General features: G+C 35.6%; 4 protein-coding genes across 4 annotated transcripts; all 4 read right to left on the bottom strand.

Moving 5' to 3' along the window:
• Positions 1-7,365: 7,365 nt before the first annotated feature.
• LOC123321037 lies at positions 7,366-8,274 on the bottom strand. Its single transcript, XM_044908541.1, has one exon. It carries the CDS (start codon positions 8,272-8,274, stop codon positions 7,366-7,368), a length of 909 nt encoding a protein of 302 aa, XP_044764476.1.
• Positions 8,275-14,099: 5,825 nt separating this feature from the next.
• On the bottom strand, positions 14,100-25,451 carry LOC123321039. The gene is made up of 4 exons (XM_044908542.1): positions 25,168-25,451; positions 18,597-18,758; positions 17,932-18,239; positions 14,100-14,386 (listed from the first exon to the last, which is right to left on the bottom strand). Exons 1-4 carry the CDS (start codon positions 25,449-25,451, stop codon positions 14,100-14,102), a joined length of 1,041 nt encoding a protein of 346 aa, XP_044764477.1.
• A 1,830-nt stretch (positions 25,452-27,281) lies between these two features.
• LOC123321040 lies at positions 27,282-27,839 on the bottom strand. Its single transcript, XM_044908543.1, has one exon. The coding sequence runs from the start codon at positions 27,837-27,839 to the stop codon at positions 27,282-27,284; it is 558 nt and encodes a 185-aa protein (XP_044764478.1).
• A 7,870-nt stretch (positions 27,840-35,709) lies between these two features.
• On the bottom strand, positions 35,710-58,129 carry LOC123321041 (ankyrin-1-like). The gene is made up of 6 exons (XM_044908544.1): positions 57,898-58,129; positions 52,194-53,365; positions 39,710-39,944; positions 39,364-39,630; positions 39,024-39,260; positions 35,710-36,023 (listed from the first exon to the last, which is right to left on the bottom strand). Exons 1-6 carry the CDS (start codon positions 58,127-58,129, stop codon positions 35,710-35,712), a joined length of 2,457 nt encoding a protein of 818 aa, XP_044764479.1.
• Positions 58,130-72,089: the final 13,960 nt, after the last annotated feature.

Below are 72,089 nucleotides of genomic sequence, written 5' to 3' on the forward strand. Positions count from 1 at the left end.
TTATTATCCAATAGATTTCTTACATTTTCATCAACATTATTATAAATTACTCTTTGACCAATTTTTTCCGAAATGTTCCTATAAATTACAAGTTCGTTATTGTTGAAACCTTGCATTTGTAATTGATAGTCATACTGCAATTTCGTCTGTTTGATTCTTTCTAAGAAATTTAGAAGAGGTTCTTTGGAAGCTCTACGCATATTTTGGTACTCATCCTGTAATACGTCGAAATTAATTCTGAATCCAAATTTATCGATTAAAATTTGCTTCAGTTCGACCCAATTATTTGGAATTGGTCCTGAATTTATAATTATTCTTGCTTCGTCGATTATTCGTGATTTTATCATGGCGAAACAATAATGATTAATTCGGGCATTATCTGTTAATCCGAATTTTGCGATGTAATTTTCTATTTCTACTATAAATGATTGGAGTTCATGTGAATTACCACTGAATTTTGGTAATAAATCTCCAAATAATTTTAAATCATTGATATCCATCGTATTAACTTGACTCGCTGAAGGTTGCGTCATTGTTGTTTTAAGATTTTTGAATTTTTCAATTAAATCGTCTATCTTGAATGAAATTAGTCAGTTTGTTTCTTACAATATTTATGAAAAAGAAAAAAAATCAAGTATTCCTTTGGTCTAGGGAATAGAAAAACTAGGAGGTTAATAGATCAACTCACTTTCGTTGCTTCCGGTCCTGGTTTGAAGGGCGCTACTCGATCAATCCACAGGTGTGTTGCTCGATGTTGATAAGCTCACAAGCAGGCCTGAGAGGGTTCACCTTGTACTTCTTTTCAGGGATTCAGCCTTTCGTCTTGGACTCTTGCTCGCTCTTTGGTTTGCTGCTACTTTTGATCGGTTTCACTGGTTAGGATTGACGTCACAAATTTTCACAACTTTTTGTTTCGAATGTTGCTCAAAGAAATAACTTTCACGTTTTCTATTTTTCTCTAGAATACTAGCAACATCCCATCCTCGTCGCCAGATATATTTTCTCAACTCGTCAACACTTTTTTAAAAAAAATCAGGAAGAACTTTTACAAGCGGTTTATTCAAAGTCTTTACAATGAATCTTATCTACTAACTCTGTCTTATTCTAACACCTTACATCCTTAAATAGATTAATTATGCCTGATCAGCAGTTGGCGGTCAGTGCTTCTTCATTTACGGGATGTGCCGGATCGGCTTACATATCAATATTCATCTCGGCTTACACCAACATTCCACAGAAAGTGTTCATGGAGATGGTCCAGTTTTGCCTCGAGCTCAGCTATTTCCAATACAAAGGTGTAGTGTATTTGCAGCTTGAAGGTAGTGCCATGGGAAACCCAATGAGTCGGGTAAGGCTGACATTGTTATAGATTTATTACAGCGATACCTGATGGATCCTATGACACCGTTCTCGACTGTTTCAACCAGTCCCATCCCAATATACAATTTACCCTGGAGAGAGAAGTCGATAATAAAATAACATTTTTGGACGTCGAAGTTTACAGGACTGAGAGTGGCCAATTGATGACTAACTGGTATACCAAAACAGCGTACTCAGGTAGAATATTGAATTACTATTCAAACAATCCGATTAGCCATAAAGTTACTGTGTAAAGGACTGCTGCACAGAATGGTAAATTTAAGTCACTACTCCTATCACGACTTTAACTTACTTTCAAATCAAGGCCATCCTCAGAAAGAACAACTACCCTAGAAATTTCACGAACCAGTGTATATCTTCTTTTTTCACAAAACATAAACGCATAAACCTTTCGAAAACATCTTCGGAGATTAGGTATTTCAGATTTCCTTTCATCAGGGTCTCTCACAAAAAATTAACGGAGTGTTCAATGATGCAGTCAAGCTGGCATACTAGAACGTAAAATCTATTAACTTTCTAACAAAATTAAAAGATCTAATACCATCCAGTGATCAATCAAATGTGATACCGTGTTCTTGCGAAAAATCGTACGTGGGACAGACTAAACAGTACCTGAGATTGAGAATAGCACAGCACAAGACTGATTGCAAAAGTCAAAATTATAATGAGTTGAATTAAACAGCTTTGGTATCACATCATTTCGAAATCGGACATAATTTCAAATTTGAGGAAACATCAATTTTAGATAAGGAAGCTAATTGGTTCAAGCGAAATGTGGGCGAGATGATACAGATTCATTTAACGGATAACATAAATTTGAGAACCGATTGTTTGGGCTTAATAAGCAGCATCTACAATAACATTTTAGACTTATATTCCAGAAATAAGAACCTGAATAGGAGAATATGAGATTTGTATTTGTTTGTTGGTTCTTTGAATGTGTTCAAGGATGAGTACTCTGTTTCACGCTGTTTGTATTTTATTTTTCATTTTGTTTGTTATTTTACTACTCAAATTTATATGTGGTGTGTAATTTAACCACGCAGTACACGGAGGTAGGGATGTCCGGTTTCTGTGTTATTGATTATCTGTGGATTGGATGCCAGGTTACATTAGCACCGATTTGTTTTTTTACATCAGTATTCGCCAGATGACACTCAAAACTTTTCACAAACCTTCGAAACGTTATTTTATCGGGTCCCTTTTTGAAAAAATCAAGTTTTTTATTGATGCAAAGCAGCTAAGAGAGAGTTCAGTACCTAGATGGGCGACTGCTCTGATTATAAATTCTGAAAAGCATACACTGGTTTACGCCTATGCCTTCTTATTAAGAATATTTTCGAAATCTTATAATGTGAATGGTTAAATTTTCATGTACCTAGGAGCTAGCTACTTGAAGATTTCTCTTCGAAATAATAGATGATTTAAAACTAATTTGTATTGCTCTTGAAAATACTGATAACGATTACGATATCGACCTGGGCAGAATCATTTCATTTTGAGTTGATTACTTCAATATTTCAAAAGGTTCAAAATGGGAAATAATCATATCAATCCAATCAGTGTATATTGAGGTACCTAGATAAATTGGGTAGATAAAATTTAATGTGGGTTGGTCACGAATGACACGATATTTAGTCGAATTCGATAATAAAAAAATTAAAAAGTAAATTTGAGCGCCAGAGACAGTAGGCGACAACAACTTAGGCAATAAAAAATTATTAATTACCTCAGTATTCCTTAATAGAAAACATATATTCAGGGTGATTCATTGGGAAATGCACATACTGTAAGGGTACGTCCAGGGGGTCGGCAAATCCAGTGAAATTGAAATTTTTTTTGGAGGGGACAAACAACGTGGTAAGCGGGAGGGGGGGGGCGGTTGTCCAACTCCAACTGCTTTGAAATTTTGCCAACTGTCATAGAAACATAGAAATTTTGCCATATGCGATCGAAACTTTGCCAACTGCTTTGAAATTTCTCCAACTCCGTTCAACATTGGGGGCTGCAAGGTCTCCCCATCCCACTTAGAGAGACTTTTTCTCTGAAGGATCGGGAGAACAGGCGGCAAACATCGATAATTTCCGTATATCCATGGAATTCAGTGAATTCACTGCAGTGTTTCTTTCAGGTATATTTCCGGGAGGGGCACTGCCGCCCCCCAAAGTTCCGCAGGTGCCCCCCCCCCGGCGAAATACTGAGAGCGCCTAGATCCAGTTATGGCGTGAAACTTCAATATATATAACAATAATTCAATAGGTTTTTTATTTTTTTCCCACCATAATGAGGGAACCCTTTCTAGAGAAGACTCAGCATATTTAGAGCAGGGGAGTATTTATTAACCCCCCCCCCAGGAAAGGTTTTTCACACAAAATCTTCGAATGGAAATGATCTACCCGCTTTTCACTCAAGATCAGTTCCGGTCCCTCGCTAGAACTTGCCACTACCCCCCCTGAATTGCTCTCGGGATACGCCCCTGATATAGCGCCCTATTGGGGGCGGCATAACAGTATTTGCACGCGGGCGCTCAGACAGCTAGCGGCGGGTCTGAATACAACAGTGCAGTTTGTACGTACTGATTAATAATAATAATAATAATAATAATATTTATTCCAAAAATCTTGCTACAAAAATAACACTACAAATATGTTTGAATACTGGAACAAACAAAATACCACAGAAGCTTTAGCTAAGCTATTGCTTGTACGTGGTGTGAATGTTCAATTCTCGAGAATTAAAGCATACTGCAGCATACAGAAAAAAAATTTAACATCCTTCACCGCTCCCTTTTTTTTTTTCAATAGTAATAGTAGGTATAATTATCTACACTACACCCAATCTCTCCTATGTCTTCTTCACTCCGCTCCAACAACATTAGATATGACTCTGATTCACTAGGTTATGAAAAATTTCTCTTCCTGAACTTGAGATCCAACACTTGATCTTTTTCTTAAACAATTTGATATCATTCAGTTTTCTCATTTCAAAAGGTAACAAACCAAACAATCTCGGCGACAGATAATCACATTGGCGCTGGCCTACGGTCTTATTACAGCGGGGTACACTCAATAACTTTTCCTTGTTTCGAGTACTGTAACAATGTGCAATCAGTGAAGAGGTGACTTTGCCCGTTTTTATTCTTATGAGCATGGACAAACAAAAAAGTTGCCTCACATCAAGAAAACCAGACTCCTCATACAGCTTATCATTTGGGTATCTTAAAGGTTTCCGAAATATTATTCTCAGTAACCACCTGTGGATAATATTAAGATTTTCCAGATGGGTGTCACAAATACCACCCCAGCCAACTATCCCATACGACAACTGCGATTGAATGAGTGCATAATATAGTATCTTCAGATGTTTAATATCAAGATAGTCTCTGAGGCGTTTGAATCTGAATAGCATACTTCTCAACTTCTTCACAATGTTCTTCACTTGTAGGTCCCACTTCATATGTCGATCAATCACGATCCCAAGATATCTCACAGACTCCGCCTCGAAAATACATGAACTTCCGTCCAAAGTAAGCGGTCCCATATCTGGTAGTCCACTCGAATAAGATGAAAATGGCAGGTATTTTGTCTTCTCAAAATTCATTGTTAGTTTGTTGTATCTGAGCCATTCTCCTATACTTTTGAGATCTTTTTCCGCTTTGTACTTCAACTGTTGCCATGTATCTCCTTCATAAAATATTGCCATGTCATCTGCAAAACTGATAATTTTGCCTTTAGTTGTTGAAGTCAACAAGCTATTTATGTATAGGATGAACAGAACTGGGCCTAACACTGTTCCCTGTGGTACTCCGTAAGTGACATGCATGGGATCGCTTAGTTCTTCACCAACACACACTCTTTGCTCTCTATCTGACAAATAACTCTCTAGAAGTTTATAAATATTTCCTCTCATCCCGAAGCTATAGAGTTTTTCCAACAATTTCTTGTGGCACACCGTATCGAAGGCTTTTGAGAGGTCAACAAACACACAAAGAGATGGTCTACTTTTATCTAAGGTCTCATAAATATGCCTTGTCAAACAATGAATCGCATCATCTGTAGATTTTCCCTCCTGAAACCCATACTGACGCTCCGATAGTATGCTGTGTTTCCTGCAGAAACTCACTATTCTCTGCTTAATAATCTTCTCCACAATTTTCGAAATATTGGAGACCAGTGAAATCGGTCTATAGTTGACCATCTCCAACCTATCTCCCGATTTGAACAGAGGCTTGATGACTCCAACCTTCAGACACCTGGGAAAGTAACCTCTATCAATGCATTTATTAATTAAATGAGTAAGAGGAGCTTTGATTTCATTGCAGATGTTCTTCAGAGTTTCTGCACGTATATCATCATACCCAGGGGATTTATTCGATTTCAGTTCATTTATTACCTGTTCAACCTCTCCAGTGCTTGTTGGATAAAGATACATTGACTTATCCACAGTGTTTGTCTTCTCTATGTAGTCATTGGGTTCGAGTATCTTCGCCGCATATTTTTCTCCCAATTCAGAATAATATTGGTTGAAAATGTTTGCAATATCTCTCTCAGCTTCAACGAGATCACCAGTGTCAGAATTAATTTTTTCTATCTTTATTTCCGCTTTGGAACGGTTACATATTTCATCTACGCATTTCCATAAGGCCTTAGACTGATTTACATTGTCTGCTATCTGCTTCCGTGCAAACATTCGTTTGGAGAGTTTTATCAGTTTATTCAACTTATTCTTATAATAAATATACTGCCTTTTGAGATTCAAATCATTTGGTGCTTCCATCATATGCTTGTACATGAGTTCCTTTTTGTTAACTGACACTAAGAGTGCAGGTGTCATCCACCTTTTTCGCGGTCTTTTCTTTTTTTTCACCCTTATTACTGTTGTATTTCTCTCAACATACGCTTTGATCTTCTCAATTAAATACTCGGTCATTTCATCTATATCATCCAAAGTGTATAAACCACTCCAATTCTCATTATTCAGGTCTTCTCTAAGTGCAGCATAGTCAACAAATTTCTTGATCCCACTCTCATTCATCTTTGGTTTCTCACAAGTATCCCGGTCCAAGCCAACTGTGATCGCTGTGGGGTAATGATCTGTAATATCAGTTTTGAATATGAAAGATGAGACATTCACAGTTGGGGATGCTTTAACCAGAAAATGGTCGAGGCATGTCTTACTTTCTGGTCGAGTATATTTGTTAATGTATGATTCAAATCCGCAACTATTAAAGATGTTCTTATATTCCTCGGAAAAATCTGAATCAGACAGTAGATCTATATTAATATCCCCAGTGATTATCTGGATGTCACCTCCTGAGAGTTTCCGAAGATAATCATTAAAATCAACATTGAACTGTTTCGGACAGGAGTTGGGCGATCTATAAATAGCGGACAGTTTAACATTACTATTTCCCACTGCGGCGCTAACTTCAAGTATCTTCATAATTCCAACATTCCTTGTCTCATATGAGCAACTGACACCTTCCTTAATGTACACCATCACACCATCGTTTCTGTTTAGTTCCCCCCCATTGTACAAGGTTCGATAACCATCAATCCTCAAACATTCCAAATCATGCACTATAAAAGTTTCAGTAAGAACTATCATCTCAAACTCAACCGAAAATCCACTGAGAAACAAAATTAGTTTGTCGAAATTTTTCATAATGCTCCGTATATTAAGGTGCAAAATTTTCAATGGTGTCTGAACGGACGTGACAAAATCTTCCAACTTAGAGATAACTTGTGTATCCTTTGTTTCACCTTCATACTCTCGAATGAACGGATCCATGTTGCTGTCTTAAACAATGTGAGTACAACTTAAACAGGAACAAATAACAAAAAACTAGTACCATCAATACACGGGAAAACAAACTGAAATAAGCAAGAAAAAAAATGAACACCCAATAGAAAGGAATACGGGCAAAAATAAACAGAATATCCAAATAAAACCAAAAAAAACAAAACTATGGATCCAAGCAACAGATCAGGGTTCCCGATTTGAGTTTAAGCGTGTCTTGATGTGTCTAACTGGCTTCTGGGCTTTCTTCACTGCCCCCTCCCCTGCCCCTCCTGGGGGTGGAAATTCCCGATTTGGAATGTAGTTGATATCCGGAACAGAGGGGATTGCTTCAGAGGGTGAAGACGCCACAGGTGCAATTGGCTTTCGGGTTCTTTTCACATCAGCCAAAAAAGTCTCTGATTCACCCGGTGTTCTCTCTGCAAGTTCAGCCTTCCGCTCCGGGCTAAAGTTCTGCACTCGAATAGGGGTGGATGGTGCGCTATTCGACTTTCTACACGTTTGACCTTTCTCCAACTGTAACAACTGCGTCACAGAAAAATAAGTGCCATCGACAACAAGCCTATTTCCCCTGATAAAACAACCTTTTCCCTCTCCCCTCCAAAGACGTAGATATCTCCTCAATATTTTCTGCTCCTCACGCTGGGCCTCAGTAAGATCATTCTCGATATATATGCCAGTTCCCCTCAGATTCTTCACGTTACGGAATATTTCCCTCTTCTTGAGATAAGACACAAATTCAACTTTCACTGGACAATTTTTTGATCTTCCCAGACATAGGATGTTATTCAGGTGGGATTTCCTAATATTTGTGTCTAACAATCCGTTAAGTCTCTCAATAACGAATTCACTAGTGATATCCTTAGGTTCCTTGTCTAATCCAAACAATACTATGTTAGCCTCTCTAGAATTTCTCTCTAATAATTCGACCCTATTTTTAAGATGTTCGTTTTCCAACTCAACAGCAGTTATTTTGCTCTTCAAGTTCTCAATTTCCACCAATAATCTCGTTTCACTAGCGAGTATTGTGTTCTTCAGTTCGTCTTTATTCTTTTGCATTTGTGTGAGAATTTTTTCAACTGTTGCGTCATTCATAGTCAGTGTGAGAAGAAAAACAGTTCCTCTACGATACCAGATTATCGACTAACAGGCCTGAGTGAAAACTTTTTTAGAAAAAAAATTTTCAGGAAATCATACAATATACAATATTTATTCCAACCGGGAAAAGGAACGACTGTCACACGATTGTGGGAACAATAGGACAAGGTATTACACACTTCACTCTTACGGGCCCATGTAAGAGACTATTATTAGTTTAGTAAATAATTAACTCTAGGTTTATAATTGAGAAATTGAATTTTGCGATGTCAAATCTAAAGTGAAAATATTATTTAAAACATTAAACAATACGTATACACTGCTTTTTTTCAGTTGACAGATTATCATACCCTTGTTCTAGTTAAAACAAAATTGGGATGTTTAACCCTAGAAATGTAAAATTGCTCCAACATTGCTTTTGCAATAAAGCTTTGTTTACTCCAAAATGAGCAACTTTCCTCCTTTTTAATTTTTTTTTTTTTGATTAGAGTCAATGCCATGAGCAATTTACGCATACAAGGCGTTTGAAAGTTTTGTACTCTTTGATTATAAAATTTGTCCAAAATACGGTCATATATGCCCTCTCGTTTTTCAATAAGGTTGGGATCTAGAAATAAGAAGAATGAAAAATATAGTGGATTTAAGCTGGAAAAGTACCATTTGGAGGAAAAAGTGTTTCTTTTGATTTCAATAATCTTCTGTGAAAATATTTTTACGAGACAAACACTCATCCTCTGTATATATAAAATCTTTGACTATTAACCCCCAATACTCAAACGTAAAATGAAAGGTATAAATGTATCATAACAAAATATATATTATATTAGAGAATAAATAAGTTAACAAATGAAATAAAAAGTTAACCTCTCTAGTACTTAACATAAATATGTATTAAATATTGAATTAATAGTAATATATAAATTAATTAATTTATATCAATTATGAGCTGTCAGATTTGGAACAAATAGATATGATATGAATGATAATGTACAAATGAATACTATAATAAATATTGAGCACGAAATTTCTTTCAATCGCTCATTTTTTGTGATCAAACTCATTGTTGGAGCAGACCGTTGAAAAGGAATCGGTTTTAGTTTGACCATTTCCTCCTTTTTCGAGGGAAAAGGCTAAGATTACCTATGAATGATTTTATATTCTACTCCAAGAGCTGTATTTTTTCAGATCAGGATAAGTAAAAATTAAATTTTTAGTCATATATGGGGTTTATTTAGAGCAGAGAGTCAGGAATGCCATCAGAGACATTTTACAATATTAGAAACTAGAACTTAATTTTTATGTGTAACAAGACAAAAAGAAAACAAAAAACAAAAACAAAAACAAAAATGTTCAGACAAACATGAATCGTCCAAGAAAATTCCCCTTCAGAATACGTTTTGCGGCTGTAGATTTTATTACAAAATATCAAAAATCAAAATTGATTATAGAAATTCTGCTCGATATTTATTCAAATTGAGTGTAACGTGTATCACATGATTTTATTGAAGTTATAGATGTTTTAGCTAACAAATTTGAACGAAAAGTTTCAATTCGTATCAGAGTGATGGAGATTCACTGGGAGTAGACATTTCTGTGGTCAATAGTTTTATAGCGCTTATTGGAATTTCCAAATCGCCTGTAGAAAATTTGTATAGTTTTCAGATATTTTCATGAATAAGTAGAAGAATAGGAAGCTATGGCACATTTTCGAAATCGACAAAATAACCAAATTTGATTATACAGGTTGGGCTTTTTAAAACGAAACAGACGAGATAACGGGTGGAATAAATTTATTTCGAAAAAATGCTTGGACACGTCGATTTTTGTTTCGAGGGGGACCACTTTTAAGGTCAAATTCACAACTATATCGCTTCAACCCTTAGTGTTAGAACACCAACCCCTAAATTTTGAATAGGAAAGATAGGGTGAGTGATACCTCATTTGAAAGGCCTTTTTATGCTGCCCATTCAAGAATAATTGACATCTCGGGTGGCCATGGAAAATCGAATTTAGGTTGATAATAGCCCATAAGTTAAGATTTCGTGTTGCGAAATTCAAGGATGGTAATATGAATCTATACACTGACAGCAGATTATTTGAATTTTTACTGCTGTAAAAAAATTATAAGTCTAAAGTCTCACATTGGTCTGAGAATAACGTTATTCAGACGTCTTTGTGACAAAATCAACGTCAGCAACAAGATGTCTATCCATTACTGACACACAAAATAAGGGTTGATATTCCATCCATTCGAGAATGATTGACATCCTAGTAGGTCTTGAAAGTCCAGGTGCAGCTTAATATCTGGTCACAAAAGATCTTAAAAAATTTCTTTACTTCCAATCACAGAACTGGAATATATAAATATAACCTAGAAAAGTATATGAAAATAAGAAATATTCAGATTTGCAGCATATTAATTGGCATTCAAAATTGACACAATTGTGTTTTCAATTTATACGATTAAATTAAGAGCATAAACAGCTGTACAAAATTCCTTAAGTCTTCAAAGTTGATACAGAAGAACAGAATGTGTTCAACCGTTTCATCCGTGCTCCTGCACGAGCGGCACAGGAAACAGCTAGATAGTCAGTCCCATTCTATTTATAAGAAGTTGTGACCTTAGAATAATAAACCCATTCCAAATGGTAGTACCCTACCGTAGTACCGTATTTCAGGTGTCAGGTACTTGTGAAAGCATGTATCCTTGTCCATTTGTATTTCTTTTCAGAATATTTCAAAAGAATCTATTATGAGAATTCTCAGGCATCACTGAACTGCAAACTTTCGGATGTAAGCTACGTCGATCGACCTTTTGCTTTCAGATGTTTCGGCTTTCTTTCTACCTGTGCAATCTGTGGTAGAACCAAAGTACAAGTAAAATACAGCTTCTATTATGGCATGACTGCATAAATATTTTAGTCATACCATTGAGTATTAGACCCAGTGGGGTTAATACTCAATTGGTCATATACGCTGTTTCCAGCGTCTGCATTGTGTGAGTTAGTCACAGATAATAAAGTTTTATGTCACAGTTAGAGCTGGACAAAAGGCAAAATGGATAGTTCCCGTCAATTAGAACACAAAATATTTTTGAGTCGTGTATCAGAATCAGATTCATAAAAAATAAAAGAGTATTTCAACCGTTTTCATTACAAATAAAAATTACGAAATTCGTTTAGGTGTTGTAAAGAGGAAAAAAGTAATCCAGCCCATAATATTAATCGGCAAAAAATCTCCTTTGGAGGATACTGGATTTTTAAATGTACTCAATCCACCATCGTTCCAGATCTTTTCATGCAGCCATTTTCGTTGTTATCATATAGAAAAAAAATCATCTTAACCAATTAACCATAATATATTTTGTGAATTATTGTATCAGTTGTCTTCATTTTGTTGATGTGGTCCATAAAAAATTCCCAATCACTAGGGAAGAATTCGAATTCCAAGCCAAAGAATGGTTTTCAGGCATAGTATAGGCAGAGGAGAGAAAGGGACGAACAAAGGAAGTAAAAATAAACACTTCAAATATATGTACAGATACATTTTAATTTTTGAACATCAAATATTACTCGAAAATGACGCATTATACGAGAAAATATGAAGAACACTTTTATTTTACATTCAAATGTTCATTGGATAGCGTCTAACTTAGTTTTAAGAGTTTGGTTATTTAAATTTTTGGTATTTTTATGATACGCGTAATGGTTATAATGAGAAAATTGGAAGACGTGTGTTATATCTTGTGTTCGAAAAAGACTCATCACATAAATGAAAAACTATATGCCGAAATTCATTTCATTCGATAAAACTATTTGTGCGATAGAACTATAAATAACATTTTTTAATTTTTAACATTTTTTTTCAACAGGTATCTTTCGAACCTAGCCGATTCGGAAAAAATGGCGACGGAAAAAAGTGTTTCTTTTGACCTCAAGAATCTAGTGTTAAAATATTTGTACGAGTCAAAGACTCACCCTGTATACATATTTATTTTTTCATTTTCCCTTTCTGTAGATATGTAATAATTAGAATCGGTTTGTTTTCTACTATATTTCTGTTTTTTTATGTTGAATGTAATATGTCTTTTTTTGTATTTTTTATTTTTCCTTCCCCAGTTTTTGTTTTTTGATATTTATGTTTTTTATTTTAAATGTGATTTTTTTTGTAGCCGTTTGCGCGTATCATTAGAATATTTTAATGCTTATATAGTATTTTATATTTCATTTACTTAGTAGTTCATTTGAAATAGAATGTGGCATCTTCAAACATTCAAATGAATTAAAGAAGGCCTCACAAAACAAGTTCATAAAATGTCTTAAAAACGGCGATTTAGTGTGCGCAAAATGCTTTGGAAATTTTCTATTGTGTACATAAAAAGGCTATCAAAAATACTTCAGAGAAGTTCCTTTTGTGACATCCCAGGAACATCCTCATACATTGGCTGTTGTATAAAAGTTCTATTCATGTAAAAACAGAACATCGCACTGGATATGTTCAATATATCGAAACTTCTTACTTTTAACATCTCTGAGAAGTTTTTGTGCTCGATGGAATAAAACAATAAATGGTCTTGAGAATTATTTATATTATTTAATATATATATATATATATATATATATATATACAAAAATAATGATAATAGTTGAATGAATGCTATATTATACAAATTACATAATACAAAAATAAATATTAAATACTATTCTACTTCCTGTGGTTTCATATATCGTATCATGAGATACCGATATGAGATAAAAAATGAAATTATTTATATTACTTATATACAAAAATAATAAAATATATACGTCTTTCATACTACAAAAATAAATATTGTAGTACAACCTTGTATAATCTGTGGTAGCTCAGATCGAAAGAAGGTGCTCATTTCTTTCAATAAATAGAACTATGCCAGAGTATGACTAAATTAATTTTAGTGGTACCTTGACTATGTCCCGAGTGGATATGAATTTCACGATCTCATAAATTGAATATTGATCTAAAACATTGTCACTTGTTACAGTCAAGAAATCGCATATTAAAATTTCTGCGTTAAGTATCGCTACAGCATTTTTATGTTTTCTTTCCAAATCATTCCCATAAATTGGAAACCTTTCCGTTTCAAAATCAGTGATTCCAGTCCTTATTGAAGGATCATAACGATAAATTGTCGCTAATGCCCTTTCATGTGTTGTCGACATCGTGAAAAATGAAAAAGGGTCGTTATCTCTCAATTTTTGATCCTTAAGAATGCGTAACTCGTTTTTACATGAGATCTGGAATTCAATGAATTCTTCTTCCGACTCAATGAACCTCAACAGATTTTCATTGAATTGAAATTTGGCCTCACATTCCCTAACAAACAAAAACTTCAGGACTTATTCAACTTTATCTTTACTGCTCCTCCAGTGTATACAATCCATAAATGTTACTGTTCCTATATCCACAATGTTTATATATGCCATTTTGTCTATAAGGAATGTTAAAAAAGGTACTGAGTGGTTAAAAAAGGCCGCAGCATGTAATACTGTACCTAAGAAGTCGAATGATGCTTGTAAATCCCCGCCATATTGTAAAAATAAATTTATCAATTTTTTTTTCTCTGTTGATGATTGAAATAGTAAGTATCTCATCAAATAATGCAACGGTATAGCTCCTTCGACGTCTTTTGCATTAACGTCGCACTTCTCTAGCAGTAGCTCATACATTTCAAAATTAAGTGATTTTTTAAAGCACAGAGTATGTAGAGGAGTTCTTTCATCAGCATCTCTTGAATTCACGTCTGCACCGTTTATTATCAACGTCCTGACTCGATAAAGATTATTTTACTCAACAGCCAAATGAAGTGGTATTTGTACTATTTTGTTTTTGATCTCCATGTCAGCTCCGCTTTCTAGGATTTTCATCATTTCAACACTTTTGCTTCTTACTGACTCATGCAGAGGTGTACACCCGGTCCAAGCTCTTTTATTCACATCTGCATTTCGATCAACAATATATTCTACCACATCCTTTAATTTTCTTCTAGTAGCTATATGCAACGCAGTTTTTTTATCAAGAATCATGTTGATGTTCTCCACATATTTCAGAAATTCGATGATCAAGGCAGAATCTGAAATGAAACAATAAAGAAATTTCAGGTGATATCAATTTATTTAACAAATTTTTATCATATTTTCCGGATAAAAAAAATTGGAATTGAAGTTGAGAGCCTAATAGAGATTTTTTTATTGCGTGATTTTACTACGCAGGATCAGTATTATAAATGTTATAGATAAATTGCTGTTATATACTAAATTCACTTTTATTTCAGCATTGGGTTGTCTATGAAATTATTTTCTCAAGTTTTTGTAACTAGAACGGAGTAGTAAGGTTGCCACTCATGAAATGTCGTTAATTTCGTAACGCCGTTGCCACAACTAATATCAATTAATATTACAAAAAAATGTCGACAGTGATTGAAATGATGAAATGCATCTGAGGCTCAGATGCATTTCATCTTCGGGTTGAAATCTACGACTAGTACGACTGATGTAACGTCTTCAACCTTTAGCCATAAAAGATAACATCAGCTCTCCTCAAGCTACTGCATAATATGTGTCAATAATTCAAAAGCAAAGATAAATATATTCAGAAACAGATCTCTTTTATTTTTCATACAAATAACTAGATTAGGTATGCCTTCAATCAGTTTGTATAGACGTCAATTATGTTCGTCGCGTTTTCGACTTCATATTTTACGAAGTGATTCGACATTGTCATAAAATTACTGAGAATCTCAAGTAGAACGGATAAAGCTACAATCACAATCAATTCACGGGCCGAAGTGCACTTCGGCACGGAAGCTTAGCAGATGGCGTTCTCCGTTACCATTCACAATGAAATTCAATACAAAATTTCTTGCAAGTTGCAAACTATCACTTTAGCAAGGAATTTCGTGCCGGCTATAGATGATGCTGATGCTTATGTTTTGATCAATTACATTTTTTATTCATTTGAGTATTTGATTCCAAGATTATTGCGAATGGTAAATTTCGTGCCGAAGTGCACTTCGGCCCGCGAATTGATTGTGAATGCAGCTTAACAAAGCGCTGATTTAAAACCTAAAAATGTTTCGAGAAGCGTCATAACCCCACATTTTCGTACTATACACAGTGGAATGTGTCAAATTTCCATGGCCGACCGAGTGCTAAAACAAAAGTGAATGGTGTATATAGGTACATAATATTTCTTTGAATCACTTTGCGCGAATTTGAACAATAATTTCAACGAATATGTTGAATTCTTTTTTTTTTCGTTTTTCAAGGTTAGGTAGAGGGCAGAAGATTCGATCAAAAAGCAGTTATAATAACTTTTGATCAATATTACAAAAGGTAACTTTGGGCAGGTATCCCAAATGGATTTCTCAAAATTTTTAAAATTTCGCCATTATCGCTCCACCCTGACTTCTTAAAATGTATAGAGGGTGTTTTCTAATTGAAGGTCAATATTTATGAAGGTGATTTTTGGGCACATTTTAAGAAAAGAACTTCATATGAACATATGTCCTAAACGTATTATCTTTTGGGATACAGGGTGGTAAGGTTTTCAAAAATGAATCATTTATTATCAATGTCTACAATACCGCTTCAAATATTTAAATGAAATTTGTCATACATGTACACTATGAATCAAGGGGCTTTTTTTAATGTATCACTTTTTTCTTAATTTCCACCAGTGGCGTTCGTACGTAATTCGAGCTATCTATTTTGACAGACATTGATGGTATGCCACAGCTTTTTAATGAAATAAAAATTATTTTCGAAATTCCCAATCATTCATTACCAAAATTGATCACTTGACTTTTTTCAATCCGATTCACAGTTTCCGCTTAAAAAAATAAAAATCGTTTCTCTGCATTATCATAACAATATCCTTAATAAATAGGTACATATGACAATATCATCATGCAGAGACATACGTAAATTTTATTTTTTAGGTGAAACCCGTGAGTCGGACTAAAACATTTCAAGAGATCAAATTTGCTGATAGTTGAATACAGTCAGTAGCGTGCCACTGAATGTCTAAATAATACCACCCTGTATCTCAAAAGGTAAGACGTTTAGGACATATGTTCATATAAAGTTTTCTTCTTAAAATGGGCCCAAAAATCACCTCCATAAATATTGACATTCAATTAAGAAACATCCTGTATATCCAATATACATACTCTTTTATACGAGCCCCTGCTAAATATACAGACCTGCTAAGAAACCAGAAAACTGAGAAATAAAATTGAGAAGAAATTCTACTATGGGAAATCATTAGAAAAAATTTGTTGTGTGTGTACCCCTATAATTTCAGCATGATATCAGCCTACTATGTAAATTTATGTTCGAAGATAATGGAACAGTTCAGAAACGTTTGCCAACCTTGTGAATATTCGACAAAATACAATGAAAACGCATTTCTCTTAAATTATACAGGGTGACTCTTTGACTCATACAAATATTTTAACAGCAAATTCTCGAGGTCAAAAGAAACACCTTTTTCCTTTACCATTTTCCGAATCGGCTCGATTTGAAATATACAGGCTGTTGAAAAACCATAAAAAAATTATTTTTAGTTATTTCTCACGAACGGTTTTATCGAATGAAATGAATTTCGGAATATAGTTTATCATCTATTCGATTAATCTTTTCGAACACAACATATCACCCACGTCTTCCAGTTTTCTCATTATGAACATTATGTACCATGAAAATACCAAAAATTCAAAGAAACCAACCCTTGAAACTAAGGTGGACGCCATATATAATGAATACGAGAATATTTTCTCTCACTTTTTGGAATGCCGTCGGCTTTCAAAACCAAGTGATATGCAAGAAAATTCATATTGTGTTTTCAAGGTAAGTTTTCACATTATTCAGGGGTTTTTCTCGTGTTTCGTGCATTAATTTATCATCGTATTCCATTATCAAGACTAGGCCTTTGGAAAACTTCTAATGATTTTTTTCGACAAATGTTCTACGAAGCTACAGCCTTTCAACGATAAGAATTCAGTTTTTTTTTCACTACCGCATCAAAAATCATAATATTTTATACGAATTGTAGGAGGATTATTAGCTCAAACAACTACTGGGAAGATTTCAAGCAGTGGATCTGAATAACAGTTTATACTATACACAGCGCGCTCAAATTCAGTCAGTAATATCCTACAATTAATTTTCAGATTAGAGTTTCAGATAAGAAGTGTTTGAATACATTTTTCGCCAGAATAATGTTCCCGATTGAAATAAAAAGTAGTTCTTCAGGTAAATAAATATTGGGTTTTCGAATGTTTCCTAGAAATAGGAATATATTGAGGTAAGCAAAGGTAGCAGAGAATTAAGCTTTGAAGCAACCTAACTAATTTTATGATTTAAGCTGCAGTAGTTCCGGAGATAATTAATAAAAACCATCTTAAATATTATACCTTAGAAGTGCTGTTGGATTTCCTGTTTAGGGCGAAAGTGGTGGAGAACATTTTATTCTACGAATTTATATTGATGAACTCGAGTACATTAGATGAATAGGCAGAGAGATATTTGAAAAACATATATAATATAAATGGGTTAAATTTCTTTACGTAGCAATGCAAAAAAGTGTATCTTAATTAGAAAATTTCAACTAACTCACCCTCGTTCTGTAAAATACTCTCAATAATGGTTCCACCGTATCTAGGTTTCTTCAATGGACTGGCACCATGTTTTAAAAGAAGGCACATCATTGATTTCTCCCTGGAGTTGTGTCGTGTCTCACAACCCACCAACAATTGCAGAACAGTTTTTCCTTCATAATCCAATGTGTCAACATGAAAATCCAAGTGCGGCAACTTATTCTCCAGAAAATCGGCCATAGTTTCAACGGACCAATAATATCTCACATTTCTGACGAATTCAATAGGTGAAACATTTGTACTGTCGTTCTCCATGACTTCTGGTTTCCTTTAGAAATAGTATTGAAGTAAATTTTTAAAGAATTTATCACTGAAGAACAGACTTGAGCGAATGTGCACCACTGAAACATACAGAATGAACTGGCAGAACTTGCAGACTGGTTGCAATTTAGCAATGGTTGCAAATATGCAAATTGACTCGGTTTAAACTCTCTAGCATTTAGATCTGCGTCCGCGCAAAGAAGATTAAGGTTAGGTTAAGGAGGGTAGAGGAAGACTCCATACCTCCGTAAATTAGGTTTCAGGTACTCTAACAATGGAATCTCTAGGTATCTGTCAGTAAGAGACGGCTGTTCTTGGAGTATACTGTGTTATCTGTAGTGAATTAGCGAACAAGAGTCTTCACCTGATGTACCCTCCGACCACAACGTCGTTAAATTCAAAATATTCGTCAATTTCGAACATAAGACTTCCAAGAAGATCTTCGACTATACAATCGCTAACTGGAAATAATTTCGAAGAATCATCAAGGAAGAAATAGTTATCAATGTATACTTCCTGCTGAAATCTTGGAACAAAAGAATTATTAAAATTCTCGTGAGTCTATCACCTACGAATTAACGAAACCACCAAAATAAGAACAATTCACCGTTATAAAGAAACACAACCCTCAGATATTCTTGATTCAATAAAACTCCTAAAAAAATGGACACGGTCATAATAAAACAAGTAGTTGAAATTTTCGAAAATCGAGAATGCGTAGATAAACCGAAAGAGTGACCCCATCAGATGGTTACAAAAACTTTGAAGAAAAACCTATACTGCATTCACATTTATTTTAGCAGTCGGTTGGCCATGAAATAATTTTCTCAAGTTTTTGTAACTAGAACGGAGTAAGGTTGGCACTCATGACATATCGTTAATGTCATAATGCCGTTGCCACAACTAATATCAATTAATATTACGAAAATGCCGAAATTGATTGAAAAAAGAGACAGAGTTTCAGAAAGTGCTATTTAGAATTCAGGTACGCTCATTCAAATAGTTATACCCTGATATTCTAAAATCCACAATACGTCAGGCGGTACTGAACATATTCAATGTAAGAGAATTTATATAATGTTTCATCTGAATCTAAACGACTTAAATTTCAGCTGAATATTTCCACAATCAGAAAGATTTTGAATGAAGAGGAGGACAAAGAATTTACTTCTATTGGGAGACCCAAAAAAGTGGTGGCATTTGAGAATTTTATGTTTGAGTGAATCAATGCGAAAAGTTTACTACAGGATTTTCGATGAATGTCATCGTAGAATAAGTTCTCGAAAATTGATTTTTCTATTTTTCATTTGACTTGTCCTATACATTGTAAATGTCTTAAGGTACCAATAAATACCTAATTATTATTATTATCTCAATGCATTAAGATGAACAGCCACAAATACGCGTCAGTTGTCCTGCTAATTATTTATTCATGTGAAATTTTTGTTCAAAGGTGAAGTTCAACTTCCTTTAATTCCTTTTACTCATATTGATGAGATTTTTGTTGAAGAATTTAACATTCTTGTAATTATCTGTTAATTTCTTCGGGGGATACCCATTCCCAACCACTGCAAATATGCATTTTATCTTCGGGTTAATATTTCTGAAATCTACAACTGATGTAACGTATTCAAACTTTAGCCAAAAAAGATAACAAACATTAACTCTCCTCAACCTAGTGCGTATTATGATATTATAGTTATACTTTTGTATTTAACATGCAAATAACTGGATTTGGTATGCCTTCAATCAGTTTGTATAAACTTCAATTATGTTCGTCACATATGTTCCGAAGAGATTCGACATTGTGATAAAATACGTAATAACAGAAACTTTTACGTAGAACGGGCAACATAGCGTTGATTTAAAACCCAAAAATGTTTTGACGAGCGTCATAACCCCACATTTTCGTACTATACAGAGTGAAATGTGTTAAATTTCCATGGCCAAACGAGTGCTAAAATAAAAGTGAATGGAGTATAAATTGTTTCATTTTCTCGTTTACATACATGGAGTTAAGTGTTTTTGAAATTAGAGCTCATAAATTCAATGGATTTCCTTCTGAATTACAATTGATATGTCAATTTCAATTTATTCATCATAAAAACAATTACATTCAAAAAGAGGATTACAATGAAAAAAAGCAGAAAACTACAGTCTGAGCATGCTTGTATACTGGCATATCTTGCACTATAATTAGATGAATCTTCCCAATAAATTCAAAGAGATTCTTCGCGAGAATGAAGGAATGCCGGTTTCTGAAATGAAAATGTGACTAAACTGAATTTCAAATGACCATTTCTGAAACTGAATTGACTAATCTAAATTACATTTTATGTTTTCAGAAATAAACTCGACTAGGTAATCAACCGATTGATAAAATAAAAGCGAATGAAGTATAGTAGCGTCCCAAGCCTAAGACACGATTCAATCAATTATACCGTGTGGCCCACCCTAGACGCGGCACTCATTTTGAGAAAGTATTTATTTCATTTATTTATTTATTTATTTATTTTCTTTGGGATACAAACGGGAAAAACCCAAAAAAGTATCCACACATTTAACATTACAATAGACAACAATTTTTCATCGAGCAAAAATAACAATAATTACCTAGAATAATAACAAGTGTAATATCAAAAACAATGAGTGAAAACGATTAAATGTTCAATATTGCAGTCTACCGGGCCCAAGAAAACTCAACCAGCCAGCATTATCACAGAAAAATGCGGATCGGAAAAACCGAAACAAAATGATTCGGAACTTGTATAATGTATCGGCAAAAATGTCCAAACCTGTCGACCGAGACAAGTAGTTATATGACCTCATTATTCTATGCAGCGGTGAATACAGGAAATAGTTGGTACTGGCCTGCTCCAGAAAGAAAGTGTTCCCGTGTCGTGTGTTATAGGGTGCGACAACCAACCGAACCTGAGAGACGATGTCAACACTATCCAGTCTACTATTAACCAGCTTGTGGGCAAACAATACATCAGCCATTCTTCTGCGATTTTCAAGTGGTATCAAATTCATCCGGCGGTACATCTCCATTGTATCCAACACCGATGGGAAAAAACGAGTACGACAGCACCTGAGAAATCGTTTCTGAACACTCTCTAATTTATCAATATATATTCCGTACCGTGGATTCCAGATAACTGAACCGAAACTCAGGACGTTATTGACATAAGATAAATAAAGTGTACGCAATACCATGGGACTCCTAAACTCATATGAGGTTCTAAATATGAAGCCAAGCATGCTACTTGCTTTTTTGGTAATGTTGTATATGTGTTGATCAAAAAGCAGCTTAGAGTCCAGAGTAATCCCAAGATCACGCACGGAGTCGACATTTGAAATTATATGGGTGGAAATAGTATAGGAGGGTAAGATTACATCAGACTTTCTAGTGAATGTGATGGAGCAACATTTGGAGAGGTTGAGGAATAATTGATTTCTCTCGCAATATAAGGCAAACCTTTTCAAGTCCTCTTGCATATTTAATCTATCCGCAGAATTGCGAATACAGAGGAATATTTTTAGGTCATCAGCGTACATGAGAAATTTACAAAATTGAAAGCAGTTTGCGATATTATTAACGTAGAGTATGAACAACAGTGGACCAAGATGTGAGCCCTGGGGCACACCCGATGTTATGGGAATATACTCGGAACAGTATTGGCCCAACACTACTCTCTGAGACCTATTCCTGAGGTAAGAGTCCAACCATCTTAGAAGGCTTCCATGCACACCCACATCAGCAAGCTTGGAAATAATTATTGAATGATCAATTTTATCAAAAGCCTTACTGAAGTCTGTATAATAATATAATAATAATAATAATAATAAGTACTTTATTTCCTACAGGTTAAAACCCCCAATTACAGGAAATCACAATGAGAAAAAAAACTTTGATACAATTATGATACACTGGTATGGTGTACAATGTTTAGACATGAAAAGTAAAACAAAAATAAAATATCCAAAACAAATCCCTACAAAGAAAGCAAACAGCGGTGCGAATTATAGGCCCTCACTATGGACCGAGGAGAATCGTGGAAAATGTCAAGTACACTGGCGAACAAATTGACAAGTCCACATGCATATTTAATAGGTGATCTCAAGCTCGCATTTGTTCTCCCCGCTTCACAGTAAAAAACCATTTCATTCCTAGAACCCAAACGGGGAACCAGAAACGGCAAACAAGACAATAGCCCGGAACAATCGATCTTATGATTGACAATTTTGTAAATGAACAATAATGCACATATGTTCACCCTATCCACAGTAGAATCAGCACAGTATTTTGAAAGTAAAACACCATGATCAAAACCTATGGGAGGATACACACCTTCCTGCCTCCACATCAGAAACTTATAGAACCTTCTCTGCACCGACTCAACGCTCTTCCTATGACAGTCATATATAGGTCTCCAAACTATGTTACAGTATTCCAATCTACTACGTATTAAACTATTGAAAAGGGCTATCAATGTGCTCGAATTGTGAAAGCATTTAGTATTCCGAACTATGAATCCATAAGTTCTATTGGAGGCAAGTAACAATTGATTAATATGCGGTACAAAAGAGCAACCACTATCACACAAAATTCCCAGATCCCTTATTTCAGTCACCCGAGACAGTATTGTGCCACGGATATTATAATTGAAATTTACAACTTTATTCTTCCTGGTGTATGTCATAACATTACATTTAGATATATTAAGGTTCAATCTATTACCTTTGCACCATGTCGAGAGGCTGTCAAGTGCCGCCTGCAGCCTGAGACAATCAAGGGTATTGTGTATTCTAAGAAAAATCTTCAAATCATCCGCGAACAATAATACTGCCACATCAATAAAGTCCACTACATCATTTATAAATAGAAGAAACAGTAAAGGCCCAAGGTTTGAGCCCTGAGGGATTCCCGACGTCGCAAAGAATCCGACAGAACAGTGATCTTCAACGCTAACAATACAAACTCTGTCAGCTAGATATGACTTCATTAAATCGATCAGTTTTGGGCCGAAACCAAATTTATTTTTCAATTTATTGACTAAAATTTTATGATCAATCTTATCGAAGGCTTTTTGAAAGTCGGTATATATAACATCTACCTGACCGGATTCATCTAATGATTTCAGCACTTCTTCGAAAAAAGATACAAGATTGGTTGTAGTGGACCTTTTTGGCATGAAACCGTGTTGGTTAACTGCGATTTTATTACGGACCGAGGAAAAAATACACTTGTGGAGGATGATCTCATAAATCTTCGAGAAATTTGACAATATGGAAATTGGACGATAATTTAAAACATTCGATTTATCACCTTTTTTAAAAACTGGTATAATTTTCGACCGTTTCCAAACTGACGGATATACTCCCATGGACGCAGAAAGATTAAAAATATGCGCCAGAGGGGCAGACAGCACCCCTATGCAATCCTTCACCACAAAACTAGGAACCCCATCAAGCCCAGCAGTTCGTTTATTTGACAATTTTTTTGATGCTTGAATTATATCGTCTTCTGAGATCTTAGCAATACTGATTGGTAGACCAGCATCATCCTCAAAATTTTCCAGCTGATATGTGTCATAAGGCGTATCATAAACACTACTGAAGTGCTGAGCAAACGAGTCCACAATGTCCTGCGGCTTATTTAATATTCTATTATTATCGCTTACTACACCGGGTATTCGGGAATGACCCTTGCTTTCCTGCACAAATGACCAAAAATCTGAAGGATCTGTTAATAACTTTTGCTCGGAAGTTCTAACATAACTGTCATAAGCAATTTTAATTTTCGATTTAAGCAAACTTCTCAGTTTGATATACTGTTGGCGATTGAAGTTATTATTGAACTTTCTATAATTTCTTAGAGCAGCTTCTTTTAGATAAATAGTATTGATAACTTCGGATGTGTACCATGAGGGAAAATGCCTTTTTCTACCGACTTTGACTGAAACCGTGAGCTCGAATATTCTATTTAAAATTGAATAAAACTGGTCGCATGCCAAGTCTGGATCGCTTTCATTTGTAACAGATGACCAATCAGTTTCCCACATATATCGATACATATCCACATAATTTGCCCTAGAGAAATTATATTTACGAGGTGCATAGTAGGGGGTCGAGTTTGAGAATTTAAAATTTCTTTCACTTCGATCAGAAAGATATGATATCTCTATTGGCGGATGATACAAATCCACCGCAACAAGCGAGCACACCGAGCCTGTAACAACACACTCAACATTCGAAAATACCAAGTCTAATGATATATTCTTATGATTTCGTACTTCATTGAACTGTTTCAATTCCAGCGCTTCAGAAAACATATTTAGTGTCAGTGTACGACTATCGAATAAAGATCTTACACTATACCTGGCACAATTAAAGTCTCCTATCACAATTAACTTATTATTTAGTAATGGACCGAATGATGCCAGTGAGTCGAAAAATTGTTCATAACTTGCAATATCAATCCATGGTGGAATATATAATAGCAATATAATAATGGAATGAGTTTTATACATTATCTTACAGGCTAAAGCATCGATGGACGGAACAAGGGTAGTGAGTTCTGATATGTTAACTTCCACGGCACATAACTCACTATGAACGGCCACAAGTACACCACCACCCGATGCCATACCTGTGGCAACCAGATTCCTATCACGTCGAAAAACATTATAGTTGTATGGAAACAATTCAGCATCGTACACGCCATCCTGCAACCAAGTTTCTGTCAAACACACTATATCGAAATCTTCAGATTGTACTGAGGCCCTTAGTTCAAGAGTTTTTGAATTGAGGCCACGCACGTTCTGGTAAAATATTCTGCTTCTACTCAATTCGCAATTGGGGGAATCGAGTTTAAATGTTTTATCACGGGAACACCCTTTATGTATTTCAACTCCACGCACTCTCCAGCTGACCTTCGCTGCTCCAATTCACCTTTGATTTTGTTGAAATAGTCTCTCTGTCTTGGGGTTCTGTCAGATGAAATGAAAACATCGAAACTCTCCTTGAAGACCCTCGATTTTCCCAACACCTTATACACAAGTTGACTGCTACTCATGATAAACTTAATAGGTCTTGGCTTAACATTACCACCCGATCGCCGTCCCAAACGTTTTATTACTGATGGATCAAGAGTGGGAAAACTCGATAGTACAGACCCCAGTATCTCATTGACCCTTTTACAGTCGTTAGTAGTCATCTCTTCATTTGATCCACTCGTTTGTTCTGGCAAAGACAGTATAGACAGAGTCAACAGCATATCCAGAGTCCATACAACCCAGCACATATTCCACAAAAGTGAACAGATTAGTATCAACGGAGCGTTTCTTCACAAATCCATGCTGTTCAGTGTTCAATATGTTCTTAACATCGCAAAATAAGAAGTCTGTCACGATTCCCTCGAAGAGCTTCCCAATCACACAAAGCTTAGAGATGGGTCTATAATTTTCCAGGAGATTTTTGTCGCCAGACTTGAAAACGGGTACCACTTTGGAGAACTTCCATCTTTGAGGAAAGCAGCCCTCCATCAAAGATCTGTTGAAGAGGATAAATAAAGGCTCCACCAAGCGTTCCAGGCAGCTCTTCAAAAATGAAGGGGGAATCCCATCAGGACCGGGACCCACATTCTTCATCTCCATGATCTTCTCTCTTATCTTGTCACGGCTTATGGTGTAGCTTCCCACATGTAAAGGTGCCTCAGGATACTCAGCCAAGTTTCCAACACTGGAAGGCAAGAATACAGATCCAAAGTACTCGGAAAAAAGATCACAAATCTTCTGACGATCAGCCACAATACCACCCGGAGTCCTTATACAGTCGGGCACACAAGGAGAGTTCCTCTTGGCTCTCACGTAACGCCAAAAAGACTTTGGGTTAAGCTTCAAGTTAATTTCCATACTCTCAATGAACTTTCTGTAATCTTGTTCTATAAGAAATTTAGTCCGCCCTCTGAGAAGTCTGTAGGTTGAATAATCTATATCATTACCATATTTTTTCCAACGCTTATGGAACTTAGCCTTTTCTCTGACGGCCTTCACAGAAGAGAGTGAAAACCAAGATGAATATTTTCTGCAGTATCTGGGCTATAGTGGAACGAAACTATCCAGAAGACCGTCGATAATCTGATAAAATCTGTCTACAGATTGTTCAACACTCAAAAAGGAAAGTTCGGCACCCCAATCGACAGAACCCAATGCTTCATTAAGTGCATCGTAGTTGGCCATATTGAAATTACGTCCTCTAGAATTTTCCATATTCTTCCTGGAACATATCGGGGCTCTAATTAAAAACTCAAGAGTATTGTGACAAGGGTCCTCTGGCACCAGGGGGTGATCAGAAACTTTCAAGCCTTCTATCAAGTAATTATTACTGAAAACCAGATCGAGAACATTGCCCGAGATACCGGCGAAGCCATTGAACTGAGTCAATCCTGACAAGGACATCGAATCGACAAACAAGCTCGCACTGGGATCCCTAAAATTTTTTGGTTCGTAACACGAATTCAGCTCATCAACATCCCACTTGATGCCTGGAAGGTTGAAATCACCGCACACCACAAACATCTCATCTCGATTACCATCAACAATCTCAACCAATCTCTCAGAGAAGACCGACAAAGCCAACCTATCCCTAGGCGGAATGTAAACGCATCCCAGATGAATCTTGCTTCCGTCCCCCAGAACAACTGTCACCCAAACGTCCTCGGACTCAGAGGACCATGAGCTCTCAGGGTAGCTTTTGAGGTCACCAGAAACTGCTATCAAGACACCACCACCCCTACTCTGTACACATGAAGTTTGTTCCCTGTCGCGGCGATAGACCTTATAATGTGAATCAAATATTTCAGAGTCTAAGACCGAACAATCCAACCATGTCTCTGTTAAAAATATAATGTCATGCCTACCGGTGCTTGAGCTCACGTTCACCAATGATAACTTAGATTTAATACCACCCACATTCTGATAAAAAGCTGACAATCCCATAATACGATACAACAAAAATATATACTATATACTGAAACAATAAGAATCTAAACAATTTTAGCCAATTCATCCTCGTCGGAAATCCTCATAATTTTTGATAGCTCGTCCTTCCTGACCAGGATGGCGCCATCGCGAATCCATACAAATTTGTAGTTCTTTGATCGGGCAGCATCCTTGGTCTTCATCAATAGCTTCTTGTTCCTGGTCGTCAAATGTTCATTTATGTATAATTCGTGGGAAATATTTTCGATGTTGAATCCCCTAGATGTACCCAATTGACGGCGCTTCGCTTTAGACGCTCCCAAAAAACTGTCTCTTTTGTGCTTAGAGAGAAACTTAACCACGATAGTTTTGGGTTTCTTAGGGTCGAAGGTGGGGACTCTATAGAAGCTATCCACCTCAGAGGGCTCGATTGGGCATCCAATATTCTCAGCGATTCTTGTAACAATACTCAGAACATTTTCACTCTCCTTCTCAGGTACTCCACAAATCTCGACATTATTGGCTCTGCCTTGCTGTTCAAGCGAATCGACCCGATCCTGCAAATTCTTCACAGAGGTCCTAAGCATCATATTTTCCCTAGTTATCCTCTCCATCTCATTCATCTTCTTACTGAGATTTGAAATAGTTTTTTCAAGAGATGTGACTGAGTCACTACAAAAGGAAAGAGACCCAAGAAGGCCTTCATATTTTTCTACTAGGGATTTAATGTCTCCCTGTATCTCTTGAAGTACACTGAATGACCTAGATGTCTCCTCAACTTCATTGACAGTTGCAATAACTGATCGACGCCTCGGCACCTCGGCTAGACATCGACAGGCAGTACAGGTCCAAGAGACACCAGGCATCTGAAACCGGTCAACATCCGACTTGCTCAGATTTACGCATTTAGCATGGAAATATTCACCGCAAGAACCAGAACATTTTAGGCCTGGCATCCTCGCGGAAAGACCGTTTGTGCAAATATTACATACAGGCATATTGGGGAACGTTAAAAATTCAGAGAAGGATAAAAAACAGGGATACACGCTTCACTCCTCTGTGGCCCGTCAGGGAGACTCAAAGTTAAAACACAGTAAATAAAGAAATTTTGAAATCACAATTTAAAATTATTGTCATAAATACAGGATGTTCGAAAACAAAGATATAGACCAAAGTTACACATTTTTAAATGTAACCCTCTATATTTGACCTCAAAAATGGAATGGCATGCTCAAATTATGATGAGTTTCTTCAGATCACTTTATACCTTAGAAGCACCCTTTTCGAGATAATGGCGAAAAATCGAAAATATGGAGTTTTTTTAAATAGCAATTAATGAAGAAACTAGTTACGCCAGCAGTATTTTTTCTAGTTGGCTACTCCCGCCACATATAAAAGAAATTTCAACACTTGAATATGCAGACTGATTATAATTAATTCTCAAATATCAACCACAGCTAATCGTCAAAAACTTCCTTTTTTCTAATGGGACACCCGGTACTTCTATATCTCGTTGAACGTAAAAATTAATTTCGAAACTATCTTCATGAAGTTTTCCTACACCTAAACCTGATAGTTTCTGAGCAAGTTTTTGACGATTATTTGTATTTGATGTTCGAGAATTATTAATGATCACTGTATATTCCAGAGTTGAAATTTTTTTATGCGTAGGAGTAGCCAACTTGTCTACTCGAAAAAATACTGTCTATTGCTATTTAAACTATTATAACTTTGGTCTATAACTTTGTGTTGGAACACCCCTTATATATGACAATAATTTTAAATTGTGCTTTTGAACACCCTACACACACTACCAGAAAAGATTTTCAAAATATCCCTATTTAGTCCCTCAAAATGAGCGCCGCGTCTGGGGTGGGCCACCCGGTATATACAGTCCCTGGCCATATTATTAGACGCATTGATTCGATGCAAAATCTCAATTAAACAATGAATATTGAATTATTAAATTGAACATATATGTTACTGTAAATATATAATATATCATATTCAATAAAAAATATTGATTTATTCATAATTAAACATGAAATTCTAACATTTTGAGAGCCACCCTGTGTAGCTATGAGAGCTTCATACTATCAATGCAGAATTGTTCGGTTTGCTGCATTCGAGGATGATCATTTTATATGTGGATTATCGAAATAAGGTCCGAACCTGCAGAATGCAAGACGTCCACTGGAAGACATAGTACTGATTCATACTTTAGTACTAATACTACAACATCAAGAATAAATGCCAAATAGAACAATTTAATGAGAGTCGTAGATAAAACTGACATTCTGTGGAAATGAAATTCAAATATTCTGCTTTTTCCTCGGGCAATACCAGTAAATATTAAAAAAATCCTGAGTGCGTCTAATAAACTGGCTAGGGACTGTATATTTATCCAGTTTATGGTGAAACACCCTGTATAACTTTCTTGATTGTTGTGAATGAACGGAGGGCTATCGAAATCACAATATATTTGTAGAATGACACTGATATCGGAAATAAATCACTGTTACCAATAATTTGCGAAAATAAAAGGATGAGACTAACACTCCTAGAAGCACTTGAAATCAATAGGTTCAATTCTAGGAAAATCCTTTTGAATGAACAAACCGACATAGATAGGTCTCCTATCTTGAATATCTTCATGTAATTTTGGAATTTTCAGCGTCCTACCCCAATTCTTTCACCTACTTTGTACCGTCCTCTCTGTCTATATACAGGGTGTTTCATGAGTCGTTGGCCATAGCGCAATGGTGAATGCAGGTCATCCAGGCCTTTCAGAAAACTTGCTTGTTTTGTATCCTAAGGCTATTAGTTTCGGAGATACGGGGTGATTCATGAATATTGGCCAAAATTTGCGATAGCCATAACTCTGGACTGCAAGGTCCGATTTCGATCAAATTTTATTGGTTTGTTCACTTCATAAAGCTCTTCCAAACGGATCATGAAATATCAATATTTTCAGAGCAGTACTCAGAGTATCATGATTTTTCATTCAAGCCCCAATATCTACATTTTTTACATCCCTTACAGAAATTTCGTTATTGCCATAAAAAACTAGAAAATTTATTCTAAGAAATTCAATTTTCACTTTGCATGGCACACTTGTCACAAGGGAATAGAAACCGGACAAATTCATATTTTATGTCATGTTTTTCGAAATGCGGTCCTGTTTTTATTCCTTTGGTGATAATATTTATTGTCCTTTGCCGCGATTCTGAATTATTTGAAATTCTGTTCAACTCTTCTTCATTTTAAACCCTCAGCTCATACTGAGCGTTCGAAAAAAAGTGTTGAAAGTATGCAAAGTCGAGCTGTGATTTCTTTTGGAATTACATATTGAATTTAGATACAAATGCATCTTGCGAAATATAATCCGTAAGTGTATTTGCTTAATAGCACCCATAAGTATTGAAATTTATTCTTCAACAATGAAATTGTACAATCATAAGAGATGTTCGAAATGGTGTTCTTCTATCTCGACACATTTCCTAGCGCTTAAAATCAGATTATTTATTGGCCTTCTCATCATATCGGGATTTTGTTTGACTTCTGCACAGGCTTCTTCTATCCACTGCCGCAAATGCTCCCGTGAAGTCAGAATTGTGTGTCATTTTTTCACGCACACTCATAGGAAACTGAGGGTTTGAAATGAAAAAGAGAATTTAAAAAAATTCAAATTCTCGACCGAAGACAAAGAATAATATCACCAATGGAATAAAAACGAGACTGCATTTCGAATAAATTACATAAAACATGAATTCGTTCGGTTCCTTCATTGTTGTTTTATGAAAGAAAATAAAAAGTTTGAGTATTAATAGTTACGTGTGTTATGAAGCAAATACTCTTACGGATTACATTCTTCAAGGGGGTTTTACATAATTTATATCTGAATTCAATGTGTAATTTCAGAAGAATTCACAGCTCGACTTTGCATACTTTAAACACTTTTTTACGAACACTCAGTATGTGCTGAGGATTTAAAACGAAGAAGAATGGAACATAATTCAAAATAATTCAGAATCTCTCCAATCTCGGCAAAGGACAATAAATATTATCACCGAGGGAATAAAAACAAGACCGCATTTCGAAAAAATGACATAAAATATGAATTCGTCCGGTTCCTATTCCCCTGTGGCAAGTGTGCCATGCAAAGTGAAAACTGAATTCGTTAGAATGGTTTATGTAGTTTTTCATGGCAATAACGAAATTTCTGTAAGGTTTGTGAAAAATATAGATTTTGGGGCTTGAATGAAAAATCATGATATTCTGAGTACTGCCCTGAAAACATTGGTATTTCATGAACCGTTTGGAAGAGCTTTCTGAAGTGAACAAACTCACATAATTTGATCGAAATCGGACCTTACATTCCAAAGTTATGGCTATCGCAAATTTAGGTCAATATTGATGGATCACCCCGTATCTCCGAAACTAATAGCCTTAGGATACAAAACAAGCAAATTTTCTGAAAGGCCTGGATGACCTGCATTTACCATTGGGCTATGGCCAACGACTCATGAAACACCCTGTATATTCGGAAGTTGATGTATAAGTAAACCTATGAAGAAGCAGTTAAGGGGTTTTTGGTGGGTCTCCCCACACTTGTTCCCCCTCAGGAGAGGGTGTGTTCGTCTGTCTCGCAGATTTTCCCCCTGCTACACCTAAAAAAATAAGGAATATTATTTTTGTGATAACCTGATGTAGCTATAGTGTTAGCAAAACAATTGTTGTGAAATTATTAAAATATTTTGTGGAAGTTGTCTTTTGATTCTATCTAATTCAAAATTAACTTCCATCAAGTAAAGAACGAATCAATCAAATACCTATGTTATACAATTATATTTTTTGTGGGAATTTCGAAACCACCTTAATAACACATTGTATAAGCACGTTTGTGAGGGAATTTTGAAATCAAAAGGGTTCTGCATTGTTATTGTACACACAATTTTTTTTTCGCGAATTCATAAGAAAAATTCTCAAAGCACAATAACGTTGTGGAATCACAAAATCACAAAATGAAGAGGTTGACAAAGAATTTTCTTCTATTGGGAAACCCAAAAAAGTGACCCGTTTGGGAATTTTATTTTAGGGTGAACGAATGCGAAAAGTTACTACAGGATTTTTGATGAATGTCATCGTAGAACAAGTTCCAGAAAATTAATTTTCTATTTTTCATTTGTGCCCTATACATTGTTGTAAGTGTCTTAAGGAATCAATAAATATATAATATAATATTATTATTATATGACAGTCTTAAAAATAAACAGCCATAAATACGAGCCAGTTGTCGTCTTAATTGTTAATTCATGTGAAATTTTTGTTTAAAGGTTCCTCTCGACTTGAAATTTCATAGAAAGAAACGGAAGCTTTACCGTTTTCGTAAAAATATAAAATGAGCAGTTCGACTAATGCTAGTGAAAATGATAAAACTGAATCTAGAACCGCGAAAGCGGCAGTAGAAGAAAAAAGCAGAATACACCAATGCAGGATAGTGGTAGCACAACCGTCTCTAGGGACTTTAGAGGGCTGTGGTGGTAGGTTAGGTACTAGTGGCTTTGACAGAAATAAATTCTGTGATGCTTTTGAAATTGAGGTGGACACAAGTACCAACGGCAAAAATAATAAATAATAAAAAATTTATACCATGTTTTCGTAAATATAAAAACGTATATACCTATCTGAAAATGAAAAATTGCAGCTCTTTTGAGATCATTAATTTATCATCAATATTTTTTGTGAAACTAAATTTAACCGAAAACTCGAATTAATATTGAACAAATGTTCAATTGAATAATTGGACTACTGTAAAATAAAAATGTGAAATGTATCTAATGAACATGTGTTGAACTAAAAAACATTACAATAAATTTAAAAAAATTATAACTTGTTTTCGACAATAGCCTCTCTTTTTTCTAAATATTTTCTAGCTGTTCTAGATCATAAAATATTGATGCGAAGTGTGCCATTATTTCAAGTGAGCTTTTTTGAAAAAATATTCATTGTAGATTCCAAGGAAAATTTCACTTTGCGAAAATTTTATATTCAAGGTGCCGATTGAAAGTTTTTGACAAAATGCATAAAAATATAGTTAGGACATTTTCGAACAGTGATTCAGATTTACCAAAATGTCCTGCATCTGTCCTAAAAGCCTGTACAACGAATGTATCGATAGGACGAACAATTATTGATAAAAATTCAATCATTTAGAGAATTCATCAATAATATGAATTGTCAGAATTATCTTTTCAAACAGGTGAGTATGAAGACAGAAAGGCTGGTAGGTAATATGAGGTCCGTGTCTCCAGCCCCCCAAATGTGAATGTTTCAGTTTTTTTGACGCCAAAGTTTTGTACGAAATGAACCGTTGAAAAAAATTTTGTAATAAATTAATAAATGATGAAAATACGGTTTCCAGTTTGGGGGGGTCGTAGACATGGTCACGCCCCAATTTTGAAATTGCAATTTTTTTTATATTTTTTGTTCTAGTCTTGTACCAAAATGTACGGTCAAGAAAAAGTTTTGTACCCTAAGATTAAATTAAAGGACTGTAGAAATGTTTTCGAAATAATGAGATTTTGGTTCCCGAAACAAGCTAAATCATGTGTACTGAGATGTATGGTTGAAAATGTTTTGTACCTCAATTAGAATGAAGGGAATAGGATTTCAATTTAGGGGAACTGTAGACTTTCTTACTCCCCAATTTTGATATTGCAATTTTTCTTCAAAATGGGCATAACAATCTTCTGGTTTGAACATTCCAACAATCGTCGTAAAAATGAGATGAAATGGGGAAACATCATAGCACTTTTTCATCATCACTAACATAAGCACTTTCAAGAAACTCTTCGATTTTCTACATTTTTTTTCACTCTAAATCGCATGATACAAAAATTATCATTCTCTCAAAAGAGACCTGATGCATCTAATCCGATGAACTCAGTACTGAACCATGCATTGTCCAGCCATATGCTTAGGTTTTGTTTCGTTTTTCCGAAGCCGGAGTCACCTTTCACAGATCTGTACTTGAAATTCAATGAAATTTTGTCGAACTTCTAGGGAATGTATCTCAGCCATCTTGGATATTTTATATAGACAATTTTTGGTTAAACTACCTTCTGTCGAAAAAAAAAGCCTCACTTCTCAAAACACCCTGTATACCAAGGACGAAAAACTGTCTATTATGGTCGAGCCTGCAAACTGAAGATAGTTCCCCCTGCTCTGGAGGAGAGTGTTATGTTACTGATATCCAAATCGCTATCACTATGCATTCTGGATTATTATGAACACGAATAGTCAACACATTCTTGATTCACTCTTAAAATCTACAAGATTTCGTGAAGAATAATTCGAAAAAGACGTATAACAGTTATCATCATCGATTTGAAGAGATACTGATATAAAATAAAACAACACAATGCTTTTGAGAAGTATTTATATTATTAATATGTATATATACAAAAATAATGATAATATTGGAATGAATGCTATGTATAACTTTCATGATACAAAAATAAATACTGTACAACACTGTGGTCGAATCAAGATGTTCATTTCTTTCAATAATAACTCCATAAATAGAACTATGACTGAGTATATTCAAATTAATTTCGGAGGTAATTTAACTAAATCCTGAGTAGGTATGAAGTTTACGATCTCATGAATTGAATTTTGATCCAAAACATTGTTACTAATTTTAGTCAGGAATTTGCATATTAAAATTTCTACATCCAGTATCGCTACAGCCTTTTTATGATTTCTTGCCAAATCTTTCCCATAAATTGGAAACCTTTCCAATTCAGAATCAGTGATTTCAATGGTTCTTGAAGTATCGTGACGATAAAAATTCGCTAAATCCTTCTCATTAGTTGTCAACGCCGTGAACAATGAAATAGAATCGTTTTCTGTCAATTTTTGATCCTTGAGAATGCGTAGCTCGTTTTTACATGACTTCTGCAATTCAATGAATCTTTGGTCTAACTCAATGAAATCCAAAAGATTATCGGTGAATTGAAATTTGCTTGCACATTCTCGAACAAACAAAAACTTCAGTACTTTTGCAACTTGCTCTACGCTATTTCTCGCTTGAAAACAATGCATGAATGTTACATCTCCTATATCCGCAAAGGTTCTGTCTGCACCTTTTTCTATTAAGAAGGTCAAAAACGGAACAGTATGAAAAATGGCTGCAACATGTACTACTGTACCTAAGCCGTGGCATGGTTCGTGTAAATTCCCGCCATATTTCAAAAATAAATTCATCAATTTTTTTTTCTTTGATATTGATGAGTCTTGAGGTAAGGATCTCATCAAATGATGCAACGGTGTAGCTCCATCGACGTCTTTTGCATTAACGTCACACTTCTTTTGCAGTAGCTCATACATTTCAAAATTAAATGATTTTTTAAAGCACTGAGTATGTAGAGGAGTTCTTCCCTCAGCATCTCTTGAATTCACGTCTGCACCGTTTATTATCAAAGTCCTGACTTAATCAAGATTATTGTATTGAACAGCCAAATGTAATGGTGTTTGGCCTGCTTCATTTTTTACTTCGATGTCCGCCCCATTTTGTAGAAGGATTTTTGTTATATCAACACTTTTAGTTTTGACCGATTCATGCAAAGGTGTACTTCCGTTATAAGACTTTTTATTCATATCTGCATTTCTCCCAACAATGTACTGCACTACGTCTTTCAATTTTCTTTTAACAGCTATATACAACGCAGTAGAATTGCCATGAATCCTGTTGATGTCCTCATTGTCCTTTACATGTTTTAGAAACTCGATGATCAATGCAGAATCTGAAATAAACCAATATGAAAGTTTTATTTCAATAATATTTAAAGTAACGCAAAAAATTGTCTTTTCGTTATTCACTATTATGTAAAAAACAGGTCAATTTACATTTTTAATTACGTAACTTTTCATGGTAAGATGAGAATTTTGTCATGCCCCTCTACCCTGGGATGCAGGACAGTTGAGTTTTTGAATGACAAACCTAAGATTTCATAACAAAAATTGATAGACTTTCTGTTCCTGAAGATGATTTGATGGTCATTGGTAGGATTTTTTAATCATTCTTTGTTGTTCTCGAATTTTTATAACATACACTTTATAACTGTGACTTTTTTCCATATCATTCATCAATTACTACTCTACGAAAAAAGTTTTTAATAGAGAATGGTTTGACAAAAACCTGTTCATTGACCGAGTCATCATTTTTATAGCAGCCCCTTCTTAGATATATCCCCCTGAAGATGGCACCTGAAAATAATTTTTTTTTCTTAGAAACCAGAAAACTGACAGAAAGGCCCTATGGATGTCGGAATGGTGAACTAGCCCTTGAAGGATATTGATAGGATTTGTAGGTACCAATGACGTTATGAAATCCTGAAAGTTTCAGATCCTAACTCACTTGTTTTTTTGTTTTCTTGTATTTTAACCCATGGATACTGTTGCCTTTGTAACAATACTCTTGATTTGGAAAGAGTTTCGCAAATTGCTTGAATGCAATCTTTTATAAAACGGCGAGTATATATGCCAAATGGAAACCGATGCTACCGGAAACATTTAATAAATCCAGGTTTTTATGGCGAAAGTCTAGAACTTATAAAAATTAACTCGAACTGTACCAATAAAACTAATCAATATGATGAAAAACTTTTCGTTGAATGTGATTCTACATTATTGGATGAAATAAAATGGATAATTATCGTGTGTCAGAGGAAAAACTTCATGTCTTAACTGTTAGTCCAAGATCCCAGAGCGACCAGACATAACTTATTTTCACGCAGATAAAACCTTAGGATCTCAATAGAGTCTCATGTGCTTTGAATACCTGCGAACTTGTGGAGCTTGCATAGTTACACCTGGGCAGATACCAGGTGGCAAAGGTGACTAGAAATAAGTGTTACTTAACTTATTATCACATGGCTGATTTTTATATATGTTTTAAAGAATATTATTCTGAAGTTATATTAAAAGTGCCAGACACTTCCCATGGGCCAAAACTCTTGCCAGACGCTTTGAAGATGCACAACATACACATATTTGTAATATAGGCGCTCAAGCAAATTTTGTTATAGGATGTTCTGATAAATTTAACAAAGGTTTATGAACACTTGGGTTCATCTTTGTGTAGAAGTTTGCCAGGATTCCATGCATTCACTGGATGCGACTTTAATCCCGCATTTTTTTAAAAAGGTAAACAAAGGCCATTTATTATATTGATGAAAAAATTCGAGTATCAGCAAGCTTTTATGCAGTTTGGAGATCCAGAGTTGTTTACCAATAGAAAAATACAAATAGATATTTTCAACAATATACAAATATTAATCTGCGAAATTTATAGTGTTTCTGCTATACTTGATGTTAATGCTGCCCGGCTCCAGTTATTTTTAAATAATTAATTACAGCGTATCTTATATTAACGAATAATGCAATCCGAAAAATTCAAAAATTTTGATGCTAGCGTTTTACCACCATGCGAAATTGAGTTATTTCAAAAATTTCCTAGAACCATTTACATCGCTAGCATATGGAATAGTGCAAATGAGAAATAACCATCAATTCTTACTCCTGAAAACAATGGATAGACGTTTGAAGAAAACCAGTACCACTTTCATTGGTTTGATGGTGGTCAGTGAATCTCTCCAAAAATCAGTTATTGTACTCTGACTTCTACTTCAAATGTTATTATATTCGTAATTTTATGTTATTGAATTATTTGATCTGTTTTTCGCAGAAGAAGATGCTAGCAACGACAACATAATTGATGATGTTGAGGACGATGACTCGAATGCCCAATATCATGACTGGATTGATGATGAAAATTGCAATAATTGTGTCGATGATAACGACGATTAAACAATGAATAAATACTTCCTTCCATTAAGCATAGTTGATAACTTAAATGATTTTTGTTAAAATTGTTTCCAGTGGTACTTTATTTATAATAAAATCGAAATAATTGTTAGTAGATAGGCAACACCAGTTCGAGCACAAAAAGTGTAGTTTTTACATGTAAATTCCCATAAGGAAGTCTAAGGTCGATTTTGCAGAAATCGGTCAATTTTGAAAATTGAAGTCCCGTTCAAGGTCATCCAGTAGGCGGGTCTGAGAGGGTGAGAGGGGAGTGGGGGAGAGGGTGATGAGTTTGACGATGAGGGGTGTGAGGTTGAGCGGGTTCGAGTTCGAGATTTTGTTTCGTACTTTTCTAACGTCGGGATTCGAACTCGGGACTTTTGCGTTACAAGATAGATAGATAGGTAGGTACCTTAGCGTTGGTATTAGAGATACGTCATGCTTTTTAGGCTGGTAATGAGGAGATATGTCGCTAGTCAAATAATGTAGAACAGCTGAATGCTTTCATTTTTATTTTTCAAATCATGAGTGAAAGGGTAATGGTGAGTCATTAATTGAAACCTTGTGAAAGAAAAATCATTTATTTTATTCACAGTAACATTGATATTTGTTTGATTAAAACAGAGTGATCACTGAAAAAAAAATTTAAATCATATAGTCAACAATTTTTCCAACATTGAAATCTTCTTCCTAGGTTCATCATATTCTTCAATCTTGCGTTTATTGAGTGAATAATGACCCCACGGTAGAGTGTTGAATGTTCCGGTCACCAAACATCGTTTATCGTCCTCAGGACTTAAAGCTATTTTTTCCTGTGTCAGTGAATACACCCGATGTTCCTTCACCTGAATTAAATTTTGGGAAATAATTTTATGTTTCTAAAAATTCAATGTAATCATCAAAACATATTCTGTTCTTAACGATTGATTTTTTAATACCCTTAGTTTTCTTAGTGGTACCATAATTTCGACACATGGATTCAATTTCATCCGCTTCATACTCTTCTTCCACCCATTGTTGTCTTTTCATATTGAGATCATCAGTTTTCGCTGCATATAGTTTAGACCTGAGACCAACATAATCGGTCATAGGTATTGCATTGTTTTCATCCTTCATCATTCCTAATACCTTTTTATTAACTTGAGGAATACCGTAAGTATTATTCTTGGGATAATCTGAGGTATCAAATCTTTCATAACAGTCAAGTTTCATTCTTTCATAAGGATCTTCAGAAGACCTCATTAATAAGAGATTCGGTATCAGTATATAAGATGGTACAGCCAGCACTGAAAGCTTCATTCATGTAGTGGTAATGGAAGTCATAAATAGTAGTTTTAGCCAAATCCAAGATACTCATTCCCACATAAATTGGCTTGTTTAAATAGATCTGCAGCTTTTGCATTTCAACAGCTACCAAGTTCTCATTGAAAATAACACAGTTCTTGAATTCAGGTTTGGAGATATAAGTTTCCATCCCATATCTTCCTTTCCATTTTGTCAGAAGGTGGACATTAACCCTTTTCCGAACATTCTCCATCGTTTTTCCTGTAACAAAAGTAAATAATATGTAGATATCTGTACAGGAAATCATATGAATGTAATTTGAATGGATATAACAACTTACCAAAAACAGCGTTGTTCATCAGTTTAAAGATATTCTTCTCGAACTCATTTTTGGCATTCTTTCTCAGATCCGTATTGAGGTCGATGTAAGACTTGAGCCATGTAGATTGCTTGAACTTGAGCACTCGATGTATTTTTGTTATAATCAATCCATTCTTCAATGCTTGCTTCAGATTTCTGTAGTGGATGACATATTTCTTCTTTTGATGTAATGTGGCCATAAGTTTAGCGTTTTGCTGAGATGCATAACAAGGTGTTTGAGTTTTAGAGTTGTAATGTTCTGGACAGAATGGAAGATCTTTGTGCACATCATGCAATTCTCTAGGATAGTCGAGATCGACTTCTAAAATATAACCCTCCGAAGCATCATCAGGAATTTGCAAGACATTTATATTTGTATCGGTCCACGTAAAACCGCCGTATGGTAGACATTGTGACATTGCTCATCCATATTGATTGTTAACATCAAAGTACATGAGGTAATTTTCTGGTTTAGTTGAATCATAGTTTGGTATATACTTGTTGTTCGCATGTGCTCGTCGTTTACCACATACTTGACTAAGGCCGCCCCGAATTCCTCTTTCAACAAACAAAAACATATCAACATCTGTGAGAAGTTCTAATTCCTGTTTTGTATGTTTCAACATAGCATCCCACGTATATCCTGGTAAAGTAAAATAATGCGCAGGATCTAATCCATAAGTCTTATGGCAGCTCGATCGAAATTGTTCAAATACGTCAGCCAGCAATAGAATGTCAGTTTTCATGTAGAGATCGCTGTATTCACCCAAATTCTGACATTTGAATTTATTCCACACAAGTTGTGCTCTCTCATATCTTCTTCGTAGACATTGCCTACCATCCAATCTGTTATAGAATGCTTCAATAGGTGGAAGAGAAGTTTCATCGAATCGGTCATGGGAATCGATATAATCATATGGCATTACCCCTTTGTTCGTAAGAAGACTGATATGTTCTTCAGATTCCTCAGAAATTGTGTTTTCAAGTTCGGAAACTCTTCTAAATAGGACGCCAGTTGGTCTAAAGAAGAAGCCATGAATCGGAAACTATCAATGAATCGGAAATTAATGCGATAATCATCATAGTGTTTGGTGAAACTGATATATTTCTCCTTGGTTATCGGTAACAATTCGATTTTCCCTTCCATTCTTGTGACAATATCTTGTATCAGAAAATATGCGTCATATCCACTTAGGTTGTGAAATACTACAGAAATCATGTGACTATCCTTATAATTTATATAACATCCCTCATGTGCTGCTCCACGGTAATTCTTTTCGGGGATGAGATGATTATGATCTCTTACTTTTTTATCTTCAGGTTTGAACATTTCTTCACAAATATGACGGTGAGTTGCCTTCCGAAATTCGACTTCCTGTTTTGGCGTCATATCGATATCGTAGGGACATAGGAAAACTGAGTCAACGTCTCCAGCAAATTTATTCATCTCATCTGCAAACCATTTCATGCAATTGGGACCGCGATAAGAACGGTAAAAACTCAGAGAATCATCATATGAACACTTTACATAGTATCCTACAGCTGCAGCTTTATGTTCTCGATAGTTGTTTTTAGTGTTAGTAGGTTTTAGTATGCTCTCCAGATCTGCATAAATAATAAAAGGTACCTTCTCCTTGTTTTTATGATTTTTGAACTTGAGTGTATTGTTTCCTATCTCAGGCATCTTTATAGCCGTTTCATTCATGTTTCCACAATCCTCTGAATGACTTTTCAGTTTTTCTTCTGATCGGAAATATCGTAGACATCTATCACATAAGAATTTCTTATGCTCTTCCTTGCTCAATTGACTGGATACCAGACGAGAGAGATTTTTGATCAATAAATAATGGTATCGCACTGGAGTATCATCGTTTGAATAATGATCTTGTATAAGGAGCAAGTTGATATGTCTATTCATTTTATTTTTGTGTTAGGTATGTTGGCAATGTAGTGAAGTTCTTTTTTTCCTTCTTCAGAATATAAACATTAATGGATATCTGGTTTTGTTTTTCAAAGTTGGGTATCTGTTTCATTGTCATCGGAAATTGAATACCTTTCAACTTCAAAATTTTGGAATAATGAGGATATTTTGATAATCGTTGTGGATTTTTCTCAACAGGGTGTAATGCAGCAGTCACAGCCCACGCAAAACATGCATCATCGTCGTTTTTCACATTGATACAGGCCTCTTTCCGTTTTATTTGAGGAGGAAGTTCTATGTATGAGCTTCCAAGTTAGGGTGTGAACTTGTTTATATTCACCCCTAGGTTAACAACACTAACCAGAGCCCATCCGCTATCACGTTCTTGGAATTCCTCAAGATCTTTGAGAATTGATACCAAGACATTTCTATTGAACCATTCAGTAATATTCGCGTCTCGGTAAATAGGTGAATTGGATGTTGTGAAGTATTTATATTCCTTTTGAATTTTATTGGCTGTTATAATCACCATATTGACCTTAACAGCTTCATCCTTCTTCAATGCATTCAGAATTCTTCGACGAAATATAGCTTCACAGTCCATCAAAAAAGCCTTAGGCTCCTTATGTTTCAGGTTACTAATCACACCAGTTTTTATTCTCGAGTCGAATGCTGATAATGAATCATTCCAATGGACTCTGTTCCAAGCAGTTTCCTTTCGTCTACTCAGACCTGCACCAATTCGTTGTTGTTGTTTGAATTGCTGTTTCAATGATTTTATGGAACGGATCTGAGCTTCGAGTTGCTGTTTTCCTCCAATAGAAGTACAACCTCGCAATTCCCGATACAGTTTTCTTATGGCTCTCGTACATTCCTTCATACCTTTTATTGCATGCTCATTATCAGAAGTAATAATGAATAAAGCCACTAGCGACTTTATTAGTCGAAGACAATTCTCTATGTTGAACATTTTCGATACAACTGAAACAAAATCTCCATGTCAACATTTTAAATATTCTCAAAATCGGATACAGTACACGAAAATAGCCGAAGATTTCCGAAGATAGCCGCTGATTTCCGAAAATAGCCGAAGATTACCGAAGATACAAAACGTACACAAGAACGGATATTAAGCGGATGCGAAGTGAATATAAAGCGAGTACACAACACAGTTAAGCTGAGCAATACAGTTTCAGGCAGCTGAGTAAGCAGCTTTAAAACAGCTTCAGACAGACAGCTTTAGCACAGATCCAGACAGCTTCAACACAGCTCCAGACAGCTAAGCTGACAGCTTCAGCACAGCTCCAGACAGCTTCAGCAGAGTTCCAGACAGCTAAGCTGACAGCTGTTATAAAGGGTATAAGCGGATACAAAGTGGATACTTGTGGAATAAGTAGGAAAGAATTCAGTCTACCAAATAACTTGAGCTGGCATCTGAATGTATATAAGAAATTGACCTCTCTTGTCTAGTATGCAGGAAAAAAATCACTAGGAACAATACTTTGAAAAAACACCTGATCAAGAAACATGACGCAATTCATGATACTCTGAGAGAAAACTAGGAAAAGATCTATTAGAAATATAAGTGTGGTAGACCTCAGGATGTAGAAGGTAGTTATCCAACATCGAATACTAGATGTTCTCATGAAGTTAGTAGTGGTGAATATTTTACCGAAATAAATTATATAGTCGAGCTGCGTACACTGCATAGAAAAAAAAATATTCTCGTCTGAAAAAGTACAATTTTCGTTGGAAGAACTATGAGAGGTTGATGTCATTTATTAAAATGATAGCAGCAGACTGATAATATGACGTATGAATCATACTTTTCTGATAAATATTGAAACTAATAATTTTATATTTTAATTAATAACATATATCCTAAGCATTCACATGCAATAATTCATATCAGTCTTCAAGTCTTCAATTTAATTTGCTTGCAACAATTTTGTGATTAAAACACAGAGATACGAAGATTGGTCTCAGAGAAGTCCTTGGACTCAGTAAATATCCATATAAACTGTCATCTATAATGAATATTTATATAAATAAATAATGAGAGATTCAACGGCTTCTCCTGATTCTTGGATTCACGTAAATCTATGAGATGATACAATTTTATCTAAAGATTTTTTCTGTATGACAGATATTTTTTATCAATAAATCTATCGAGGTCAACCAGGCGGTTCTTTAATAGCCATCGCATGCAACAATTTTCCTACTTACACATATATACCTAGTATATAGCAGATGACAGCCCACTTTTCAGATGGGTCTTACAGACATCTCAATACTGATACTTGACCCTCGTAAGAGTTCTCTAGTGTGCTTTCGTTAATCGTCGTCCACCCTTTTATACCGCTTAAGCGGAACCTCTATCGAAATCTATATGAACATAATCTGAATGTTTCATAGCCATGAGGCCCCTCAGGATTCTAAGACACTACACAGAGGTCTGAGGTTTAGATTATTATCATATAGAAAGATTGATTTTAATTGATAATATGGTGAGATATATTAGAATATGTACATATAAACATGAAATACATAAGTACTTACGTGGTGTGATAGGTTGATGAGTTGAGATTGAAAGTTATGGATTTTTTCAATAGGAGTAACTGTCCCTACGATCAGATAGGAGAACTGGAAAAAAACCATTTATTTAGCCTTTATGAATTCAAGAAGATGTGCTAAGCAATAATGAAAATACCGCATAATTTGATCGGATGAAGGTATCATATCTATGTAGAATGAAGTATTTCTTAGTCCAGATTTTCTCTTAATCCTGTGATATCTCCGAAATCATGCATTTTAGAGAAAAACTAAATCAAAAATCACCCCCTTCACCCCTTGTCGATTTACCACCTAATGAATAAGATGACAAAGTTTCAAAATCATATCTAATCATTTTATCACTTCCCCACTATTCAAATTCGACTATAATATTCATATCATACGATACCCAGAAAGGAATAGAATTCATCTAAGTCCTGATTTGGTTGGTAGGCGTGGATAACCTAAAAATGTAAGAACAGGATGAAGATAAGAAAGTAGATAAGAACACAGGGCGTAAACAGGAAATGATGTAACCATAGAAATATAGATAAGAACTCATAAACAGGAATGAACAAGAAATATCAGGATATGAATACAGGAAATGAAACCACAGCAAGATGATGAAACAGGAAATGATGTAACCATAGAATATAGATAAGAGTTGATAAACAGAAAATAAGAACAGAATGTTGATAAGAAAGTAGATAAGAACATAGTCCGTAAACAGGAAATGTAACCTCAAAATATAGATAAGAACTCATAAAAAGGAAATAAGAACAGGATTTTGATAAAAAAGTAGATAAGAATACAGGACGTAAACCGGAAATGTAACCACAAAATTTGATAAAAACTCTTAAACAGGAGTGAACAAGAAATAACCGGATGTATATAAGAACTTTCTGAATACAGGAAATGAAATCACAGCAGGATGATATGGTTGCATATATAAATCGAAGTAATGTTTGGTTTGATCAAGTAAGACAGATCAATCATCGAGTTCACATTGATTGCTCGTTAACTTCAGATTTGTGATAAGTTTTTAATCGTTGTTTATACAGGTATGTTTGAATATATTGATTAATAATCATTAGTTTGATTAATCATTGTTTAGATACTAACCATGGACTTTCTAAAAATAAATCAGCTCATCGAGATCAAAAACAAACCATTGAAGAGGTTGGGCGAACTTGAATTGGGAACTGAGTATCCAATCCAATCGACGAAAGTAATTAATGGAAGATTTAAGGACAGGTGCATACTTATCGAGTCGGATGAATTCAAAGTATTCTTACCAGGACGAATGACACAACACCTGGAGGGGCATCTGGAAGATCTAAAGAACCACAGTGATGGAACGAACCACGGTCATCGAGTAAAAATTCAGTCATTTATTTGATGAATCTTTTTCGAACACAAGAAATCACCCACGTCTTCCAGTTTTCTCATTATGACCATTAAGTACCATAAAAATACCAAAAATTCAAAGAACCCTACTCTTGAAACTAACGTAGCAAAAAAGTCAGACTAGTGTCAATATCAAAATCCAGCTGCGGCAACTTATTCTCCAGAAAATCGGCCACAGTATCAACGGACCAATGAAATTTCACATTTATGATAAATTGCTTTGATGTAACAGTTGTGTTGTCGTTCTCCATGACTCCTGGTGTTCTTTAAAAATAATAAGGAAGTGGATAGTTGAAGAATTATTCACTGAACAAGAAACTCGAGCGGGAGCGAATAAGCACAAGAACAACTGAAACATGCAGTACGAACTGGCACAAAACTTGCTGCAGACTGGTGGTGCTGTTCAGTTTTCTTTCACGAGTTGGAAGTTGCAATTATTTTATCTATGGTTGCAAATATCCTAATTGAATTTGTCTCTCGAGTATTCCGACCTTTCTTTATTCAATAATTAAGACCTGCGGCCGAGCAGTGTAATTTGAATTTAAGGAGGGTAGGTATTATTGTTTTGTGGGGTGACTGTACCCTGTACCCTTTGTATTTCAGGTTTCAGGTAGTACTCTAACGAATTGTCAAAATATATAGTTTTTGTTGCTAGCAAAGCGTTTCTCAGAATAGGTAAGTTATGTATAATAAAAGCCAATTGTGACCAACGAAATAGTTATTTTCCTATCAAGTGCGGAAAGTGATACTTGCCCGCACGAAACTGCCGTTGCCCGAACGATGCGAAGCAGAGTTCGGGTAAGCAGTTGAGTGCGGGCAAGACACTTTACGCAAGAGTTAGGAACAATATTTTTTCTACAAGCGCTTGAAATATATAAATGTATCCATTTCACGAAACAGATCATATCTCATTTGATTAATTCATATATAATGACAGACGTAATTCTGCATGTCATTACTATGGGTTTCTCATCGCTGACGTTCTATGCATAGAAACATGATAGAATTAATTTACTCTATAATATTTGCGTGCGGGAAAAACCCCTGCTAATCCATTCCCGCACGCATTTGCGTGCGGGAAAGAAATAGCAGGCATTTTCCCGCACCTTTTGGGAAAGTGACTCTTTGCAACTTGGAATGCGTGCGGGAAAAAGGTTGAACGCGCACGCTTGTAGAAAAACAAACTATTTTCACATTCGTTCATTTCTATTTCATAGAATATTCGAAACGAATATAAACTAAGCAGCAAATTAAGTGGGACCGCTGACATATTACTTAAGTTTGACTACACCATTTCCAGTTGTTATTTAGAAATGATCAATTGAAGTTCAGATAAGTCACATTTATTTCAGAAAACATAATATGTAATGCAGATGAGTCAATTCAACATCAAAACAGAAACCATCAATTGTAAATCAAATTCATTCCTGTACAACAGGCACATTCGATTTCATTCCATTTACAACAGGTAGATAAGACAGTGGATAGAAAGACAACACTGGAACTTTTGTATTGCCTTCTGAAATAATAGTTATTTTCCTATCAAGTGCGGAAAGTGATACTTGCCCGCACGAAACTGCCGTTGCCCGAACGATGCGAAGCAGAGTTCGGGTAAGCAGTTGAGTGCGGGCAAGACACTTTACGTAAGAGTTAGGAATAATATTTTTTCTACAAGCGCTTGAAATATATAAATATATCCATTTCACGAAACAGATCATATCTCATTTGATTAATTCATATATAATGACAGACGTAATTCTGCATGTCATTACTATGGGTTTCTCATCGTTGACGTTCTATGCATAGAAACATGATAGAATTTAATTTACTCTATAATATTTGCGTGCGGGAAAAACCCCTGCTAATCCATTCACGCACGCATTTGCGTGCGGGAAAGAAATAGCAGGCGTTTTTCCCGCACGTTTTGGGAAAGTGACTCCTTGCAACTTGGAATGCGTGCGGGAAAAAGTTTGAACGCGCACGCTTGTAGAAAAAAATAATTTTTCCGCCGACCTCTTAACGTATACGAAATTAGCTATTAATGAACCCTTTTATTGGTTAATTTCCTATTAATGCATTATTGCCATGGGCAATCAAACATAGAAGTATTCAGCAGCTTCCCAAATAATTATTTTATTTTTATGTCGCATTGATTTTCGTAGTATCCAGCGGGTGAATTGCGAAGAGATGAATTGTGGAGGTTGCAAAAAAATTATGATGGTTAGAGAGTAATCAATGTATCTATGTTCTACAACTCCAGCTTCCACCAGCTCCACATATTCTTTAACAGATATTATAGAGAACGATATCAATGTGCGATTCACTCAAAATTTCACAACTCGAATATGCCCTCTATGGCCGCATAAATATCAACATTCCGATATGAACATAGAAAATTTATGAGGTGTCAAAATTGACTAGGTATCGATAGAAAATTTTCGCAATCAAGAATTCACCATAGACTTATAATAACATGGACTCCGCCCGTGAGAGAGGTCGGTAGGTTGAATAAGATGGAGAGTTTGTGGGCAAGCTGTCAAAAGGTTATAGAACACAAGCATATGCGAAAATTTTCTTTAATAAATTTTCAACAAGCTTCCGAGAAGACACACAGGAATTCCAAACCATTCCTTCGAAATTAATTCTTTAAAAAATATCTGAGTTTTATTCAAGAATAGATGTAATGAGATTAATAATCAACGTATCAACACCTTGTGGGCAATGTCTGGGAAAATTGTAAAAATTTTCCATAATAAATGTTCAACAAGCTTCCGAGAGGGCAAACAGGAATTCCTCAACATTCCTTCGAAATGGAAAATATAAAAATTATGTGAGTTTCATTCAAGAATAGATATAATATGAATAATAATCAACGTATGAACACCTTGTGGGCAACGTCTGCGTCACATATTTGTTTATATCCATCATATGATTTTGACATTGCCCACACGGAATCAGTTCATCTTTTCTTATTCGATTAGAACGCATAAGCTCTTCTCTCTTTAATGCACCCAACCTCTCGATCTACTGAAAAGTCACGTGACAGTGAGTCCATGTATTATAAGTCTATAGAATTCACATTCAATGGACGAGTTCAGAAACGTTTGCCAACCTTATAAATAATAGAAAAAACTCTTTCAATGGAAACGTATTCTTTTAAAATTATATTTGTGCCTTTCGGTTGCTTTCATCATTTTACAATCCTTGGAATGTCCCCCGGCTCTCAAATCCAAGTGATATAAAAGAAAATTTATATTGAATTTTCAAGGTGAGTTTTGACATTATTCAGGCGTTTTTTTTTTTTCGAGTTCCGTGATTATATTTATGGTTTTATCCATAGAATAATTTATTTATTATTCATAGACATAGAGACATGGACTGAGCAATGTGAAATTGGCTTTTTTTATAGAAAGAGAGAGACAGAATGATGGTCGGGCATTTACCTTCTCTTTTTTGTTCACATAGAGGTGAGTGTGGACCAATCAATATTCTAGAAAGAGACAACTGCATTCCCGACGGGCGTTTCTCTCTGTCACTTTTTTTTGACCGTATTTCATGCATAGATAGAAAGGGAAGGCACAGTCCATGTCTATAAGTCTATGTTATTATTGGACTATGGTTTCATCACAGAGCCTCAACTACTAAATGTTCTGTGACGAAACCATAGTCTGAGCCATATTTTGGCGATCAAGCGTCTTAATCGATGTCTCAAAGCGTCTTTAAGCGTGACGTCATTAATTTTTTTTGTCGCAAAAATAGAATGTCGCTGATGGTTGAGGTCAAAAGAAACACTTTTTTCCTATACCATTTTCTCCATTTTCTCCGATTCAGCCCTGATAAAAAGATATAGCCATTTTAAAATTTTATAATGAGCTAAGACACTCTTGTAAAACATAAATAAAACAATAAAAAACACTAGACTATACGTTTCACAATTTATTAAAATTATTTTCGTTGACATGCATGTTTCGGGTTTCATCCCATTCTCAAAACTGAACATGAAATACATAGGAACACGAAATACACTTTATTCACATTATTACTATCAGATAACAGATGTTAAAACCGGAGACAGGCGAAAATCAAGTTGGTCATTCACGATTGGGAGGTTTTGTTTTAGGGCTGAAGATATTTCTAAACATTCCAAAAGGTCCATACGTTTACCTTTAGTGCCCTTGTGTAAAATTTTTGTCAATATAATAACGTTGATAAAAATGATCACTGAATCGTTTTATTGAAGTCTATAAAGTGGTTGGAAGTAATACAATGGTTGGAGAAGCCAGTCGTTGATTTATTTTGGAGAATTGATCTCTTGTGTTCATCAATTCTAATTCTCTTGTAAAAACAAAATTACCTTCAGAATAACTATACTCCATTCACTTTTATTCTAGCAGTCGGTTGGCCATGGAAATTTGACATATTTCACTCTGTATAGTACGAAAATTTGGGATCATGAAGCTTGTCAAAACATTTTTGGGTTTTAAATCAACGCTATGTTGCCGGTTCTACGTAAAAGTTTCTGTTATTACGTATTTTATCACAATGTCGAATCTATTCGGAAAATATGTGACGAACATAATTGAGGTGTATACAAACTGCTTGAAGGCATACCAAATCTAGATATTTGCATGGAAAATACAATAAATCAGTGTTATATCATAATATGCACAAGCTTGAGGAGAGTGTATGTTCGTTTCCTTCTTTGGCTCAAGTTTTATTACGTTACATCAGTTGTAGATTTCAAAAATAATAACCCGGAGATGAAATGCATATGATGCAGTGGTTGGGAATGGGTATCTCCCGAAGGAATTAATAGATAATTACAAGAATGTTAAATTCTTCAAAAAAATCATCAATATAAGTAAAAGGAATTAAAGCCAGTTTCAATCAAGATGAACTTCACCTTTGAACAGAAATTTCACATGAATAAAGAATTAGCAGGACAACTGTTCGCTACCGTCTGACGTATTGTGGATTTTAGAATATCAGAGTTACCTATTATTTGAATGAGCGGACCTGAATTCTAAATAACACTTCCTGTGACCCTGTCTCTTTTTTCAATCACTTTCGGCATTTTCGTAATAAAAATTCATATTAGTTCTGGCAACGGCGTTATGACATCAACGACATTTCATGAACAATCAACCTTACTCCGTTACAAAAACTTGAGAAAATTATTTCATGGCCAACCGACTGCTAAAATAAATGTGAATGAAGTATAGTTACGATAAACAATATCATATTTATGTTGTATCATTCTATGGCATAAATACTGTTTTGTTTGTCCAATATAACACTTGTTACAATTAGCACAGGGTATCTTGTATATCACTCCCGATTCTAAATTAAAAGATCTTTTAAAATTTGAATTTGTGCAAAATCTCTTTGTGGTGAATGAATTGTAAAAACCACACTTGACATTCAACTCCTACTCTGTAAGAAAGACCAGGTAAGTATGGAAACTTAAAGCACGAAGAAGGTCGTGCTAGAAGGAACATTAACTATACGACTTTCGGTGGATGTGTGTTTATTTATTATTGTTTTAATTGAGTATATGGGATAGTTACTCGGCTTCGAAATGTTTTCAACTTTATCTAAGTTCTTCCTATGAAACTTTTTGTTGCTTAGTTTTAAAGCTCTTTATTGAATTCTCCATTATATTAGTTTTTTGTTGCATGCTATGATTGCTGTAAAAACTTAGGAATCTGTTTATAATTATTGGTTTAGTGTACCACTCAGTAATGATAGTAGAATTTTCTCTAACTATCAATAAATCTAATTTATTGTCATTCGCTACTTCAATCGTGAACTGTATCTTATGATGGTAAGGGTTGAAAACATCTAAAATGTATTGTATTTTGTCACATGGTACCAACAACAATGTATCATCCACAAAGAACTTAATGGACGGGATATGAAGTTTAAGTTATTTCACAACATAATAAAAGATCTCATTCATAATTTAGTTAGCAAATGATGGACTTGTCGGTGCACCCATAGCAGTGTCATCTAATTGTCTATAAAATTTTCCCTCATAGTTCTGAATTTTTCTCACTTAAATTGGGGTTTCAATGACTCAAAATGTTTACAAATGGTTACACATCCACAGGGCTAAGTGAATTTGGTTTCGTTATTATCACTTATAAATCGATTTCAAGCGAATTACTAACAATAACCAACTGCATTCAAGCGCTTTTGGTCATTATTGGTTATAATATCGTGACGTCATGAACTAACTGGGTTAAACTTCTGCTTATTGAAGTGAGGATAGAAGTTATGAAGGGACATAACCAAGGGCAAAACCAGTAAAAACCGCGGTTATTACGGGTTATTCGCTTGAAATCGATTATAGTTTCTGATTCGGACATCACCTACGTTCAGCCATGCATTTAAAGAGATGCCAATAAACCGATATGAAATAAAACAATGAAATGCTCTTGAGAATTATTTATAATACTTATATATACAAAAATAAGGATAATATTAGAGTGAACGTTATATAATACAAAAATAAATAATAAAATATTGTTCTTCTTTATGTATACATCGCATAATAGTATAACTAAATTAATTTTAATGGTACTTTGACTATGTCCCTGGTTGATATGAGTTTTATGATTTCATAAATTGAATATCGATCCAAAACATTATCACTAGTTTTAGTAAGGAAATCACATATTGAAGTTTCTGCTTCAAGTATCGCTATAGCATTTTGATGATTTGTAACCAAATCATTCCCATAAATTGGAAACTTTTTCGTTTCAAAATCAGTGATTCCAGTGGTTATTGAAGGTTCATAACGATAAATTTTCGCTAAATCCCTCTCATTTGTTGTCAACACTGTGAACAAGGAAAAAGGATCGTTATCTCTCAATTTTTGTTCCTTGAGAATGCGTAACTCGGTTTTACATATCTTCTGGAATTCGATGAATTGTTCGTATGACTCAATGAAGCTCAATAGATTATCGGTAAATTGAAATTTGCCCTCACATTCCCGAACAGACAAAAACTTCAGGAGTTCTTCAACTTTAGGTTCGCCGCTCCTCCAGTATATGCAATGCATGAATGTTACGGTTCCTATATCCACAATGTTCCTATCTGCCATTTTGTCTATCAAGAACGTTAAAAAAGGAACAGAATGGTTAAAAGAGGCTGCAGCATGTAATACTGTACCGAACAAGTTGTATGATTCCAGTAAATCCCCGCCATATTTTAGAAATAAATTTATCAATTTTCTTTTCTCTGATGATGAATCTACTGGTAAAAATCTCATCAAATAATGCAACGGTGTGGCTCCCCACGGGTCTTTCACATTAACGTTACAATTCTGTAGGAGAAGCTCATATAATTCGAAATCGAATGAGCCTCTAGAGCAGAGAGCGTGTAAAGGAGTTCCTCCCAAATTATCTGTCGAATTTACGTTGGCACCGTTCATGATCAATGTCCTGATTTGATCAATATTTTTGTATTCTAGAGCAAAATGAAGTGGTGTTTGTCCTGCTTCACTTTTGATCTCCATATCTGCTCCGCTCTCTAGAAGTATTTTCATCATATCCACACTTTTACTGCTTATCGACTCATGTAAAGGTGTCAACCCGCTACGAGATTTTTTATTCACATCTGCATTTCGCCCAACTATATATTCTACCACATCTTTTAACTGTCTTTTAACAGCTATATGCAACGCAGTTCTTTTGCCATGGATCATGTTGATGTCCTCCACATATTTCAAAAACTCGATGATTAAGGAAGAATCTGAAATGAAACAATATAAAAATTTTAGATGACATGAATTTATTTCACTAATTTTCCTACCAACATACAGAGTGAGTAACAAGTAACGCACAAAATTAGTTTCTTCATTATTTGGGTACTATTTCATAAAAAAAGTCTCGAACAGGTCGATTTTCAGTTTTAATTACGAAACTTCAATGTAGGTATAATGAAGAATTTTTTATGTACCCTCTAAGGGAGATGAAGGATAGTAGGCAGTTTTTTTTTAAATGGCAAAAAACATCTTGTTACAGAAATGGACCTCTGTTCCTCAGTATGATTTTGTCATTGGTGTTTATTTTAACTCTTTCTTTTGTTGTTCTCAAATATCGAATTTTTTATGACATATACCTTTAGGGGGTGATTGATACCAATGACCTACAAAAAAAGCCTGTTCTGGATAACACTTGGGAAACATATATGTTTCCATTTCCAAAGGGTTATTCAGAACAGGCACATTTCGTAAGCTTCTGGTATTCTAGGTCTTTCATATAAAACTTTTTTCGACGAGCCCTTGCTAAGATACAGCCTCCTAAAGATGCCCACTGAAAAGCAAATTTCTTCTTATGAACCAGAAAAATTTTTGTTGGTGTACCCCTATTTACTAGGTAAATTTAAGTTCGAAGATAATTTCAGCCTTAACGACTCACATTACGTATTTTTGAATTAATGTTTTCTCGAAAACTTTTAGAAATAAATTACAGGTAACCTTATTTTTTCAGAAAATGAATTGAGTTATTAAGAATTAGCAGCTCGAAAAAAATTATATTGAAGACAATATTCTTTGAGAATGAATCACCCTCAGATTGAACAATTCATTTAAACGCTATCCACACAGGGTGTACCAGAATAAGAGGTCAACAGTACATCACCGTATTCTACTATCAAGAAAGGGAAATGGGAATGCTTCTGATGTTTTTTTTTGACACGTGTTCTTCGGAGTTGCAGCCTTTAAACGATGCGAAATGCATCATTTCTATTCAGTACCGTATCGAAAATTATGTTGTACGAGTAGAAGCTGAAACTTTAATTGGGAAGATACAATGAAAATTTCAGTTGCTTTCTGAAACTGTTATACACAGCTCGCTCGAATTCAGTCAGTAATATTCTAGAATTAATTTTGATACGTAGATTCGGGTGACTTGGGACGATTTTGAAATTCAACTTGTCTTATTTCAAAAACGGTGACCTATTTTCATGTGGGAAAGATGTTCAAATATGCTAAATGACTCAGACTATTGATAAGGATATATACCATGCTTCAGAATTCGCATATAAATTAAAAGAATAAAATTAAATATACTTGTCCCAAGTCACCCACCGAGTTGGGAGGCTTGGGACACAAGTTGAAATCCATTGATTTCTTAACTCTCAAAGGAAATAGGTGACTTGCGACGGTGTATAGTTTCGAAAAATTAGAATTTGTCATTATATAGTTGAAATTCGAAAAGGAAATTAAATGGTAAACCCCTATTACAGTATATATATTACAACTCAAATGTAAAAAAACTAAACAAAACTTTGATTCATTTCATTCTTTGGTGATTTCTTTGTGGAACTAACGTGAATAATAATATCCTGCGAAAAATCGGCATATTTCCTGCTATGCTTCATATCTATTCGGCATTATCCCAAGTCACCCAATGAAACAACAAAATAAATGAATGAGATCCGCGTTGCCGTTTAATTTGTGAACAAGCTTGTTTCATGACATATCTAATATCCCACGTATCCAGAAAAAAAATTACACATGTACAGGACATTTAGAAAAAACGCTTTTACTCTCCTGAATTCGTTAATTTTTCCTGTCAAATACTATCGAGTGACAACAACATTAGTTCAGCGAAAATGCACCGTTTCCAAAATAATTAAAATTTTATGTACCTAAGTACCTGAAATTGCCGATATTTGATCTAGTTTTTTCAATCACAGGGTCAGTTTGTGATTGAGGATAGCGATTTAAGTTCATATTAATCCTGAATTATTGTATTATCAAAAGTAATCTAATTGGTTAATCGAAAACCTCAGTATATATGTAAATAACAAAAAAAAAATTATACATAATTTTTATTACTCAGAATAAACCAACTCTTGTTTAGAAAAATCAGAAATTATTTTTTATTTAGAGTAATGAAAATTATGTAAGAAAGAAAGTGTTTCAATTTACATTTACTGAGGTTTTCGATTAATTATTTTAACTAGGAGTGATAATACAATAATCTAGGATTAATACAGAGTGTTTCATTGGGAAACGGAAATACTTAACAGGCGGATACAAGGCTATATCAGACGAACCACCTGATATATTTTCTTCATATTTGGCAAACGTGTTTCCTATTCGAAGCTCAAATGTATCATGCAATAACTGCAAGGAAAATCCAGGTCCGGGTTAACAAAAAATAATGAATCGTTTGAATCCTCGAAACAACACCCTGTAAATCGAAATTTTGAAAATCTGTTTCAATATTTGAAAAGGCCATAAAAAACTGAACTGAGGTGTGTGCTTAAAATGTTCGCGCAGACAGTATAACTTCACAAATTTTTAACGTGAAAATGAAGTTTTTTAGAACTTGAGATTCCTGAGTATTTTCGAAGTGACTTTTAATGAAAAATTATCAAAACTATTGAATCCATAATTACTTTAATATTACCTACTTACTACTTATTTATTACTTTGGTTTCAATTTTTCTAGCAGCAGATCATTTCAGTTTTTATTTTTAAGTTACCCTCTCGTCATTTCCAGAAAAAATTAAGGCCCTGTATGTACATATAACTTATTATCGAAATTGATATTGCTTGGATATTGTTATTGAATGTTTCACTGAAAGAATTGAGATGAATTAGGCCGATTTCATTTTTGTTAAACCAATTATATATGTACATGTTTTCAGAATAAATAAATGAACAAAACAAACATGAATCAAAGTACCCTGATTTCAATCCTGTCCTAGACAATTATGTCTAGGGTTACATGAAACCACCAGTTTATTCCCCTGAGATCAATACTCTGGCTCAGCTTATTATAAAAATAGACGAAGCTAGCCAGAAAATGAAGAACATTGATCTAAATATTTAGATCAAAAGGAGGACATTTAGAGCAGTTAATGTGGTTTTCTCTTTTAATTTTGTATTTATGTTTGTTTTGTTAATTTTTGTTTATCTGAAAACATACATAATTAAAATAGAACTAATTCATCTCAATTCTTCCAGTGAAACATTCAATAACAATGTCTAAGCAATATTAATTTCGATAAGCAGTTATATACAGGGCATTAATTTCTTTTGGAAATGACAAGGCAGTAATTCAAAAATACAAACTGAAATGTAATTTATATATACAAACCAATGTAATAAGTAATCACTAAGTAAGGTTTAAATAATCATCAATAGTTTTGATAATTCATCATTAGAAGTCACTTCAAATCACTTTCAGCAATCCAAGTTATAAAAAAACATCAATTTTACGTTGAAAATTTGTGCAGTAAAACTGCCTGCACGAAAATTTGAAGCACACGCATCAGTTTAGTTTTTTGTGGTCTTTTCAACTATTGAAATAGGTTTTCAAAATTTCGATATTCAGGGTGTTGTTTCGAGGATTCATAATTTTTGTTAACCCGGACCTGGATTTGTCTTGCGGTTATTGCATGATACACCTGATCTTTGAATAAGAAACACGTTTGACAAATATGAAGAGAATATGGTGGTTCTTCTGATGTGGCCTCAAGAAGAAACGAGCAAAATTCATTGAACATCCTGTATCTCGGATAATAAATGTGTTATCTCCAGAACCACCTCGTATCCGCCTGTTAAGTATTTCTGTTTCCCAATGAAACACCCTGTATGAACTAAAAGCGCTATACTTAGTGGTATACAATAGTGGCCCTGTGATCGAAAAAAAAAAAGTGAATGATAGGAATTTTCATCCATTTTAGAAACGGTACCTACATTTTCGCTGAACTAATGTTGGTGTCATTCGATAGTATTTAAGTATTTGGTCTCCTATCGTGGTGTGACGTTTGATCCACTAGTTTTGGGACACCCTGTATATTAATTGTAAAATGTTGATTGATAAACAATTCAAATTGTTCATAATTAAACGCCCTCTAACACAAACACACTTGAGTAGGTAAAAAAAAAATTTCGCACGAAAGTTGGGAAGAATATTATATTCTACGAATTTATAGCGATGAACGCGAGTACATTAGACGGATAGGCAGCGGGATATTTGAAAAAATAAAAGCAGACGAGAGATTTCATGAAACATTCTAGGCAAATTTCAGTATGCCTAAATAAGGGTTTCTACACAGCTTATTTTTTGCCATTCCAATCTCTTACCTCTAATATGAGTGGGATAAGATTTCTTACGTAGGAATGCAAGAATTTCAGAGAGCCTAATTTTCGACTAGTTTACAGCTTCTTTTCTTCCACCCCTCTTATATGAATGAATGATTAAGATTCTTTGCGTAGCAATGCAAAAATATGTACGTAGAGCAGAATACTACAAATAACTCACCCTCGTTCCGTAAAATCCTGTGAATAATGGTTTTGTTGGTTTTACCGTATCTTTGTCTCTTCAAAGGGCTAGCACCATGTTTTAGGAGAAGGCACATCATAGATTTTTCCCTGGAGTTGTGTCGTGTCTTATCGCCTACCAAACATTCCAGAGCAGTTCTTCTCTTGTAAAGCAATCTGTCAACATGGAAATCCGTATGCGCCACCCTATTCTCCAGAAAATCGGCCAACATTTCAACGGACCAATACAATCTCACATTTACGACGAATTCAAGAGACGAAATAGATCTATTGAAGTTCTCCATGACTTTTTTGGAAATAATATTCAAGTGGAGAGTTAAAAAATTAATCACTGAAGAAAAGACTTTAGCGAATGTGTACAAGTTAAACATGCAGTATGAACTGGCAGAACTTGCGGACTGGTAGCGCGCGTCACGAGTTGCAAAATGCAAATAATTCAGCTATGGTTGCAAATATGCAAATTGACACTGTCTACATTCTTGAGAGTCTCGATCGTTTGAATCTGACTCCGCGCAAAGTAGTTTAAGGTTAAGGAGGGTAGGGGTAGACTTCATACCTCCGTAAATCAAGTTTCAGGTACTTCAGGTACTCTCCCGATGTAATCTCCACAGGTTACAGTTGTTAGAGCTGTCTACACCGTTATAGTGGTCAGTTCAAAAAGAGAAAAGGAATATCTTAAGTCAGAAACCACTAATTCGTTTGGGGGTTTCATTATAATTCAATTCAATCTGTTCGTCACCTCGGAAAGTCAAGAATTTTTTTATTCGTCAAACGGAAAAAAAAAATAAAAATTCTTTTCATTGAAGAACAGAGATTCATTCATGTTATTAACTTTCCGAGGTGAAATTATCTCTTCTATGAATTTCCACATGAAAAAAGTTCTCGAAAAGCCTCGCCATTTGCTATAATACGTATCCTAGTAAAATTGAAAAAAAAAATTCTTCAAGCGCTGCCATCTTTTCGACGAAACTGGAAACTTCGTAACTTTAACTTATCGTTCAAGTGTACCGGTTTGTTCGTAGAACAAATTTTTAAACTAAGCTCAACATTCAATACTCAATTTGTTCTAATTTGTTTCGGAAAAAACTTCTAAAGCACCGGTCTGGTTTCTGAGTAATTTGCATTTATGTGATTTAGTGCTGACTTCACATATTGTCGAGTCTACAGGGATTTGATTTAAATTGAATTCGATGGTATACAGGGTTTAACTGAAAGTAGCAATTTCTGAACACCCTGTAAAGGTAATTAGTGACGCAATGATGGGTCTCTTAATGACTTGACGAAGCCTGATATTTAAATATGATTTTTCAAATGAAACTAGGCAATTTATATCATTAAGACATTAAGAACAATACCTACTCTTTGATCAAGGAACAAGATATCTCTGTTGCGTAGCAACGTTATGATTAGTGTTTATGTAATTCATCTTGTCAGTTATATAGATTTCTGACAAATTGAACAGATGAAACATTTGTATTGTCGTTTTCTGTGACTTATGGTGTTCCTTTGAAATAATATGGAAATGAATAGTTAAAGAATAAATTAATAAATGAAGACGAGACCTAAGCGAATTTGCACAACTAAAACATGATACAACTTACTAACAGACTGGTAGCGGCCGTTAACAAGTTGCAAGTTGCTTTTATTTTATCTATGGTTGCAAATATGCAAATGGAATATGTCTGGACTCCAGAGTATTCAGATTTGCGTCCGCGCAAACTAGATCAAGGTCAAGTACAGTAGTACATTTGATTATTCAATGTTGATACTCTATGGTAGTACCTACTCTTCATATTTCAGGTAATTCTGGAAGTTAATGCCTGTATCCTTGTTCATTTGTATTTCTCTTTAGAATATTTCAAACGAATTTATTTTGAGAAAAAGAAACACGGAACTGCAAACTTTCGGATGTAAGCCGTCTTCACCTCTTGCTCTCAGATGGCTTTCTTTCTACCTGTGTAATCTCTGGTAGAACCAAGGTATAAGTAAAATACTTTATTATGTTATGACTACATAAATATTTAAGTTATACGCTGTTTCCAGCCGTCTGCATTGTGCTAGTTAGTCACAGATAACAAAAGTTTATGGTCACAGTTAAAGCTGTCAAAAAGCAAAAAAGATGCTTCGAAGAACGAAATATTTTTGTATCGTTTGTTGAGAATATACTGGCCGAGTCTTTCACTCATACAAATATTTTAACAGTAGATTCTTGAGGTCAAAAAAAAACCCTTTTTTTCCAAACTTTTTTTTCCGATTCGGCCCTGGTAAAAAGATATAGCCATTTTAGTTTTCACAATGAGCTGTGCCACCCCTGGAAAAATAAAATGACATTCAGAATAACGAGCTAAATCCGTGACATCTGTAGATCTTTTAAAAAGAGATGTATTCAGCTAAAGTACCCAATTTTTCAAATTACACAACTACTCTTTAATTTTTTATCATCAAATTATCCGAAAACGGCGCAATATACAGGAAAATATGAAGAATACTTTTATTTCAAAGAATGTTCAAATATTCATCAGATAATGTCCAACTTAGTTTCAAGAGTAAGGTTTTTTGAATTTTTGGCATTTTTATGGAACGTAATGGTCGTAATGAGAAGACTGGAAGACTTGGCTGATATCTTGTGTTTCGAAAAGATTAATCAATTAAATGGAAAATTAAATTCCGACATTCATTTCATTCGATAAAACCGTTTGTGAAATGGGACTGAAAATAACATTTTTTTCTATTTTTTAACAGTCTGTATCTTTTTAACCGAGCCGATTCGGAAAACATGGTAAAGTAAAAAATTGTTCCTCTTGACCTCATAAATCTACTGATGAAATATTTTTAAGAGTCAAAGACTCACCCTGTAAATGTTACGGCTCTACATAGGTGTGAACCTAAACTCAGGTTTAGCTTCGAGCATAAATATGCTGATGTAAGTTTCTTTTATCTTTAACCGGCTGTGTGACGTGTAACCACAGCCTTTCGGCAAAAAATGTAGAAGCTAATGAAAGAAGGAACTGAAGTATTGTTAAGGCTTCAGGGACGACAAATTTTCGGCCATTAAAATATATAAAAAATATAGTATGTACCTAATTTTAATTATTATGAAAATAATGAAACTATCAAAATAATGCATTTCTTTCTAGGAATTTCAAATAATTTTAATAACTGTAAAGCCTTATTAATGTGTTTAGACATTCATGATTTAAACTTTCTCAACGCATTCTTATTATCGATTCCAAAAATCTAAACGCCTGATGACTAAACTCCAGATGAACATCTTTTGCGAGAGTGAGGGAAAACTGTAGAGATATTGTTCATAATTTGACAAGGGAATCGAATGGCGAATGCATCTTTCATCTGTCAGGTATGAGAGGTACGCGAGGTAGAAGGAACCATCCGCAAATTGAAAATAATCCGTTTCATCTGCTTACGACGGTTTTATCGAATGAAATTAATTTCGGAATATAATTTTCCATTTAATTGATTAATCTTTTTCAAACACAAGATATCAGCCATGTCTTCCAGTTTTCTCATTACGTTCCATAAAAATACAAAAAATTCAAAAAACCTTAATCTTGAAACTAAGTTGGAAGCTGTCATATGAATATTTGAACATTCTGTAAAATAAAAGTATTCTTCATATTTTCCTATACATTGCGCCGTTTTCGGGTAATTTGATAATCAAAAATTAAAAAGTAGCTGTGTATTTGAAAAATGGGGTACTTTGGCTGAATACATCTCTTTTTAAAAGATCTACAGATGTATAGTGTCACGGATTTAGCTCGTTATTTTGAAGGTCATGTTATTTTTCCAGGGGTGGCACAGCTCATTATGAAAACTAAAATGGCTATATCTTTTCCGAATCGGAAAAAACAATATAGAAAAAAAGCGTTTTTTTTGACCTCAAGAATCAACCTTTAAAATATTTTTACGAGTCAAAGACCCACCCTAAATATTTTCAACACAAGTTGTTCTTCAATTGAGGCGAAGTGTCGTTTTTGTCGAAGATTATAGAGCTTACTCCATAATCTTTGCTTTTTGCTCTTTGCCCAGCTATAACTGTGACCATAAACTTTGTTATCTGTGACTGACTAGCACAATGCAGACGGCTGGAAACACTGTTTAGCTAAAATATTTATGTAGTCATAACAAAATATTTTACTTGTACCTTGGTTCTACCAGAGATTACACAGGTAGAAAGAAAGCCGAAATACCTGAGAGCAAAAGTTGAAGTCGGCTTACATCTGAAAGTTTGCAGTTCCCTATTCCTTTTTCTCATAGTAAATTCGATTGAAATACAAACGAACAAGGATTCAGGCATTAACTTCCACAAGTACCTGAAATACGAAGGGTACGACCCACTGAATACTCGAATGTACTACTCTACTTGACCTTGACGCAAATCTGAATACTCGGGAGTCCAGACATATTCACCATAGATAAAATAAATGCAACTTGCAACTAGTTAACGGGCGCTACCAGTCTGTAGTAAGTTGTGTCATGTTTCAGTTGTGCATATTCGCTCAAGTCTCTTCTTCAGTAATTAATTAATTCTTTAGCTATTCACTTCCATATTGGCTGTATTCGGGTTCGGCTTTTGGACGGTTGCATAGTTTCCTTTGAAAAATCGTATTTCCTTTCAGGTAAAGCTATTGAGGTGAATGTGAAGAAGAGATCATGCTTCATCAAGTTATTTAGAGACCCATCATTGCGTCACATTTAATTACCTCAAATAGTCCGAAAGCTGGCGACGAAAATCGGCAAGAGTTTTGTAATGGCTCATATTTAAATATTAGTTAGTTTTGGTTGTGTACATGAGTCAGCACCCACTGTCAAGGTCAGGTAGTGGAACATCTGGCGGCGACGCTCTTTGATTTATGTAAAATAACAATATCCGTACTTTGGGTTACTGTTGACTGTCTCTGTTGTATTGATATGTGGTCTGACTCTTTTATTCTCAAATAATATATGATATTTGACCAGTAAATGCATTTTTAGCCATTACAAATCTCTTGAAACGACATCGTAAAGGCGGCAACTTCTGTGGTGTACCGACCCACCCCGCGTTGCACTAAAATGTGGTCTGACCATTTTCTCAATTTTCTGTTCTATAAACTAGCTGAGTGACTATGTTCAATCATTAAAAAATACTTGTAGAGTATGTTGTAATTTTATATACCTACATCAAAGCGCGTCGCCGCTAGGTGTTCCACTACCTGACCTTGCGAGTGGGTGCTGACTAATGTACACCCTCAATACTAAATCATATTTAAATATGAGCCATTACAAAACTCTTGCGGATTTTCGTCGCCAGCTTTCGGACTATAAAGAATATTCAGAAATTGCAACTTTCAGTTCTACCATCGAATTCAATTCAAATCCCTGCAGACTTATTGACAATTGAGAATCCAGATGTAGATTGCAGCGACATGGTGATGACATTTGGAGCTAAAAAGTTAATGTAATCATTGTCATTTTTGAAGGGGATTTTGAGATTTTCGTGAAATAAATCCTTTTTTCTCAGTTTAAAATTGTTTTTTCTCAATTTTGATCCGAAACCGGATTCAAGTGTGTTAATTATTATCAAATTTAGGTCCATAAATGTCAAGAAGTATAACGTCCAGTTCCATAAACAAATTTAAAGTCACTTTAAGCTTAAAGCTTTCTTTACGGCCGCTTTCATAATAAAACCTAAAGTCGCTTTAATTTTAAAGCTTCCTTTAACCCTACTTAAAATGACACTAAAGAAAGCTTTAAGCTTAAAGGACTTTAAATTTGATTATGAAACATTTCATTTTTAGTAGTGTTAAAGGAAGCTTTAAATTTAAAGGGACTTTAGGTTTGATTTTGAAACCGGCCGTTAGTATTCATTAAGCTTTAAATTTAAAGGGACCTTAGGTTTGATTATGAAACCGGCCGTTAGTATTTATGAAAAACATTCCGATTATATTGTGAATCAGCTGATAAAGAAGAGCAATATTTTCTGAATCCGCTGAATATGCAGATCCACAACTATGACATCTTGCCTTCTCCATTATATACAATGGCTAAAAGCAACATTGCAACATTGAAGCTAAGAAAACTTGTCCAAGTTGAACTGGAAATCAGAAATGGTTTTCTGATCAACTCAATTCACAAGTAGATCGAGTGAAAAATATCACAAGATCGAACATGGTCGCTTCGAGCCCGATATGAACCAAGCGATATCAATCTCAAACAACAACTCAGGTCCTTCGAATTAAACAAATCATACATCATTCAAGAAACCATTTCCAGTGCGAATTAGTGTTTCCAAATCAGCTGATCCAGTTTTGTGAACCTGCAGACAACACGGTACCCATCAACAAAACAGCAGCGTTCCAATCAACAAGACAGCAGCGTTCCTGTCAACCACATTCATCAACCGACGAAAGCATTCTCAAAACTCGAAGTGTTTACCAAGAAATCTCAAGTAAGCCTTCCTTCTTTAATTTCCGAATTCCTTGATTCATTCTGAATTGCTTATTATTGCATGTTATAGATTCGTATTTGTCAAAATGTCTGAAGAACAAATCGAAACCTTACATTTCAAACGAGGTAGTATCAAAGCACAAATCACGCGTTTTTCAAAATTTTCAGTAACCATAACAGATGGTAGTAATTTAGAAGAGCTAAATACACGTTTTGAAAAAATAGAACCGCTTTGAAATCATTTAAATGATATTCAAACTGAATTAGTGTTCATTGATAAAAATACGACAACTGAAGATCATCTTTCTGAAAGAACGAAACTTAAAAATTCATATTTCAAAGCTATTGGCCAAGCAAAGAAGTTGATAAAACAATTTACACCTGTTGATATGAACTCTTCTTCCAGCACCCACAATTTCCAAAATAATTCCAGTAGTTCGATAATTGAAAATACAAGTTCAAAGCTACCAAAATTAAATTTACCTGAATTCCATGGAGCTTATGAAAATTGGCTTCAATTCTCTGATACATAAAAAGCAATGATCCAAAACTGCCAATCTATCAATAAAATTCAAAAGTTTTGGTATTTGAAATCTTGTATAAAAGGTGAAGCTGCAAATGTTCTGACAGCTTCGGAAGTATCTGAAGCAAATTACGATAAAGCGTGGGATCTCCTCTGCGAACGTTATCAAAACAAACGAGTCATTATTCAAACTCATTTGAATGCCATAACTGATCTTCAGAATGTGCAGAAAAAGTCTCATATTTTACTCAGGAATATAATTGATACTATCAATCAGCATCTCAGAAGTCTAGAATCTTTAGGATTATCTGTAGACAAATGGGACACCATCATTATTCACTTAGTTTCAGCCAAAATAGATGTAACCACTAAACGTGAATGGGAAGAACATGCATTAAATATAAAATCAGATTTACCTTCATTCAAAAAATTCACTTCATTTCTAAATCAAAGATGTCAATTGCTAGAGGGTTTACACCCAAACAAAAAAGTCTTTAATTCAACACCAAGACATCCAGCTGAAAGAAATTTTCACGATTCAAGTGTTGCGCATGTTGCTACCACAGATCCAGTATGCATTTTTTGCAAAAAGGATCACTTCATATTCACATGTGAAAATTTTCTAAAACTCAGTGTACCACAACGTATAAGTGAAGTCAGAAAACTCAATGCATGCAATAACTGTCTACGTAAGGGACACTCATCAAGGGATTGTAAAAATCAACATTCTTGCAAAAAATGTTCTCTGCAACACAATACTTTATTACATTTAGATAAGGAAAAATCTTCTACAGAAACCAACTCAGCACTTCCACAAAAAAATGAAACTAGTCATTCACAAACTATTTCTAATATTTCACAATCAACTCTCACTGCTTGCTCTGCGGAATATACGCATATTGATTCATATGTTATGCTTCCTACAGCTATCTTACTTATTTTTGATAAATACGGAAATACTCATAAATGTCGAGCTATTCTCGATAACTGCTCTCAGTCAAATTTCATTACTGAAAAATTATTCAAAATGTTACAACTCCCTACATCAAAATTCACTCATTCAGTTGAAGGTTTCGGTTCAAACATAACATCCGTACTCCATAAAACATGGGCTACTTTGAAGTCGAAAACAAATTCTTATATTCTGAAGGATGTACCTTTTATGATATCCGATAAAATAACAAAGGATTTACCTGCTATTTCATTCAACATCAATAATCTCAAAATTCCATCTAATATTGTTTTGGCAGATGAAGCATTCAATGCAATCCAATTGATTTTGGAGCTTCTATTTTTTGGGATTTAATTTCTATTGGACGCATAAATTTGCCGGGTCATCAAGCGATTCTACAAAAAACAAAACTTGGTTGGATATTTTCCGGTCCTCTACCGATATCACATGCAACCACTTCAAGTTCAATTTGCAATATAACATTATAGAATGATAATATTCATGATTTGCTAGAGCTAGAGCGGAAAATTGAAGAATATCCAATACAAACTCAATATTCCCCAGAGGAAGAAGGATGCGAGGAACATTTTCTAGAAACCACGTTTCGTGATGAAACGGGCAGATTTATTGTCAGTTTGCCTACAAAGGAAAGCATAAACTAGCTTGGTGAATCTTTCGACGTCGCACTCAAACGATTCTATGCCGTTGAGAAAAAACTTTCAAAAAATCCTGAATTGAAGGAACAATACGTCTCATTCATGAATGAATACGAGAACCCCGGACACATGACCAAAATGAATACGTCGAATGATTCAATTCGAAATACAATCTTCTATTTACCTCATCATGGAGTAATGAAAACATCTAGCACGACGACAAAACTTCGTGTTGTATTTGACGGTTCATCAAAAACTTCAAGTGGCATCTCATTGAACGATGTTTTAAAAGTCGGTCCCACGATACAGAACGATTTGTTTACAATAGATATTAGGTTTCGAACTGTCAAGTACGTGGTGACAGCTGATATAGAGAAAATGTATCGAATGGTAAAAATACGACCTGATCAGCGGGATATACAACGAATATTATGGCGTTCAGACCAATCTCAAGAACTTTGTCATTGTCAGCTAAACACTTACTTATGGAACTGCCAGCGCTGCATTTCTTGCTATTAGAGCCTTATTCCAAGTTGCTAAGGAAAATGAAACAAAATTTCCTAAAGCTAGTCAAGTTATCAAGTCCAGTTTTTATGTGGATGACTTACTAACCGGCTTCAATTCCATTGAAGATGGAAAGAAAGTTTTGTCAGAACTATTGCATATCTAAAGTTCCGCTGGTTTCAATCTAAGAAAATTCGTCTCAAACAATTGCAAAATTTTAGAACACATCACACATCTGAATCAACGCAAACCTTTATTACCAATGATAAAACAACTAAAATGCTAGGTTTGATGTGGAACTCAGTAGATGATATTTTCAAATACACTGTATCCTATAATCAATCATCTAATGTCACAAAACGCACGATACTGTCAGCGGTGGCTCAGATATTTGACCCTTTAGGTCTTATAGGCCCTTGTACGATCAAAGCTAAAATTATCATTCAGAAGCTTTGGCAACTAGGTTTACATTGGGACGAAAGTCTCCCAGTCAATTTACATTCTGCATGGATCGAGTTCTCTAGTCAAATACTTTATTTACACTCAATAAACGTTGCCAGACACATAATCTGTTCAGATCCTATTTCCATTGAATTACACTGTTTCGGAGATGCTTCGGAAAAAGCTTACGGAACTTGTTGTTATCTTCGATCTGTTGTTCAATTCTGTTGAGGTATCAATCTTTCCTCTATGGTTAGAATGTTTTTTAGGTTAGTATCTATCTATGATTAGTGAGTAAGGAAAATGGTTTTACCTAAGGTGGTTGTATTTGAAACAGGATAAAGTAATTGTTTAAAGAAGAATATTATTCATAAAATAACATCAGCACACTGCTGCGAAGTAAATTCAAAAGGGTTATGGACCCAGAGCGTTTGCTGATTTATTGAATATAACCAAGATTAAAAAGGATGAACGCACGTGAGAAATTCACCTTGAAACCCTTCTCTGGGGACAATTTTCTGGCCTGGGAGTTCAGAATAAGAAGCATCTTAAGGGAAAATGGAGTAATAAAAGCTATCGAAGAAGGAGATTTTGCGAACATTACCGAAAACGACGAAGATGAAGGAAGAGCTCAAGCCATCATTATTGCAGGGGTAGCAGACAGTCACTTGGAATACCTCAAAACACAAAATACAGCCTACAGTATGTTCAAAAATTTAGAAAATAGCTTCAAGAATAAAGGAGTGAGAAACCGATTATTTATAAGAAGAAAATTAAACCAAATGAAATACGATGAACATGAATCATTAAATATGTATTTGGTTAAACCAGAGGAATGTCTTTCACAATTAGAAAAATCAGGAAACAAGTTGACTGATGAAGAAAAAATCAATTATATTTTAATGTCGATGCCTAAGAGTTACGACAATGTAGTTTCAGCAATAGAAACCATGGAAACACTGGAAATAACTTTCGTGAAAAACAGACTATTTGATGAAGAAGAAAAAAGAAAGAAATCTGGAGATCAAGACAACAAATACCTGAATTGTGCATTTTCATGCTTAAATTGTGGAAAACCTGGTCATAAGAAGTATCAATGTCGAGCAATGAAAAAGGACCCCCCTCTAGAGGAAAAGGACAACAATACAATAATTATGGTCAAGGTCCGCTGAGAAGTACATACCATGGGCAGAGCAATAGTTATGGTTATGGATATCCACAACAATCCAATTCGAGGGAAAGGTTCAAGAAACAAGGATGGGACAAACAAAGACAGAGCCAAGCACACACATGCGAAGAAGATGAAGTAGTTTTTATGACGGGTGAGAATTGTTTAGTGTGTAGGAAATGTAATAATTGCCTCGAAAATAAATTCACATGCCGAATTCCTACAACAAATTCGACGAGAAAATCAAAACGGAGAAACATAGGAAACCACTCCTCCTTCGTCGTACAATTTCATTGGTGCAGAGAAAATGTTCCGAAAATGGTATAAAAAGAACCCATATGGAAAGCAAAATTCAGTCACATTCACACTCAGCGATCGAGACAGACGACCACCAGCTAAGAAAATTACGCATATCGTTTCCGCATTCCAAGCCTGCACACAAAAGGTTTTTCTCAAAACCACTCCAGCTACTCGAAGACCTGCGGTCCCAACACATCTGGCAACAATTATCAGGGCGACACTTGACCTGCATCCCGAGCCTGCATTCCGGACGTCAACAGTGACCGCACATTAGGGCGAAACAAATTCGTTTTTGTTAAAACGACATCGCATATATTTTGCTCTTCAGGGCAACCCTCATAAAAGTTGGGTTGAATAAAAACTGTGATATTCTGTGGGAATATTTTATTTCACTTCCCTTTTCCCTGAAAATACTAACGATAGTTCCAGCTCAACAGACTGTTCAACCCACAAATTGGTGACCCCGACGTGATCGAAAAAGGAGCCCCGAAGAAAAATGGAACAAGAAGCAGCCCAGGTCTCAAGAGTCGCCGTTCGGATGCCAGAGTTTGTAGCCGCCGATCCCGAATTATGGTTCGCCATGGCTGAAGGAAGTTTTCTTTGCTCCGGAGTGACACAAGACCGGACGAAGTTTGGCTACATCGTAGGAGCCCTGCCAGCAAAATTTGCCGCCGAGGTGAAGGACATCATAATGAACCCACCTACCGACGGGGCCTACGAGAAATTGAAGATGGAGCTGGTGCGACGTCTGAGTGCCTCCCAAGAAGAGAAGACCCGCCGCCTACTGGAACGAGAGGAAATGGGAGATCGTAAGCCATCACAATTCCTTTGTCATTTACAGGGACTCGCAGATCGAACCTTCCCAGATGCCCTGATGAAATCCCTGTGGATGAGCCGGCTACCCAAATGTGTCCAGGTGTCATTGGCCATCATCAAGGACACAAATCTCGAAGACTTGGCAACCCATGCGGACAATATAATGGAAGCCTCCCGAATTATCGTCCACCAGATAGCGGAGACAACCAACATAGAGGCCATCATCGATAGGAAGCTGGAGCAAATGGTCTTAGGACTGAACCTGGAGATAGCAACCCTGCGGGCAGAGCTGGCAGCACACCAACGAGAACGACCCAAGAGGGATGGTAGCCGAAGCCGTTCCCACGACCGTCGAAGAAGCCAGAGTCGCAGACGATCGCCAACTGACGGAAAGTGCTGGTACCATACGAGATTTGGAGCCCGGTCCACGAAGTGCGTGCAGCCCTGCAACTACACCTCGGGAAACGAAGGGGGCCTTCACTAGAAACGGCCAGTGATCCCAGCCCAACGACGCGCCGCTTGTTCATCACGGATCAGGACTCCAAGTTGCAGTTCCTGGTCGACACTGGAGCAGACCTGTGCGTCTTCCCACGCAGCGCAGTCACTGGCAGACGAGAGAAGTCAGACTACGTCCTTTCAGCAGCCAATGGGACACCCATCGCCACGTACGGTACAACCACCCTCACGCTGAACCTAGGACTACGCCGAGATTTCACATGGAGGTTCGTCATAGCAGACGTATCAAAACCCATCATCGGCGTCGACTTCTTGAGTTTCTACAACCTGCTAGTGGACGTGAGGAACCGAAGACTTTTGGACGGAACCACCCAACTCACTACCCAAGGAGAAGTGGCTGAGTGCTCCATCCCAGAAGTCAAGACTGTCAACGGATCCTCCAGGTATCATGATCTACTAACGCAATTTCCAGAGATCACCAGACCTGCAGGAGCCCCAGGACGCATCAGGCACAACACGAGGCATCACATCAAGACGATGCCCGGACCACCAGTAGCTTCGAGACCACGACGTTTGGCACCAGATAAGTACAAGGCAGCCAAAAAGGAGTTCGAAGCCATGCTACGACTAGGAATCGCCCGTCCATCCAAGAGTCCATGGTCATCCCCACTGCATCTCGCACCAAAGAAGGGTTCTGAAGAATGGAGACCGTGTGGAGACTACCGTGCCCTAAACCCCCGGACTGTCCCCGATCAGTATCCCGTGAGACACATCCAGGACTACGCCCATATCCTCCAGGGGAAGACAATTTTCTCAACCCTCGATCTAGTGAGGGCATACAACCAGATTCCCTTGGCCGAAGAAGATGTTCCCAAGACCGCCATCACCACGCCGTTTGGATTGTTCGAGTTCCCAGTCATGACGTTTGGACTACGGAACGCAGCACAGACTTTCCAAAGATTCATCGATGAGGTTCTACAAGGACTGGACTTCTGCTTCAGCTACATTGATGACGTACTGATCGCCTCATCGTCCGAAGAGGAACACATGGAACATCTCCGGATCATCTTCGAGAGGTTCCGCAACTACTCCATCGTCCTCAACCCAGCCAAGTGTATCTTTGGACAACCTGAAGTAAAGTTCCTTGGTTACCTCGTCTCTACCGATGGAACAAGACCACTGCCAGACAGAATCCAAGACATACTGGGGTACAGTAAACCAACAACCGCCAAAGACCTTCGAAGATTCCTGGGTATGATAAACTTCTATCGTCGTTTCATACCCCGAGCATCACAGACACTTGCACCTCTCCACGACCTGCTTGTGCCAAAACTGAAAGGAAAGGCGAAGATATCATGGACCCCAGAAGCCACTGCAGCCTTTGAAGAAGGAAAGAAGATGCTAGCTTCAGCCACCTTGCTTGCGCATCCCAAGGACGCCGCTCCTCTAGCCTTAGTAACCGACGCGTCAGACACTGCAGTAGGAGCTACTCTGCAACAGTTGGTCAACAGCGAATGGCAACCACTGGCATTCTTCTCCAAGAAACTGTCACCACCAGAGACTCGTTATGGAGCATACGACCGTGAACTGCTAGCCATCTACCTAGCCATCAAACACTTCAGACACATGGTAGAGGCCCGAAACTTTACCATTTTCACGGATCACAAGCCATTGACGTATGCCTTCAAGCAGAAGCCAGAGAAGTGCTCGCCCAGACAGTTCCGCCATCTGGATTATATATCACAATTCTCCACCGACATACGCTACGTACCAGGATTGCAGAATGTCGTCGCTGATGCCCTTTCAAGAGTGGACGAAGTGACTCCCATCTTGGACTATGCAGCATTGGCCACATCGCAAGAAGATGACGACGAACTGCAGAGATATCTACAAGGTGACACAGGACTGCTGC

Source organism: Coccinella septempunctata, chromosome 9 (genome assembly GCF_907165205.1).
Source record: "Coccinella septempunctata chromosome 9, icCocSept1.1, whole genome shotgun sequence".
Classification (NCBI taxonomy): Eukaryota; Metazoa; Arthropoda; class Insecta; order Coleoptera; family Coccinellidae; genus Coccinella; species Coccinella septempunctata.

Bases quoted from the DNA above. Each gene is read 5' to 3' on its own strand.
- LOC123321041 (XM_044908544.1), bottom strand. From the start codon at position 58,129: ATGTTGGCCGATTTTCTGGAGAATAGGGTGGCGCATACGGATTTCCAT. The intron at 53,366-57,897 runs GTGAGTTATTTG...GTTTCATTTCAG, and splicing joins CAGGATTTTACGGAACGAGG to ATTCTTCCTTAATCATCGAG. The intron at 39,945-52,193 runs GTACCATTAAAA...TATGCATCTCAG, and splicing joins CAACCAGGGACATAGTCAAA to CAAAACGCTAAACTTATGGC.
- LOC123321037 (XM_044908541.1), bottom strand. From the start codon at position 8,274: ATGAATGACGCAACAGTTGAAAAAATTCTCACACAAATGCAAAAGAAT.
- LOC123321040 (XM_044908543.1), bottom strand. From the start codon at position 27,839: ATGAATGAGATGGAGAGGATAACTAGGGAAAATATGATGCTTAGGACC.
- LOC123321039 (XM_044908542.1), bottom strand. From the start codon at position 25,451: ATGACTACTAACGACTGTAAAAGGGTCAATGAGATACTGGGGTCTGTA. The intron at 18,759-25,167 runs GTCAGCTGGAGA...TTTTGTTCCAAG, and splicing joins GGTGAATTGGAGCAGCGAAG to ATTTCAGCAGGAAGTATACA. The intron at 14,387-17,931 runs GTGAGTTAGTTG...GTTTCATTTCAG, and splicing joins GAGTATTTTACAGAACGAGG to ATTCTGCCTTGATCATCGAA.